Below are 72,089 nucleotides of genomic sequence, written 5' to 3'. Positions count from 1 at the left end.
CCATGAAATAACTAATATGAATTGAATATCAGAGGGTATCGGGCAGTGGTGGATTTAGATATGGGTGATATGGGCAGCTGCCCAGGGTGGCGAGGGGCAGCACGTGGTGCACACACCAAAAAAAACTAAACAAAAACAAATATCAACGATGTAACGCCACCTTAGGGGTCAACTAACCTAAATTAACTTTGTTGGAGTGGGTGCCCTAGATTTAGTTTGTGAACTAGCAGGTTTCTGCCTTCTGAGAAGATCCCACAGCCAGAAGTAGGAGGTGGGGAGAAGGGCAGGGGTAGGTCAACCTCAGGTCTCTCCATTGAAAGCCTGAGGTAGGAGGAGCGGGATAATCTAACACATATAATTTGTATGGTAGCCAATGATTCAAAAAGTAAAATCAGTTGCAATACCAAATAAATGACAATTCATACGGTAAATCTGTAGTTTCACAGACACATTGTTGCATTCTCGGTTGTTTGTGAAATAGTTAAGAATAATATTACATCAGTATGGATATAGGATTTGTGCAGTTGACTTTTATTTTATAATAATAATAATAATAATAACTTTATTTTGTATAGCGCCTTTCATGAAACCCAAAGTCGCTTCACAATAACAAGAACACAGATAAAAACACACATTTAGCCGGCAAAAGCCTGCAGGAACAAGTAGCTTTTCAACAATGATTTAAAAGAGCCCAGAGTTGGTGCTTGGCGAATGTTAGGAGGGAGCGATTTCCACAGTGTAGGAGCTGCCACACTGAAGACCCTGCTCCCAAAGGTTTGCCTTCTGGTGCAGGGGATGGACAGGAGGTCCAAGTCGGCGGAGCGCAGGTCCTGTGAAGGGTGGTAGACATGGAGAAGGTCCGTTAGGTACTGGGGTGCAACGGCATGAAGAGATTTATTGGTGAGGAGAAGAAGTTTAAAAGTGATGCGGAACTTAACTGGAAGCCAGTGCAGCTGTTTGAGTGTGGGGGTGATGTGCTGCCAGGGTTTAGCTCGAGTGAGAACCCTGGCAGCTGAGTTTTAGACAAATGTGATTACAATAGTCTAGACGTGAGGTGATGAATGCATGTATGAGAGACTCAGCAACTGAGTCAAAGAGTGAAGGACGGAGTGTGGAAATGTTCCTTAAGTGGAAGAAGGCGGATTTGGTAACAGATTTAATGTGTGTCATGTGAGAGTGTGGAGTCCAAAATAACACCCAGATTGCGCAGCTCCGAGGACAGCGAGATGCAGGAGCCATCAACTTGAGCAATATGTTATAATTCATAATCATTAAAATAAGTTTATTTTATATTTATGCAGTAGACTTTTGTCTATTTTTCGTATTTATATGTACTTATATATATGTGTACACAAAGGCTGGTGGGTGGTGAACACAGGTTCCATCAGATAGGAAGTGGTTTCCTGTTGTCTGTCTGTCTGTCTGTCTGTCTGTCCTTTAAAGAGAAGACATAGATTAGCATAGGGCTGTTTGGAAAGTCCAGCAACATTTTTTGCTGCATTAAAAGATAAACTGGAGAGTTGAACCTTAACAGGGTGAGGCGCTCTCTTGCAGTTTGTTGATGATTTAATGATCTGCTCACCAACAGAAGAGGCCTGTCAAAAAAAACAAGAAATTGTTGCAACATATAACATCACCAAGCTTATCTGTGCAAACTACAATCTGGGGTGTGATGACCGAAGGTAAATCCTGATCCCTGGAATGTTTAGTAGCTACATATTCAAAATATTCCACACAAACAAATAAGTAGGGTATGTTAGTAGCATGATTCAAGGTAACACACTTACAGACTTAAAAAGACTCTACAAAATGCACCAGCTACCAGACATGACTAAACCATTCACACAGACTGCTGATGATAAAACGTCCTCTGTGCTACTACAAGGCATGGAGACATATAAGGACCAGTCACATACAAAATTAGATTTGGTGGCTGCAGGGCATCCAATCTACTTAAATGCAGTAGCAGCTGCAGAAAAAGCCATTATGGCTTCCAGAGGTTCGGTAGGTTATAAAAACTCAGCACTACACCATATTTTGTGTCACTTATTCTGTTGTAGCAAAAGACTGCCCACCTTTCTGTAGCTAAACGGCTGATATATCATGCAATGTTGTTGGAATTGCTTAAAATTACTGTTAAATGATGTACTGTGCAGCTCTTCTTCCCATTGCAGATTACATGGCGACAACACAAGAAAACCACCAAAAAACACTTCAAGATAAAGCAGTTCATGGACAGATCAGTATCCATCAATCAAAACACTGGGTCAAAAGGAGCAGATGATGCTGTAGTAAAACAATATAAGTAATTTAAAGCAGAACCACTCCTCACATACTCGCATTAATAGAAGATGGCAAATTGTCAAAAGGGAAAGCAACCACTATCTATATGGGTATGTCCTCAGGGTGATTCATGATTTTGGGACATTGTGGTTAAACATAAAGTTTCTCCACAGATGCAACGGAAAAGCATGCAGCATCCTTTAACCCTTGCCTATTGTTGGGTCAGATGGAGCCAGGCAAATAACTGAAGGTTTAATGCCAGCATGGAATGCTAAAAAGAGGGAGTGAAATAGAAACTTATACTCTTAAGTCTTAAGATTACATTATAGCCAAAAGCACATTGTATGACTCTGTACTTCCTGTGTGAAAAATGTCCCAACAAATCCATCAAAGGTGAGCTGTGGGTGTTACAGTGCCTCAGGTACTACTGATTAGACAAAGGCACAGATGGAAAATCCGGGGAGGAGATGCAGATTAGGATTCATTCTGTTGCTCTAAATTCTCAGCAGAGACTTACAAAAACAGATAGACGTGAATAGATACAGTGAATTAATTAAAACACACCTGTAAGGGTGATGAAAATGGGATGATTGTGACAAATGTGAAAGTATGTACAATTATTGACATATAAATACGTTTGAACTGGTTATTGCAATAAAACTTTTAAAGACAAGTTGTTCTCTGAGAATGAATCTGTACATTTCCACAACTTTTGGTCATTTTCACAAAATGTCAATATGGAAAAGCAAAACAATCAGTGCCAGTGTATTTTTTCCATGCAGTACAGTATCTGCTGCTTTAAACACTGCATCACTTTGATAAGGTTAGGGTAAGATCATGGTTTTGGCTTAACACGGGGGGAAAAAATCTGCAGTGACTTGAAGTACTAGACTGTGTTTTTATTAACATTCAATGAAAACCATGATTACCCTTAATCAAGGTGCTTTTGTTGTGTAAATCTAACTACATGCAGGATGCAACCTGCATTGATAAGCTTGTTCCACCAAATGGTATGCAGCAACATAATAATGCTACTGGGCACACTTGTATTTGATAATGAAATGTGCATTCATTCATTCATTCATGATATTAAGTATCACCCACAGCACAATTAGACAGGAGAAAAACATCCAATACATGACACTGCATCTCACACTTGAACACTTGAAACTATAATCAGACACATTACATTACAGTACATGGTATACGTATATTATGGCTTTTTGAATACTTAATAATAATGAATAATACATTTGTTCTTTTGTATATTATATCTTACATTTATACATTTGTACACTTTTCATTTATAGTGAAAGTCAAAGTTACTTAAAGGACAAGTGTGTAAGATTTAGGCTGTTTTCAGTCAGTGGATAAGTTGCTACTTTTTTGCAGTTTGTCTTTGGGTTGATTTGGTTTCACGCAGGCAATATTTCAAGCAAACCAAACTCTATCAATAATGAAAGGTCAGAGAAAGCTGGAAAAATTTGAGAAAGTTAAGTTATTTTTTCCTCAGGGATAGCTTTCCAAAATGGACTTGTGGTGGACTCCCATGCAAAATCTGACTTTCCTCTGCATGAAAGCACACACACTTCACACTACAAGCTACTCACAGTCTTCATTTATGTTTAAATACGTATACTGAAAGTAGTCTTCTTATCTTTGGTTTATTACAGGAAATTGAATAATGGAAGAAATGTAAATCAGGGGGGACAATGGTTTATGGGGGATTTCTTTTCACTTTGTTTTGATTCAGTAAACAAAATTCAAGTCCTCTCTTGAACAATTCAAGGTGCAATGCAAAATAAATCTTTTTGCAGACATATCTGGATCCTATTTGTCACTAGTGGCAACAGGGGAAAGACTGAAGGGGAGTCATATTTTGTTGTGTTAGTTGTTACATCTTACAAAGCCTGACTCGCTCTTACATTAAACATGGAAAATGTGACACACACCAAATTCACTCTACTGGTGTACCTGGACTTCTACTACTTATGTATAGTTTTTGGTAACCAGTGGTATCAGAACAGAGATTAGAGGGGCAGTCAGATTTTGCTGAGTCGCTTTTGCCATCTAACAAACTGTACCACAGTTTTCAGTTTCTAACTGGACTATCACCCCCTCTTTAACGTGGTCTCAGCACAGTTGTTGTGGTTTGCACCTGAGTATGATTGCTGCTTTCACACCTGCCCCATCAAACCACACCAAGGTGGAAGATGCACTTGCGTTTGATTCACTCAAACTAAGAGAGGCATGTGTGAAAATGCCCTTTGTGGCATCAGTGAGTTTGCAGATTACAAACTCCCCTCATCCCTCAAACTTGCAAAAAACACAAAAGGCCCTCCTCAGCTGGATTAGTATCCCTAAGGGCCCCTGGGCACTAAAATTCCACATATTCACTGATACAAACTAACCACAGTGCATTGGGGCCTGCTAACCAATCATCACTTGCACAGTTATCAAACTGACAAATGAAACAGTCAATCATGAGACTTATTCTCCTAGAAACAACTTTTATTATAATTATGGCAGAGGACCCACTCACTATGTAGATATAAAGTGCTCATTCTCAGACAACAAAAACACAACAATTCTTATTTCATACTTGTGAACAGTGTTGGGTGTACTGTAATCACATTACATTTACATTACCTGTAATGCAGCAATGTAACATGTTACAGTGTCTACAGTTAGTAATCACATTAGAGTTACTAAACAAACAAATATGGCGTTATTTGCGTTACATTAGTTCTTCAAATATTTTTTATAAATCAAAGGTGCTTTTCATGCACGCTTGCAGTACAACTGCCTGGCCTCTCATGCTAACACAAAGCTAATAGCAAAAGACTGGATGCAGATCCCAAACCAAGCGGACAAAGTTTGGGCATTGCTCGTTAATCTCTGTCTTTTAGAAACAAACTCAGCAAAGTATCGATAATAGTGTATATATATATATATATAATATAATACATAATAGTGACTGGCCGGCCGACCCCAAAACTGCTTGTGAATATTATATTACATTTCTGGAGGTGCTCTTCATATCATTTTTTTTTCACTGTAACAGGTAAAATCCAAATTGAATTCAAAATTACAATAAATTATTATGTGTGGCATTTGCTGTTGACTATGAGTGTGTCAAAAGTTACTGTTTATACTGAAGCTGACTGAGTAAATAGGAGGCACCAGGGTAAGCATGTAAAGGTAAGGAGGTCAGCTGACAGGCAGGAAACCAAGATGTGATAACAAGTGAACTGGGGAGGAATAACTGATGTTGAAATGTTTGTTTTGAAGGAACTAAACAGAGGAAGTGTAGAAGAATAGTACATCAGCGAGCAGATGAAAAACACCAGTGATAGCACGTTCACTGAGTTTAATTCAACTTTGTGTGCAAAAACTGAGCAAATGATAGACCTAAAACAGATTGAAATAGGCCAGGTCATAACAATTTGCTCAGAAATTGGTATGAGCTATAAGATTTAATTGAGCACCACCTCAAACGAGTTTGACTGCTATGTCTGCTGTCTGTAACTGTTAAAAACTATTGTTGTGTTAGCGTGTGCTGATCATGAGTCTTTAAACAAAGATGTACAGAAGATGTGTGTAGATGTACAACTACCCAGGAATAACTAACCAGGACCCCAACGTGAGAGGACCTCAAGAAGCCTGGAACAAAAACTTAAATAACCAAAAAAGACAGGAGTAAGAAAGTAAGCAATTTGAGAAGTTTTTTGCTCCTTGGGGGCAGTGCAACACAATTATCACCTTGTAAGTCCAATATTCACTCTTCTTTTAGCACTATTTTCCTTTCCACCAACTACTAAAGGGAAATGCTGTTTAGCTGCTAAATGCTCCACTGTGTTCGTCAGCTTGTTGCTAATTTTGTGTGTCCTGTGGTTTGGTGCAGGGCATGATTTAACTGGTACCGTTAGGTAAAGAGTAATGATAAATGCACATGGTGAATCAGGAGCAGAGGCATAACAGTATCACACATACATACTGAAAATAACAACTATTCTGTTTCAGATGGATCATGGTTACGAAGTGTTAACGAAACTAACTGCCATGACTACACATTAGCAACTCTGAGGAACTGTGAGGTAATAATCACAGATTATCATCTGGGCATTTATCAAAGAGACTATTGCCATCCAGCTAATCACTCTAAAGAGTTGGGAGCTCCTTGACAGTTCTTTTCATTCAGTGAGAAGCTGAATGAAACAAACAAAAAAACACACCATGTGGTCACTGCCAGTCTATTCAAATTTTGCACTTTAAAAGTTCCTCCCCCAGAGGAAGTAAAGGATGATTCACACTTGAAACAGTAATTTCCAGAAAAATACTGGGACACTCCTGGAATAGATTATTTGTCAATTTCTCCACACCGGACACGTCTACCTCTGCTGTGCGTGTGTGTTTCGTTATTTCTGGATCAGCTGCACACCCATTCAGATAAAACCAAGTTCCTCAAATGAACCAAACACATAATAACCCTCAAAAATAACTTTTAGGAAGGAAACTGAAAACAAATAATAAAAAATAACAGCAGAAAAAGAAGCAGGTAAAACAACAGGCAGGTTTGAACGCTTATCACAGAGAGCAAGGAGTCGAAAAAAAGAACTCCGACTCTATGCTTGAGGTCCCTGCAAGAGAGGCTCCTTGCCCCATCTGCACCGTGCAGGCTGACCTGCAGTAGTGTCACTTCATGTCTGTGTCATATTCTACACATATAGACATTTGAACTGTAGTGAAAGGTGTTGTATTGCAGATATTTTGTCAATATGACAATTAACAGATCATTTTCACTGTGTGTTTTTGCTGAAACACATGTGTCACGCTGAGAAAATAGATCTCTAGGCGAAGCAACACAGCAGCCTTGCATGACACATGCGGCTCCTGTTGGCTGTGTGGATGCTCTAATCTGTTAACATGGGCGCTAAAGTAAAAAACAAGAGGTTCAGTTGCGCACATGCTTCCAGTGTGGACCAGGGTTAAATGTTTACCATATTCTGAAATGAATGGCTATTGACTGCTTAGTACAACAGACAATTAGTCAAGTACTAATGTAATATGTAAACAATCCATGTATACCCTGATATGGAGTACTTGAATGTGAAACTGTTTGATCACAATCGTGTTAGCTTGCCACAGTTACAGATGATAAGAAATCGTATGAATAAACCTGCTAAATATAAGTGACAGCAGGAAACATTATAAAGACTCAGCTGAATCTGAATCATATTAATGTTAATTCATGTGAATTAATTATTAATATACATACAAATAAAGTGAGTATATACATCCTGTGTTAAAATGTGATAAATGTGACATATTAAAATTGACTGCATGATACCTGACATCAGAGTTACTTAAACCTGCTTTATGAAACTTAAAATATAATTTTTGTGTGAAAAGTCTGACTTAAAACAGTATTAATGTACCCAAACATTGAAATAGATTTGCTGTAATCATTCCTCCTGTTAATAATAGCTATTGAAAGATAATGTGCTTTCAATTTAAATAATGGAGGCCAAAACCAGTTCTGCAAAAATGTATTCATAAGTTAACATAATGTAACATAATGCTTCAGCTGTCCAAATAGGTCAAATCAAGTTCATATATTTTAATGTTTAAATGCAACACTTCCACCACAGCTTAACAGGGAAACACTGTCCGAGGAGTAACAAAGTAGATTTTTTTATTGTTAAAATCATGCATCTAGAGTCAATTCCTGACATATGACATTATTGTGGGTTTGATCAAACACTTATATAACCTTAAGATTTTTTGCAACCACAAAACAACCAGTCGATCATGATGACAACAATAAGGTACCTGCTTTTAGATATGGGGATATTTTTAGCAAGACTTTCTATTTCTGAGAATCAAAACTTGCAGGTGAAGATGAAAGCTAGACAATGATGAGATATAGAAAAACACAAATGTCTAACCTCAAATATCAAAGCATTACTAGCTTTTCAGTAAATGTTCCATTACCTTTATGCCAGTAAGACAAGTTCAATACAAAGTTTTTTTCCATGTTCTTAAATGTCTGCATCTCTTATCTACTTTTTTTTTTACATTTGCTATGGCTTGTTTCACCTTGGCATTGGTTTAGACAAAAGATGGATTGTCATAAGACAAGATACTGATGATTCAGGAAGATGGCTTGACCATTCTTGTGAAAAGTTGTGAGTGAAGACTTAAGCACCCATAACAAAAATGAACTCTTTTCCATGCTAAAACTGGTCAAATCTCCTTGAAACATAATGAACTGTTTTACTCACGGTTTTGCTTGGGTAAACCCAGGTGTGTAGTGATTATGATTAAGATTATACCTCATATGACATTCAACTTGTGTGTGTGTGTGTGTGTGTGTGTGTGTGTGTGTGTGTACGTATATAAACAACCAGTTCTTGAGAAGAGATCATCTCATGTAGTCCATGATTAGAATAAAAACAAGTAGGAGTAAAGAGTTGATTTTTTGAAAAGTCTGTGGTGGGCTGCTGTACGTCACAAACCATTTATCTTTCCATCTATACCTCAAGTCCATCTGGTTGCCCATCTGATCAGCCCCCCCCCCTCCCTCCCCCCTCCCCCATGTCTGTGTGGATGTGTGTTGCACAATATATGTGCCTCTCGCCTACAGTCATCCATTTCCTTTACTTTTGATCTAATGGGGGAGGTGAAGTTGGAACACAAGATGTCTACCAATACTGCTGGTCTGTCTTTCCGCTGTGACACATAAACATCCCCAACATGACAGCAGAGCTCAAACCACACAGGTCAGCTGACTTCCTGTGTAACTGCCTGAGGATTAAGGGCAGGTGAACACATCACCCATTTATATACTCAGTCAATTCATCCACAAATAATACAGTCTCAGATCATAGACAACTGAGCAGGTAATGACATGTCTACAATGATGAAATTCTTCTACACAGTAATAAACAGTACAAATACAGTCATACTTCATTCAGAGTCTCAGGTTGGCAACCCTTACATCATACCTGTCAACACTGGGCTTTTGGAAACAAATGAAATTTTCCGGGATCCTACCTGACGATGATCATCTGGTGTCTTTACTGCCTGCCCCACAGTAATCAAATGAATGGTTCATGTGTTTTCATGTGCCTTTTAACAGCTTAAGAAAACATCATGTTAGTTATTGTGTTGTGACAGTGCCTGTATTAAAAGATCTGTAAATCCTTTTGTAGCAGGTCTCAATCTTGTGCTTTCACTTTTGTTAGTGGGAATGCCCTTATTTGGATTTGCATGTGGACATTTTGCAAACAGATTGTGCCATTTATAACTCATCTAGATACAGCTATAAGTTCCTTAGAGTTTTCCTATTTTTGAATTCACGTCTCTCCATCACCTGACACCTGGTCTGCTCCGTATGTGTTTCTCTTTTCTCCTTAATCTTTTTCTTTCAATATTCAATTGATTGCATCTTCTTTACTTTATCCTTGTTTTTCTTCAACACCATTACATCCTGGCAATTCTTCTTCGCTTCTGTCTCTTCTCCTGATTACTTTACTCACTCAGTAAATGTAAAAAGCCTTTATGACCCCGACCCTCAATATAATGACAATAAAGCTACTACTACTATAACTGGAAAAAAAAACATTTTAAAAAGGATATGTAGGAGTTTTTTGGGGTAAAATGGTGGGCACAGGAGGAAAATATGTGAGAAAACTGGGAAAATTGGGGAGTTAACACATCCAGTGGAGGTACAACCATGATTTATGTCCCAACAAAATGACTATTGGGTAAGTTCTTGCCCCACTTCCTTCCTGTGGCTCCTTTACTGTATGTCACCCACACACGTTTGCCAGGAGGAAAATATGTGAGAAAACTGGGGAAATGGGGGAGTTACACTAACACATCCAGTGGAGGTAAAACCATGCTTGATGTACCAACAAAATAACTATTGGGTAAGTTCTTGCCCCACTCCCTTCCTGTGGCTCCTTTATGTCACCCACACATGTTTGCCAGGAATCCATGTGTTTGTTGGGATCTGTATCTGATTATTATTTATTATTCATTTTAAGCCTTTAGTGTATCATAAAAATCCATATGTGTAGGTGTCCTGGGTGAGATTTTAGATTTTTTTTAAATTTTAGTACAACAAGGGTATTTCCATTCCCAGTCCTCCAAACAAAAGGGCAAGTGGGGTTAAAGGCAGCATGGCCTGAAGTAGCTCATGAAGTTTGGTAGCTGCCTGGCTAGTGTAAACCATTAGTGATGAAAAGTCTGGTATGAAACATTGCCCTATATAAAGAGAAATTCTACCATTTTCCCATGTTTAGCCTTGGAGATGAAATAATTTTAAGCCTCCTGATTGGTTAATTTTTAAATGTACACAATCGTTGACCTTTTTTTTTGTAATTATTAATCCTGATAATTAAACTGGCAGGATTTACACTCATCACACTCTCCCTATTTCGCACTCCACAGAGGAACAGGGATGCCCCCTTTCTCCATACCTGTTTGCATTATCAATAGAGCCATTAGCAATTAAGCTGCGAACAGATGAAGAGGTCAGCCAAGAACATAAAGTTTCATTATATGCTGATGATCTTTTACCTTAGATTTTTGACGCTAAACAAACTTCTTACTATTAACTCTAAGGCCAGAGAGATCTCATTTGGAGCTTTTCAATTCAAAGTAAAAAAAAAGATCACCTAACCTATTTGGGTGTCAAGGTGACATATTTACATAAAAAGTTATTGGAGGGAGATTGTACCCCCCTCCTTGAACACACTGAGACAGACTTTCAGAGGTGGCCAGCGAGTATTGCACTATTCATGTATGGCTCTATGGGAGGGAGGGATGGGGGGTGGACGGGGGACATTATGAAAATGGACATGGTCATCCAAATGCTGGAATGTATTAAAGTCCCTGTCATTGAGAATTTTGTTAAAAGTAAATCTTCAAATCTCCCATAATCATTCCAAAAAATATTGTCACATTTTTGATATATTGAAGTATTGAGCCAAAATTATTATTAGATGCAGCTGCATTCACACGTACCATTTATGGATTTGTTTGTAATGTTTTCCATAGAGTTGTGAAGTTGATATTTTGAAGTAAAAAACCTTTTTGTTTCCCATACACAGTTATAGGAACAGTTATAGGAACGTCAATGTTCATTCATCATCAGCAGTGTTACTACATTTTTACCTGCTTGGGTATATGTTCTTGTTTATTAATGTAGTGAGTGTTATGATGTACTGTATATTTAATGTATGGTATATGCACATGGTACACATCCATGCAGTTGACCTGAGGGGATTCTTGCAGGTCTGGTGATTCAGCATCTCATGTTCAGGGAGTGTGAGACATTCACACTGTTTGTAACAACATTAAAGATGTTCTCAAGATAGAGAATGAAAGAGATATGGATGGGGGGTGTCCCACTTGCTCCATTCTGCAGGGGCTTATTCATCCCCACCTCCCACCTTTGTCTGTAAAACGTTCATTTTGGTTCAGTTTCTTTAAAATCTACAAGATTTAATCTAGAAAAACAAAGTCAAAAAAGTACCTTAGTTTGGATCAGTTTTATATCTTACTTAAGTTATTTATTATGTCAAACACAAAATGCGTCATAAGTAAGGCAGCCGCACATTTTACTAAACAGGTCAAGCATGTCAGTTCAATTTAGTTGGTCCATTTTGTGATTAAGTTTGTTGATTTACTGTCAAAGATACTAGCAACAGCGTGGGATGTTTGGGAAAGAAAGTTTGCTTCCTGTCAGATGAACTATATGGGTCAGAGAAACTGTCTTCAAAAGTTTGTGTCAACTGGTGCAAACACTGATGTAGGTAAAATTTCCTCATATAATAATAATAATATTTATTGTCCGTGAATGTGGAATCTACCTTCGGCTTCACAGACTGGTTAAAACACATAATAGCAAATCACACACTCAATAGAGCATATATGAATATTCTTAACCTTGATGGTTACAAATGATACGACAGACATAGACATGTCAGACCGGGTGGTAGAGTGTGTCTATATGTAGATTCAAGACACTCAAATGTTTGTGACAACCACATACTAGAAGATGATCACTCAGATTGTCACAAATGTGCTCTGTTTGTCTCCTGCAGCTGGTAAATTTCCATTCACCATACCCCTGCTCCACTCCTGCTAATCAGCCACACCCACCTCATCAGCCAACTCTGTACACCTGGACTCTCATCTGCAGCTCATCCCCAATCAACCCACTATATAGACTCCTGTGGTTCACTTACTCTTTGCCAGATTGTCTAGTATTTTATGCCTAGCTTTCCAACATTTTTGATTCTGTTTTGCCGGTTTCTTTGGACTTTGGATTCTACCTGCCCCTATTTGGATTTGTTTGCCTCTTGGACTGTTTTCTGGTTTTTTGACTCTGGCTGAAATTCTGAGTAAATTGAGCTTCTGTGCATTTACTTGTCTCAGTGTTGTGCTGCTATTGGGTCCTGCCACCTCCACCCGTTACACAGATCATCTATTCATTGAGATAATTGTAAACAGTGGTAAAACCCTCACTGGATGAACTCTGATATTGCATGAATAAAGATAATAAAAAATAATTTCCTTATTGGGGATTTGACATGGCATGTCTCTCTACTTTGTGGAGATTACTAGAACTGTCCAAGTCTGTAAGTCTGATGATAAAAGACACAGCTATCAACTTTTTTTTTTAATTGCCTACTGTCTCCACAATATTGGAGAGAATTATGTGTAGTAGAATCAATGATTATGAAGATACATTAAATATATTTGTCCAATCACAGTATGGCTTTAGAAAAAAAAGCACCTTTTGTATGTCAGTTCTTGATCTCGTCGAAAAGAAATCAATGACCTATTGACTTTGCTTGTATATTGTATAATGTTGTATATATGCTCAACAACAGAGTTTGTGATCTTATTCTGACTTACCTTCCTTCACACACATATGACTTGAAAAAAGAATCATCTTATAAAGGGTGAGAAAAGTAAGCTTAAATGTATATGCTTATTGTGTTATTTAAAGAGGTCCACAAATGTGGAATGAGCTTGATAACAATATAAAACTGTAATTATTGGTGTGTGTGTTTTCAAATAGAGCTTAAGGCAGAAGTTGCTAATAAAAATATATTTAAAGGTGAACATCCTGAACAGTTATTCTGAAATCCATTTAAACATTACTCTTATATACACTTGCCATATGTATCTATTTATTGAATCTTAGCTATTTAATCAGTGTCTAGACTGATGGCATAATTTAGTTGTACTTTTAGAGTCATAGGTCAGTCATAGGTGTTGTGTAGGCTGTAAATGTTATTGTATGATATGCAGTTTTTAATATCTAGACAATCTATATATCTATCTATCTTGCATTTGTGAATAATCTGAAACTAAACTGATTTGAATTACTAGATAATTAGTACTGCCATGTTGTTTCTGCCTTTAGAAGGGAGAATCAAAAGATGTGTGTCAAGTTCTGCTTTCAGCTAAACTTTTTCTCTTTGTGACTGAGTGATGTTACAGTTACATTATTAACATTATTTTGGTTAGGAAAATGTTTATTTTTGAAGCTCATGAGGGAGGAAAAGGAGAAGGTTACTGTAACTGACTTAATTAAATATAAACACATTTGCTTTAAGTACCTAATTTGAGACGTAGTTCATTTTCCAGTTTTTGATCATGTTATTACTTTGCATGTGAAAATTAGGATTTAATATTTAAATATTTATTGTTAATGTATTATGTTATCATGCTTTTTTCCAACAGAGCCATGTCAACTTCAAACCACAGAGAAAAATAACTGGGAAAGCATAAATTCAGAAATCGAATATTTGAAATAACCAAAATTGTTCTAACTCTGGCAGATAATAGTCTTTTCAGGTAGGACCCCATTGTTCATACTGTAGTAAGACACTCACTAGAAACATATATTTTCACAGCCTTTAGCAAATCAGCAAATGTTACTTAATCACACAGGACAGTTAAACAGGAGCATCCCAATAGCCTTGTTAATATGTTCAATATTAACATAGTGTTTAGCTCTTTTAATTAAACCAAAGCAGTGGGCAAACAGTGCCAAATGTTGAGTGGTGATAAGAGTGGGGGTGGGGCAAAAAGCTCTTAACCTTTACATTTTAAGTGGAGTCACAGAACTCTTCCCTTCATTATGGAAAAATATAATAAAGGTCAATGGGCTTTTTTTCAAGCACAAATGTGGTCATAGGAAATGCAAAGGTGTTACTAATGACATTAACAACACCTCCATTATATTAAAAGTTTTCAGTAAGCCATGACAGTGTGACAGTAAGTCAGCATGCATAATACCAGGACCCTGAAACTGAAGCAGCTAAACAGAAACCAGCCATAATTTATGTAACTTACACCTGTGCTTTTAGTACTGTTACATGTTATGAAGAACTGCTGACTCACACTACTGATAATCTCAAAATTCTAATAAACCCATAAACCCAGTGTTGCCTTTTGTCAATCACTTCTTTTTTTGCATTGATTAAGAGAATGAAGATGTTGGAAACAATTTCTACATGGAGCCTTAAGTCGCTTCACCAGGATCTCAATTGGCAATTGAAAAGCAGTGCCCCCTTTCCGGTTTCGATTAAAAAAACAAAACAGCACATTTGCAGAATGTAACCTTTACATTCTACCTACAGCATGTGGCATGGTCTGGTTGGGTATGGTAATTGTCTCAATGTGGTTTGGTTAATGTGTTTTGATATTTAAAAGCTTCATGTATCACCTTTAATTTAAAACAAAAGAAAAAACTTTATGTCTATAATGTGACATCATATTGGAAAATTTCAGTAATTCTGCTTTGAAATGAACTTGCAATGAACATTAAAAAAATTAAAAACTGCTTAGTTATTTGCAGAAATGTTTATATAATCTAATGATCTGCAACCTACATTTCTGGTAAATTCACACTTTCCATTTCATTCACACAGGGAGAAGATGGGCACATTTCTTGGACAATACACCCACACTTTTTGGTACTGTGCTCCCAAAACAGCAAGTGTGATGGCTGTGGGGAGTGGAGAGCAGTGTAGAACAGGTTTCTGCTGCAAGCTGAGTCATTATGAATCCATTTATGCATCAGAAAGGACAGTGTCAGAGGGACACTGAAGGAGAGCAAGAACCAGAGAGAGAGAGACCTAGATAAACATCTCACACCTTTCTATGGAAAATCAAAAACTGGTTTGTGTGTGTGTGTGTGTGTGTGTGTGTGTGTGTGTGTGTGTGTGTGTGTGTGTGTGTGTGTGTGTGTGTGTGTGTGTGTGTGTGTGTGTGTGTGTGTGTGTGAAACTGCAGAGAGGATGCTACGACAGGCAGAGATCGAAATTGAGAGAGAAAAAAAGAAAGAAAGGGAGATGGGAGGAAGAAACACAGACAGATAGAGAAACAGACAGACACAGAGAGAAAAAGAGAATCAGAGACTAAGAGAGATAGATTTCCCAATATATGGACAGGGGAGTCCCCTGGGCTCAGCTAGGCCGCGGCATACTCGTCCCACCTCCACACTGTGTGATAGGCTTTATCTCGCATCATGAGTGGGCTTTTGGCAAAGATGTTTGTCTATGTCTGCTGTGTTTATCATCGCCTTCCCTAAACAGGCTCAACAGGGCTACAGAATGACCCGGGGAATCCCCGCCGCCACTCTCTGCCAGTATCTGTGAACTTCTCCAGCTGAATTAAACTTCATAGACCTGTTATATGCTTATATGAGCAATTTATAGAGGTTTAATGTATACTGTACTATTCCAGGAACCCTTCTGATGACTAAAATAATAAATACTGGTGGACCCCCTCAGTGTCGTTTTTGGTACGCTGTTAGAGAAAAGGTGCAGTCCCAGCAACAATTGGATGCCGCTCTTTACCTTTTTATTTGGGAGAAAGTTGTGGTCTCAGTTTCAGTTTAGCAGTTCAACTCAATGAGTATTATCTTGATAATAAGTGAAGCAGTGTTTGCAGGGATCAAATGACATAGATTTAACAAAATGGGTTCAGTGACCCCTGTGTGGAATATTTGTAACTGCACAGAAAAGGACATGAGGGGGAAGAAAAAAAAGATAGTAAAACAATAAGACAACAGTAAAACATCAAGTCAGTCTTCTTCACCAAGATGGTCCCTTGTCACCGATTCTGTTGTTCATGGTGGGGGGGCTAGGAGTTAATGTCCACTAAGGAAGTTTGGGCACCTGGTCAGGATGCCTCCTGGATGCCTCCCACGAGAGATGTTCTGGGCAAGTGCAACTGGTTGGAAACCCTGGAGGAGACCCAGAACATGCTGGAGGGATTACATATACATATCCTAGCCTGGGAACACCCGGGAGGAGCTGTAGGTTATTACTGGGAAAAAGGATGTCTGCGTTTCCTTATTCAGTCTCATGCCATCTTGAAATGGGCATATGCCAGGGAGACATTGTAAATGAAACAGAGGATAAAGTCATAGCCACAACAGAATCTTAAAACTGATACATGGTCGTTTTGGAAATGATTGCTTTGTCAATAAGGTTTAAAGACTTATTGTAGTTTTGCAGTTGGGCACAGTTGGGCTGGTGCTGTCTTCTGTTTAAAGAACAAACATATTTTTCTTTCCAACTTTGTTTGTGGTTACACGAACATGTCCATCACAGGCTGTTATTTATTTATGATACCTGACATGTTGGCAATTTAGCTTAAGTCATAGATAACTAAAGTAGCTAACGTCAGGCCAAATGTGTTTCCAGTAAGCTAGTGATTGCTTTGGTCTTAGTTAGCGGGGCGTGTATCCAGAGCATGTAAGGCACAAGTTAGTCAGGGTTGCTACTAAAAACACAGGTGAAATGGGATGAAAACCAAAGTCTGGGTGGCAAACTATTAACAAAACTTATTAACTGAACTAATTTGGAATGGACTCTTTTTAACTACTATGTTTTCTATTACTTTAAGGGATGCTGTACTGATCTGCACCATGATCACCAGTGTCTTCTCTGTTTATACTCTTTACTGTAGAGTAATCTTTAAACTGTCAATCTTCACTATTCTCTTAAAGATTATGTACAGATTTATTCTTGTTTACCACTTGCATTGTGGTCTAATACTACAAAGAGTACAATAACAATATTCATAGGGAATAGAGAAACAATATAGTATAGCATTTCTTCAAAACGAACAAAATTATTCTGAGTAACAGCTTGTGTTCACACTTGTGGTGTCAATCAGCACGCGATTGTGTCCCGCATGTGAAGATATGCCAACACACACAAATCTTAACCCACACTGAAAGCTATTGTGAGATCGCAATCAGAACTAAGTGCATCCCACGATAAAATGGTTTGTCTAATCAGCAAACATCTCTGATATGTGAACTTCTACATATTTCAAAAACACTCTACACCATCTATAATGACAAAGATGCAATAGCAGGGTAATAAATTATTTGGTGGTTTGGAAACATGAACAATTAATAAGAAAATCCGAATAAGAATATATCATGATATGTTATTTATATTTTATGTAAGTGAGTTTAAGAAATCCATTCCTAAATATTTTATCATACAGGAAACAGTCAAAGTGATATTATTTATGTTAGTTTCTGAATAAATTTGACTGTATTTCAAAACTGCCGAATCATGTCAGCTTGTAAAACCCCTCCTCACCCTCATCCCACATCCTTTCACATCCTGCTGAAAGTCATGTGACTGGTGACTTCACATGATGGCCACATGAATTTACAGGCCCTGCACAGGTGGTTTCACATTAATCACTTTTGGCTGATTAGAATTTCTCACGATGGTCTCTCTCCGGTCTCATGTACGTGGACTACTTGACATCTCTGTCCCATTTTAAAACCACATATATGCCATCCTGACACTGCAAATTAAACAGATGATAAAGTCAAAGCCACAATTGAACCTTATGACTAAGACTTTAAGATTTTCATTATGTTAATCCTCAGGGCCCGACACCAGTTTCTGTTGCTTTAAATGTAGGAGCGCTTTACATTTCAGCATTTTGTTTCCACATAGCAGCGAAAGTAGAAACTGAGAGCAGTTTACGTCATTTAATGGGCAGATTTTATCAGTTGTTGCAAATTAACTTAATTTGAACAGTTAACCACCACTGCCCTTTTCAAAAAACTGTTGGTAACAAATATTTTTCAATATGTTTCGGGTATTTTATGATTTTATTAGATAACGACAGTACAGGGATGACAAGGAATGAGTTGTTGTTATTCTGAATGTTAATCGCCTTACAAAATCAACAATCAACAATCAAGCATCAGTTGATTGGGAGCGGGGGGCACTGTCAGAGCACTGGCTCCCCCTGCACGGTTTGACACATCTGGCTCTGATACACGTACATAACTATAATGGGGGGGGGGCATGGAGGGGCTAACAATCTGGAGGTCGGATAGGAGCTCATTAGCGCAGGAAGGGAGATGTTGCTGGGGCTGCAGCCAGAATGGTCTGTTTCATATTCAATGATGCACTTTTCCATAAGTCAGTCAAGAACAGTAGCAATGTGCTGTTTGACATAGCAACAGAACATCCTGTTGCCACAATACTTATGTAAAAAACCCAAAATATCCTTATGTAACCTGACTCATTTCTTTTTTCATGGTATATATATATATATATATATATATATATATATATATATATATATATATATATATATATATATATATATACATATATATATATATACGTATATACCATGACTGAGTTTAGTAGGTAGGCTTTATTAATCAGGTTTCTGAAATTGAACATATGAGATGTTGGAACGTTATTGCTAATGGTGGTATACTGTCATGGAGCACTCTGTTTCACAGATGAAATGTATAATAAAAGCGCACTCGTAATATCAAATATGTTAACATTCAAGTGTGTGAAATTTATGTTGCGCTGCACAGTAAAAAGAATACGCCTGAAATAATAATAATGATATTTGTTATTATAATAATGATAGCCTAACACAACAATGTAACATCACACATTTTAAATTCAGTTGGCAGCCCCCCCTACTGAAAACTTCCTCCAGCAATAATGCTGAAATGATCTTGAGTCACTGCTCTTCAGACACAGAGTTTTTGACTGTATCTAAATGGTCCACTAATAATCACATCGTGAAGTATGCGGGCGACACAACAATAGTGAGCTCATCTGGAACGACAATGACCTGGCCTACAGAGAGGAGGTGAATCAACTGGTGGACTGGTGCCACACAAACAAGTAGAAGATCACTGTCGACTTCAGGAGGAAACGGCACAGTCACACACCACTCCTCAGCAGTGGAGGTAGTCAACAGTACCAAGTTCCAGGGGGTGCAGATAACAAACATTATGTCCTGATCTCTTCAAACCGAAGCTCTTGTAAAGAGAGCTCAGCACCTGCACTTTTTACGTTGGATGAGGAGAGCACACCTCCCCCTTCCCTTCCTCACCACTTTCTACAGAGGCACTATAAAAAGCATACTGACCAGCTGCATCTCTGTCTGGTCAGGAGCCTGCAAGTCCTTGAAGAGAGTGGTGAGGTCAGCAGAGAATCATTGGGACCTCACTTCCTCCCATCCAGGGCATTACACAAAAACACTATCTGACCAGAGCTCACAACATCATCAAAGACCCCTCCCATCCCCACCATGCAATGTCCCTGTTGGCCTGTGGCACCATCAGATCCCTTTAACTTTGTCACATGTAACTCAATAAACTGTTTGTAATTTACATGAATGAATTAATGTGGTGAAAAGTACCAATAATAAATGTAAATGAAAAAGAGCAAACATATGTATGCGATGGACCTTCACTGTGTAATGTCATGCACTGTATGTTATGTGTCCACTAAATTAATTGAGCAAGGCTGTTAGCATAAAATACTTTGACGCTCTCTGGTGGTGTAAAGATAAACTGCATGAGGTTTGTTTAAATTTATATTTTTACATGCATTCAGTTTATATATATATGTATATTTCTAATTACATACATATCACAGTCCTGGTTAGCCTTGTATACTGTTGATATAGGTGGAGTTCAGTGACTTCATATTATAGAAAAGCAATGCCTCCAACCTGAGAAGAGTTTGAAGGTGAATCAGTCTTGCAGTGTGTTTTTTTGATACTACCAGTGAGAGGCGCTAAAGTTGCAATATTCCATGGTGGTTTGAAATTTGTCAAATGATTTTAGTCTTGGCCTCTGTTTAGGACTAGTTGGAGTATAATGATAATTGAACTGACAGCTAATTTTGTCTGACTACTTCTGAATGTAAAATACACAGACTGTGACACAGCTGGACTTCAGTATTTGGGAACAGCTGTGTTGTGTTGCAGAGAATGTGTCTGTTTCTTTGGTGTGTCTTTTTCTTCCTTAAACAATATAGAAAAAATATGAATTGTCAGCTCTCTCATTTATGTTTTTTTTATGTTTCCTGCACAGAGAAACAATACTCTAATAGGACGAGCTGAGCTGACAGCAAGCAGAGAAATGTCAGACTATATAGGCTAATTAAAGCATTTATTATTATTTATTAGGAGGATTTACTTACATCCAAAGCATTAGGATTTATACACACTATGTATAGGTCAGGGCTGGATTTGAATTTCCAAAGGGCCAATTGTCAAAATGATAAAAGTGGTTATTACTTGATGAGATTGTGTAAATTCCTTCAGTCTGATTTTATTGGGCTTTGTAGTAAATATTGTTGTTTGAATGGCATGTGCTGTGGTAAAGTTTGAGTTTACAATTGTTTAATTGTGATGAAGATTAATTTAGGAAACAGCAGTGAGATATAATGGGCCTGCATCATCTCACATGAATCATTTTGAGTTTTGAACAGTAAACATAAGATAGATATAGTTGAGATAATTGAAGTTTTAAGTGAACCTGTATACATTTTTGAAATACATTAAGGAGTGTGGTGTTTGATTGTTGTGACAGATAAGTGAATTACTTATATCAGTGCGCCCAGGAACGATCCATGAAATACAGACACATTTTCTTTATGGTTGTCATCTTGCTGTCATATTAAATGCAGTTCATTAAATGTCTACTAGATGGAGCTACAGACAAGAGGGAGATTGTACTCAGCATTTTGCTTCAAGTCTACCATTAATTCCCTGTCACCATGGCAGAACATGGGTTATATGTCTGAAAACATCTGCAGAACACATGATCATTACACTCATATGTGAATGCACAACATCTAATTCCAAAACCACAAGAATTAATATGCTACTATCAAAGCCTCCATTCCTCTGGGAAGGTTTTTCACAAGATTTAGCAACCTGGCTGCAGTAGTTTAATCATATTGATTCACAAGAGCATGAGTGTGGTCGTGCACTGATGTTGGGTTGTGGTTTTCAGTCAGCATTCCAGTTCATCTAAAAGGTGTTGGATAGTGATTAAGGTCAGGGCCCATTGCAGGCCAGTCAAGTTCTTCTACACCAAAACTAGGAGAAATGTTTCTTTGTGGCTTTGTACGTATTGAAACAGGAAAGACCTTCCCCAAACTGCTGCCACAAAGATGGAAGCATGCTACAGTCTAAAGTATCTTTCCCTTAACTGGAACCTTGGGGAAACAGCCACAGACCAAAAATGCACAAAAGTATGTTGACAGGGTGTCCATTTGGTTTTATTGTGTGTCTGGAATCTATTTTGCAACTATTTTTAATTCAAACCCAGATATTTTACTTTAAATCAGTGTTTCAAATACATGTCTATGCTTACAATAAAAAATTGCATTTCTAACATCAATTATGGTTGTGAGTAAATTTGAATCATGCATTTCTGTACATATGCAGCATGATATCGACTGCTCTGATATGTTCCATTGCTGTAGGACGGTGCTTTGTTGTAATTTGGTGGTACAGAAAGCCTGCGCTCATGTTTTGTACAGGCGCTGACTTACCACACAGCTGCTTCCCTAATCACTCAAACAGCTTTAGCTCAGCTTGTGGTTTGAAATGTCAGTTATGATGTTTTGCTTTGCAGCATTTGCTCTGATCTTTAATATAATATTCAGCACCAAGTCGAGTGAAGTAATTTATCAAAGGGCCATTAGACTGTTGAACTTTAGGACTTTATGAATATACATAAGACACACACAAACACGCACACACAGTCTCTCTCCGTCTCTTACGCACTTACTCCACCTCACCAGACACACACATTCTCTTCCAAACTGGACAATATTTCAATATTTATATTTTATCAGAAGTATTGCACCAATGTGCAATTGACTGTGTATCTGTAGATATTTTAATTCACCTCTCTATTTTCTTCCTGTTCTCTTCTTCTTTCTTCTTCTTTCACTTTACACTCAAACTGAAACTCGAGCCTTTAAGTTTCTCTGCCTTCAGTGTTGACATCTGCTGTTTTGCTCTGCATGTGTTGATAAATCTTTTGAATCTTGAGTCTAGTTTATATCGAAAACAGTAATACATTATTTAAAAGATTAGTTCAAGAGTTCACACAGTTCAAAACAGTTATACTAGCATAATGTGACAACAGATGTAACCATTAACTAACAAGTCTGGATCACCTTATACATTGCACAATTCATTCTTGTTCCAAGAGCCCAGATATCCCAAACATTTACTTGACCATAATCTCTTAACTTTCTTTAACACAAAAAAGGCTCATTTTGACGAATGCGCAGCCTTGTCTAATTCCAACCAGTTTGACAGCATAGTGTGTCAAGACTAAGATGGAAACAAGTAAATCTTTACAGCCCCCTTCACAGTCTATAGTGACTGGGTGTTAAACAGTCAAAAGACCACCTTGAACAACCAGTACTAGGATGAGTATAGAGTTATGGAACATTATGCAACCACAAGTACGTTGATGGCAATGTGGCTGCAGTCGTTCAGTAGTTTCTGAGAACACCCTAAAAATGTAACTGAAAAAAAAAGTACCTAATTAAGGAAACCTGCATCTTGGAACAGGCATCAGAGTACAGAAGACATACAGCAGACAAAAAATTAAAATGACAAATTATCAATTGATTTGTCTTGTGAAATGTTGCATTTTATGTTTCGCTGTTTCCTGACATGTTGTGGTATTGGAGGTCTGCTATTACCCAGTAACACAAAAATAAATGGAGATGATTCAGTAGCTCGACACAGCACCATATTCTTGATTAATTGATTTACTGCACCAACATGTTCATATGGGAACAGCACCATACAAATGTCTTGCACATTTAGCTGTATCATCACTGTTAAATATGAGTTAATTTTTATTTCTGTTTTCATTGATCAGCAACCACTGAGATTCTGTGAACCGTGTGTGGTTTAGCTCCAAATGACTGAAGCACTGAAGCTTGTTCATTCAGTTTTTGTTTAAATCATCTCTTTCATGTTCGTTTAAAAGGATTATTCGGCTCACTGTGAGACTCACAAGGTCTTGAAAGAAAATAAATGAGTTTAGAGGAAATGCTTTTTGAATGCTGCACAGTCTTTTATAAAAAAATCTACTCGTAGACTTGCAAGACCCTCATAATCACACAGGAAGGAAATGCACGACAAACTTGCTTCTGTCTTGTCCCTCATCTTGCCCAGCCTGCACATTTAGTCACACTGACTTACATTTGTGGTGTATGTAGAAAGAGAAGCAAAGTGGAGGTGTTAAATTGAAGGGCGGGGAGGGGGGGAGAGAGACTACAACAACACAAATGCACTTGCAATTTGGTTTCTAAATGAGTTTTTGAAGGTTCAAATTAACCAGTAAAAAAATCACTTTGATCCATACTAGCTTAGTTGGAGATTTTAGGTGGCAGCTGTCTAACCTCTGTTTTACCATAATGGAATTTATGGAAATTGAGGTGCAAAATTTGAGTTGGTGTCTGTCTTTCCATTCCTGTGGGCATGAACAAAACTCATGTGGGTTTATTAAATGATAAGATTGCACAAACATGACACACTTTAAAACAATGAAATGAAAAATACTTCAATTATGAACAAAGCACTTTGCTGTTTCAGTAAATGGAAATTAAGTTAAAATACATCTTTAATTACTTGAAAACACCCATATTAAATGTTTTCTAAGCACACATTTAGACATCAACAGTCTGATCCTAACTGAAATAGATAAGCATCTTAGTGTTCACAATGACACAAGTCCCTCTCAGCACACAAATCATTTAAGTAAAGTGATGAGCAGTTTACATTCTTTCATTTGGGAAAAAATTGCTAAGACAGTGAGAAATATAAAGAAACAAAACACATACTCAGGCTGTCAAACTCTCTCTCTCTCACGCACACACACACACACACACGCACACACGCACACACGCACACACGCACACACGCACACACACACACACACACACACACACACACACACACACACACACAGATCAATAAACTGTTTATTAATATCATCTGATATTCTTTCAAACAAAACACATAGTCTATCACTTTATCCTCTTTGGATCTGGTAGAGACCAAAGAAGTTGGCATGATGTGAACTAAGAAACAAGGGGTGTGATACATTCACTAAAACTCTGTCGTATTTCTGCAGCTGCAGTGCAGAGCCGAGGTAACTGTCTGTGGTCCATGGGTTCCCCTTCTGCTGGGAGCAGCCCTCTCTGTGGGCCTCCATCAGTTTCAGAGGTAAGGGGTGTCCTGCTCTCCTCACAAACACGGAGTGAGAGAATGAGTGTTCAGGAATACAGTGCTTGAAGATAAACTCCACACGTGAGTAAATATGGTAGAGTCCCGTCTCATTGACTTGCAGGGCTCCATCTTCAATCCGGTAAGACACACCACCGACTGTGAAGGCCCGACCGGCCTTCGGCTCCCATCGCAAGGTTTTATGGGATCCATCTTGTTTATTCTGCCCTGCAAGAGGAGAGAGATTATGTTACCTCTTTCAGTCCTGTGTAGATTAGAGAATCAGAGTATAGCTTCACTTTTAATAAAAATGTTACCTATCACATGTGCTGCAGCTCTCTTGTCTGTGTCTTCTCCATTCGAGCCAGGTTTATAGAGACCTGAAACATCCATCAGATTAAAGAGACATTACTTCCTATTTTCCTTTATTTGGAAAGATTTTTTTGCCTGTTTTGGGAATAACTTGCATGATGAGAAGTGTTAGATGATGGAGACTTACCAATTTGCTTCTGAGGTGTTTCTGACTCCGGCTCATTTCTGACCGTCTGTGAAACAAAAGAGAGTTTCAATACCACATCACATAGACTGCCTGTCTCTCAAAACTTTCTCAGAGCTTGAATCAGAGAGAGAGAGAGAGAGAGAGGAAATCCTGTCTCTCTGGACCAGTGACCACAGACAGAGCAATGAAGTATTTGGTATGCATTTTTAAATGTCAGAGCAGAGTTAAAGTATTTCCACTCGTCAAATGATGACAGAATTAATTATTATAATAGTTTAACTTTGTGTTAAGTTTCCAGGTTAACTTTTTCCACACTCCCACCTTACACCTGTCACGTTTTCACCCATCACCTACATACCTACTATGCAATGGTGAGAGAGGCTTCCCCCTTTAAAAAAATAAAAAATGTTGCAGCTATGCCTCCATTAAATTTGGTAAAAATTGTTTTTCAATAATCAACATTCAATTACTTTCCTACATATTTTGCATAGTCATCATTCTTCTACATCTCAACCTGTTTTCTAATATTTTCCACAGATCACATTCCTCCTGTTTTTCTGCCTTGAAACTATTAACTTTCAAACACAGCTGCAGTCATCATTAGCTTAATTTAAAACATTTCTCCTTTCTTGCACTCTCCATGTACACTTCCACATCCACCCCAACCCAGTGACTTCTTACCCTCTTTATGTTTTTCAGCTCTGTCTTTAAGTTGTAAATCTGGTAGAATTCAAACCCCAGGGCTGCAAACACAAGCAGGAACAGGCACAGCACAACCATGGCCAGACCAGGGCTGACCCCCATGTAGCCCCGACTCTTCTCACGGCTCCTCACCCTTTCCTGGGCAGGTGGGAAGGACCAGCAGGGAACAAGGTTTGGAAGCTGGCCAGAATGCTGTGGACCTTCAGCTCTATCCACAAGAAAGACCTGTGGGAACGGATAGCTCTGGTCACACATGATGTTGCAGGTCCTACTGTGAGAGAGACTGTGTGAGCATATGTTGTCTCTGCATGCAGGAGGTATGCACTTTTGTCTAAGCACATCTGACTTAAAAAAAACCAAGCGTCGGCTGTCAAGATATTCATCACCCACATTCCCTCCCACACTGCATGGACTGCAGACAAGTGCACTTTACTAAACTCACACAATCCAACAAACTATATCAACCCATTCATACATCTACTTGTACCTGACCATACATATACAATCAACTTATTCTCCTCTGGTCTGCATTAACTGCAAAGTATTCATTTGCAACTACAGGACTTTATCACACAGTACTAGTTTCACTTTCTTTGCACGGTGCATATATGAAATGACAGCAAAGTGTGAAAGACATTCGTTTCAGCTGACCCCCCAACCAGTAATGGAAAGTAACATTTACGGTAGTAAGAATGCATGCTCAAGTCAGCTCCTATATATATATATATAAGTACTTTTGAGGTACTTGTACTTTACTTCAGTATTTCCATTTGATGCTACTGTATACTTCCATTTCAGAGGGAAATATTGTACTTTCTACTCCACTACATTTATTGGACAACTTTAGTTACTTTTCAGATGAAAATTTGACACATTGTTTAAAATTAAGCCAGTGGTTTCCAACCTTTTTTAAATCTTTCCTCTCCCATTAATCATCTTGTGACCACTCAGATTTATCTGGTGACCCTTAGGAGGGGCCAGGCCGCTAGGTTATGAACTAGAGTAAACTAGTCCAGAACCAGACTTAACTAGTCTGGTTCTAGACTAAACTAGCTGACTGTGTATAAGCGCCACCTTTAGCAGCTATAACAGTAACATGCTGCTTAGACACTGATGCTTTAGTATTCATTTTTGCTGCTAATACTGATGTAATTTTACTGAAGTAGTTTGCCATGCATGACTTTTACTTGTAATAAGGTATTGTTTCATAGATAAGACTGGTCCTTTTAACGGAGTTATTCCCCTACTCTAAAATTGTGGCAATGTGTGAGATAAAGGAAGCTTGAGGTTTCAGCTGACCCAACCTCTCCAACCAAGACCTTTTCATAAATTCCACGAAATGAAGAGTGCGTTACTGCAAAGTAGCACTTTACATGACACAGATTTGGTCTAGGTAAGTTTCTTTTCATCAAAACAACAGATTTTTTTAGTGTTTGTGTGTGTGTGTGTGTGTGTGTGTGTGTGTGTGTGTGTGTGTGTGTGCGTGCCTTCAGGCCTCTCAAGGGTTTCACTTCTTCAAATATATATTTGGCCTATGATTCAACCTGTTCAAAATTGATTGTTTTATTACTGAAATGCATTATTCCTGAATATCACTCTTTATGAGACATGGTGTGTTAGTAAACAGTGATACAGCAGTTTCAGTAGTACACAGCGTACTCTTGGTGGGAAGACACTGCTGCCACATGAAAAAGACATAAGTTTCTGCATTGGCTTTTTTTCTGGCTGTTTGTCAGAAACTAGTAGCAGGAGACAGAGACACCGGTTGGTGAGAGAGGCAGTGATACAGGGTGAGAACTAACCATAGACCTCAGAGCTGAGCTTACAGGAAAGCTTTCCTCCCCCTTTAGTGAATACCGTTGCTGTGGTCTTTCTGCCACTCTGGGGCTTGTCTAGGATGCTGCATGGTTGCACTGTTCCTACACTGTGGTTGCAGCAGTTTCCAGATAACTCATTAAAGCTTATCTGCTGTTTGATCAAAAACATCAGTTGATAATTATTAGTTAGGTCCCCTCAGTGGGCTTTTTGTGGTTTTTGATAACGGGTGTATATCTGACGTCATAGATGGGAGCTTGCAATAAACAATCTTTCTGCATAGAGGTGTTGGAGGAGCACTGTCTCACATTAAAACTTTTAACTAAAAAGTGTTGGTTTCATTTTTCCAGGCCCATGCAGAGGGAAACCCACCTTGCACTGTGCATACAGAGCTCTACAAAATGGGTAATTACGTCAAACTTAACCATAAACTGCAATGCCTGCACTCTACAAGCTGATGAGTCTATTTCCCAGAAGTGTCATGCTGAAACAGGCTATGACAGCAGCTGCAGCACAGACTGGTATAGGTGGGAGGGTGGGGTTTGGGGTTAGGGTCTAACCAGACCGTGTTCGCTGCTCCAGTTAAGTTAATCAGAAAGTGCCTAACATGAATCATTGAATCGGCCAGCATTTCAATTACTGCATTTCTCACAGAATCTTTTCCTCTCTGTTGTATGTATAATGGAGATATTTGTGGTCGTGATGACTGATTACTCAAATGCAGTTGTGCCTGAAATTCTCAACATGGACTACTTTTTTTTGCAAACTCTTTCCCTTACGCAGCAGTTTTTGTGACTAGGGCTTTCATTCAATACTGACATTCATCTTTTCTCTGTTTCATTGCATTAACACTACACTCTAAAATTGAGATATTCTGCTTTACAATCTTCATATAAAATTAATTACAATATTTTAAGATTATCATCTTCTAGATTTTAAATTATAGGATTTGATTTTAGTAAAATGCTATTAAAATACTTTAATTCTTTATTATGTTGTTTTCAGACATGATGGCCCACCACTATTTAGGAAGTCCTCAAATGTACACAGGACATCGAGGGGTTACATAAAACACTTCATCGTAATGTGAATTGTAGAAAATTGCAGAACATTCTATTTTATCATCTCAAACTATCATGTGTCCGACTCCTCATCAGAAGAAGAGTAATTGTCTAGTCCCAGAACATGAAATGTCTTCTCCCCTGTTGTCCCAGTACTGGATGTTTTCCCCAGTATCCTCTCTGCTGTTTTACAGTCTGAGTCATGTTCTCGGACCACATCTTTCTGTCCCACATCAGATCCCATTGTTGCCCCCTCATTGTTCTCTCTGGGTCCTACATTGTCTCTGCTCTGGGTTGAAAATCTTTGTCCGAAAGATGTATTATTGAGGTTTGGCAGGCCAGACTGCAGAACCCTGGCTAGGCTCTGCGTTTGAAGGACACCTCGCTGATCTGACAGTCCTCTGAACGCAGCAGAAGCCACCGCCAGCCGTGTACGGTCAAAGAAGAGGGGCTGGTCCTGGTCTGCACAGGCTGCATCTGAAGTCTCTGAGATTAGGCTGGTGGGGACAGGGGTTTGAAACCTGGTCGCCAAATGACTGGGAGGGCTATGTGTCTCAGTGGCTGAGGCTTTGAGACATCCTGTTATATCGGTAGGCCTCTCACCTCCATTCAGCTGGCTCCTATGGTCATGTGACTCACAGGGCCGAGGGATCTTAACTGTAAATCAGAGTAAAGACAGGCAGTTTAGCCAAAAAATGACTTAGCTAGCTCCTCAAATGTTATGATTTTATACATTTCTTTGTCATATATTAAACTAAATACCTTTGGGTTTTGGATTGTTGTTCAGACAAAGTAAGACATTTAAAGACATAACTTTGAACTTATAACATCAGTATTTCACTATTTTCAGACATTTTATAGACAAAATTATCAACCGAGAAAATAATCACTTTTTGATCAACACATGAAAATAAGTGTCAGATGCAGGCCTGCAAAACAGATTAGACAAATGTAAGCAATAAAAGGGTATACAGTTATATCACAACCTTCATCTCTATTTTGGCTAACAATTTTTGCATGAACTTCTCTTTAGCATCATACTATTTCTCAACAGCATAAACAGTTTGAAAAAGATCAGCTATGGCCTATACCACACTGACCGATGCTTGGAGAGTCTTGTGTCTCTGCTCTCCTTTTACAATATGCTCGAGGAGTCCATGGCTTGTGTTTACAAGAGGGATCAAGAACTCGTAGTTTGGCGATGAAACTTTTGTACTCTTTTTCCAAAGCCTCAATGTGCAGCTGGAACTCTGCTATCTTCCTCTCTGGGTAATGAGAGAGCTGGGACTGCTGTGATGGGGGAAAAAAAACAAAAACAGACACATTTCTTTCAGCAGAAAATTCAGTCATCAGCAACCACTGATAATTCATTTTACACATTAATAATAATTCACCTACCTGCAAACAATACTCTATTTCACTCTTGATACTGGGGATCCACTTTTTCACAGAGGAAGTTGAATGAAGAGTGGACTGTGGACGAAAGGGGTAAGCTTAATCCTTATGCCTCAATAGGGACATTTTCGGGTTTTGGTTTTTTTAATTTTCTTTATCATTCTGGGCTGTGTTCATACATATGGCATCAATTTTTAATTTCATCCAAATCATTTACAATAAGTCTATATATAAAATGTTACACCAAGACTCTTAGGGACAAAAAATGTAGATATATTTTTCCTTATGGGAGAATACAACACAGTGTTCCCGAGTCCTGGCTGTCCTGTATGATGAAGCACAGCAGACCAGTGAAAAATGTGATAGCATTCAAAATGACTTGGATGATCAGTGTTGGTGTCTGTATGTGTGTATGTACTGAAAAATAAATGTGTGTATATGCAGCTACAAAGGGTTAGTAGTAGTTAGTAGATAGTGATTATCAGGACTGATGTTGGTTGGGAAAAAAATTCATTGAAAGTGAAAACTAATATTAATTTATAACATTCTTATGGTAGTGTTTTGACACGGACATTTTCTGTCACTAAGGAGTCACCTGTAACATTTTTTTTAATGATTCACAAGGGTTAAACATTTGAGGGTTAGGTTTAGGGTGGTTAAGTCAAAGAGGGATTTCTTAATGTATTCTTCTTCATTACCAGCTTGGGTCTCCGCTCATGTACATCTTTGAGTCGTCCCTCTGTAAAGAAATCATTTAAAGGAAACGGTAAGTATTTCCTTCGAGTATCACACTGAGAGGTGAAAAGTAATATGACTTAATACAAGGCAAATGATTAAGACATTATGAGAACATTTACTCCCAATGACAGGAGTTTTGTCTGTCTTTTGCCGATAAAGTAATGCCTGTTAGCACAACAGCTAAAATCAAGCTAGCTGGTCGTGTAACAAGAAGCTATTATCTGCAAAATATCAATTAAATGGCAGTTTGTGTTGTGACTACAAACTGCTTTACCCTCTCTCTCTTTCTGCAGCCACAGTCTGTTCAGTCTGCCTTGTTGTTTCTCCTCGTTTCTTGCCATTATAAACGAGTCCACACAGTCTGCAGCCCCGCGACACAGGCTAAACAAAGTCACGTGACACAGAGCACGCTGCAAATAAAACTTTATTAACTACAAATTCTTATACAAAATATTTTCATACACACACTTAAACCTTGCAAGCCGGAGGAGTTCAAAGTCCTTCACTGTGAGTACTTCTAGAGTACTTCCTTTAAAATACTGAAAGTCTCCGTAGCTTTTTTGTTCTTCACATCTTCGATTTTGATGCCACCTGCTTTGAGTTCAACAACAAACCGATAAAAGCAGATTTGGAGATCATTTATTTTTTTATTTTTAAATAATGATCAGCAGCTGAATATTAGCCTACTATTCGAGCCCGATGATATATCAGCCAACCAATATTATCGGCGGATACTGGCCGGGAGCGTGCCTATGTGCCCACAGCCCTTTGTTCCCACAGCTCTGTTCCCTCAGTTTAATAATAAAGAATTTCACCTGTCTTTCAAGCAAGGGGGCAACAACGCGTTGTGTGCAATTAGGGAATGGCCATACCATAAACATAGGGCCTAATTTTGTGGAAAATCATTGAGGGAACATAGGGCCTAATTTTGATGGGAAGAAAATTTCATGCGGCTCTGGGAACATAGGGATGAACCCTGGGAGAGCCACAGATATATTGATATCTGTGTTTATGCCGTCTGATATTTTTTTTTAAAAATATATAGGCCATTTTATTTATATTTGATAATTTTTCTTAATTCAAGTTTAATATATACATATTAAATTCCATGTGAAGTTTACTGTTTCAGTGCACTGATGTCAATTTATAAAAAAAATATATTTATCTAGGCCTATTTATTTATCTGTACATGCCTCCATTGCATATCTTTGTCGAAAGTGTTTGGTAACCAAATTTAAGGGACCATTGTGTATTTATGAATACATTCTGTATATCTAAGATTATCTGCCAATATATCAATATCTGAACTTTTTCCCTCCCTAATATCGGTATCAGCATCACACCCAAAAATCCAGTATCCATCAGACCCTAATTACTGTCCATCACACTGAACACAAAATACAACAAACAAATATAAATCACATCAAATACATTCATCTGTACTGTAAGTTCTGCATATCTATCCAAAATAAATTTGAATCAGCACAATGAAAAAACAAATTAGATATGTTGTTTTCCTATCTGATTTGTGAAAAAGACAGGCATCATTTATACTAAGGTTTTGAATTTCTCTGAAGTAGACTACTTGTGGTATTTGTTTCTGTGCAATATTTTCTTATATATATATAATTATATATAATTATATTTTTTGCATGCATTCAAAAGATGTGTGTATAACGGTAATTGTTGCAACATAGCATTAGCTGTTGCAAGACTTCGTGGAATACACAATACAATGGAAAAAAACCCACCATGACCTAACCCTCTCCAGTGCTTTTGGTTTTTTATCAGTAACCATCTTCTTAGGAAAGGAAGACCTGCATGACATCAGCATTAAACATAAAACAACTGTGGGCCCTAAAAACCCCATTTCTCCAACTGTCTATATTATTAGTAAGTAACTCATCATTTTGACTGACTTCCTCTCCCATTCCACTAGGCTCTGGTTCCCAACATTACTAGTGTTTTGTGTATGGGATCAGTAACTCCAGTCCACTGTCTGTTAATTGATCAGTCATGTTACACAAATAATGGAATATGGGTTTCAGTGGAGTTTTTGTGTTTTACAATGTTATATTTTGTTGAAGGGTTTTGTGGTGTTTTTATCTAGTTTTGTGATGGTAGGGCAGATTGTCTGCTTTATCAGTGGTAGTGACAATCACTGTGCCTCATTAGCTGCACTAAGCAGTGAGTCACTAGGCACTCTCAAGTTGAGTTTGAAAGGAAAAAACCGTCAAAATGATTTTTTGAATAATTGTCTTTCTTTCTGTGTGTGTATGTGTGTGTGGTGTGTGTGTGTGTTTGTGTGTGTGTGTGTGTGTGTGTGGTGTGTGTGTGTGTGTGTGTGTGTGTGTGAGAGACCACTGGAAATGGTGACTGTCAGCATTAACAGAGAAATCCCACATTATGTGTGTGTTGTGGGGGCTCGGTATCAGTCTATCTCAGCCAGTGGTTAGTTGAGTAGATAGTTTGTTCTAGGTAAGTGAGGCAGAGAGCAACCAGACACTGGTCAATTGTGATGGAACAGAAAAGGGGAAGGTTGCAGTTTGCTGAAAGGATGTAGATTTCTTTTTGCTCAAGTTTCATGATGTCCATTTTTCCTCTGCTCCATGAATATTTTGTCAATAAACGTCACCTTTTCACACATACTCCTACCTGTTAACATCTGTTTAAAGGTTTCCAGGGCCAAACACCCTCTGCTCATTATATGAGATTGTGGCACTTGATTGATGCATACAGGGAAAGCAGGCAACTGCTAATCTAGCCCTGAATAAAGTGTATGTGAAATACAGTATAATTAATCTTTTACAGCATATTTTATTTTATTTTATTATTTTTAAACCTAAAGACTAGGACAGGGACCACGCAGTAACCAGAACAAAAAACGTTTTCATCAAAATTACAAATAAAAGTTTGAAAACACAGCAGGTTGAGCAGTTAGCACTAAACAAGAGCTCATGTGGACAGGAATGTCATTACTTCTGCTTAAAAACACAAATGTAAACTGCATGGTGGTACTAGCGTAAAAGTCAGGGAATCTCCACAGTCAATGGAAATCATCCTCTGAGGACCACGAATGTCTCTTTTAAATTTTAGTTTTTGTTGGTGATTTTAAAAAACACCTTTCACAGCATATATTGTGAGGCTCATATGATTTCATTAAAGATTAGACTCAATAAAGTTAAGGGTAATAGTAACATCAATACTTGCTCTCTTAACCTCTTTTCTTCTATTTGATGAGAAACATCTTTCTCTTGAGTAAAGTTGCAATGATCTCATGTTCGGGTGTGTCTCCACTCTCTGCCACCTGCAGTGCTGTCTTCCCCACGTTATTGGTAGTGTGCAGATTTGCCTTCTTTCTCTGCCCCATAAACCCAGCTTGGACCCAGTCCAAAAGCGTCTTTACTACATCTTGGTGTCCACCTCTTGCAGCGCAGTGCATAGGAGTGTCTTTACTGTGATCTGTAGTGTTGATCTTTGCCCCAGCTTCCAGGAGCAGCACAACCACACTACTGTGGCCCTTTTCAGCTGCAACATGAAGTGGTGTTTTCCTCCATGTGTTCCTCTCCTCCATCCCCTTGTTGTTAAGTGACTGTAGAAGTGCTGAAACCACGCTGGCATGCCCACCAGCTGCTGCGCAATGCAGAGGCGTGGAACCATCCATGTCTTTAGCCTCTTTTTTTGCTTTGTGGTACAACAGTGAAGTCACAGCGTCTACTTTTCCCTCCATGGCCGCCAGATGAAGGGCATTTTTTTTCTCATTGTCAGTGATGTTTGGGTTGGCTTTGGCTGACAGCAGCAGGTCCACTACATGACTCTCTGCTTGAGAAGACGCTGCCCAGTGCAGGGCTGTTCTTCCTAGCTTGTCTTTTACTCCTGGGTCTGCCTTGCCTTGTAAAAGCTGGATCACTGTCTCTGCATGGCCTTGCCTACTAGCTAAATGCAGAGGGGTCACCCCATCCTGGGCTATTGCATTGACCTAAAGAAATAGCACACAACTCTCAGTATCGACAAACATACTGTAAATATCTGCAAAATGAATTGTTTTGACAAGTACCTGTGCTCCAGCTCTTAACAGCAGACCAACTAAGTCTGACTTGTTAAACTGAGCTGCCAGATGTAGAGGGGTTTGCAGATTAGGTCCAGCTCTGTTGGGGTCTAATTCCCTTTCCAACAGTGTCTGCACTATGGACACACTGCCACTGTGGACAGCCAGATGCAAGGCTGAGGAGAGATCGGATAAAGTAGCATCCAGTTTGGCCTCTTTTGCTACTAAAACTCTGAAAGAAAAGAAAGTCATCACTGACTCCTTTAAATGTTTCTGTAAAAACAGCACATTTTAAAGTCACATGTAAAATATGATTTCTGGCACAGGTGCCCCCCCCCACCCCCCCAAAGATTATAATGTAATTCATGCCTCTACTTATAATGTAATTCATGCCTCGACTTGACCCGGGAACATTGAAAATGAAGAGATAGAAGCAACGTAGACTGCACTACATTTCACTGGATCTGTCACCATGTCATTTATGCCACTAGAATATTAATAGTAATATAATATAATATCAATATAAAATATTGACTTTAAATTCCTCTATCAAACATTTCAATAACATGAGAGAGAGAGATGGTGCTGGAACTACAAATAATTTAACTTTTTTTCTTGAAGAATGGCTTCAATTGCCTGATTGACAAAATAGTATGTTATTGACTTTCTGGCAATCCACTAATCCATACAGCACTGTTTAAGCTCTAACTGTAAAATGTATCTTTGTAGTATTTTTGTGGATTTTCTCAGGGTGGGGTAGACATAAATATGTGCCAGTTTTATTAACTTTATTTTTTGTCCAGCAGATATCTGAGTGGGAAGGAGATTACTTTAAAGGGAGAGAAAATAGGAAGCATTTTCCTTTGTGCAATTGTTAAAATATATTCTTAAAATAGATAAAATCATATCCATCAGATTCCTTGTACTGCATGTGAAGGTGTCAAAAAGAGTATTATGTGTGTTTTAGCAACATTTGGTCATTGCTGCAGGATGTTACCTGAAGACTTCTGCGTGCCCCAGCTCAGCTGACAAAAAGAGAGGGGTGTATCCTTGTTCGTCAGACATGTTCACATTTGCTCCGTTATCTATCAGAGCAGCTACCACTCCATCCTGGTTCTGTCTGACAGCTGAGAAGAGAGCAGCAGCCAGCACTTCTTCACTCAGAGCTCCTCTGGTGTTATCTGTGCTTTGAATAAAATATAATTTGAGTTTGAATGATCACAGGTTTGTGCTCTCTCAAAAGAGAAAAGAAACATGATCAGATGGCATATTTGCTTTTAATATCATAAACTGAAAAGCCTCACCAAGCAGCAGGCGAAGAATTGATTCTTGATTTAGCTTAATGGCTTCATTTATAACATCATAGTCCACTTTAGCCCCTGCATTTAGAAGGACAGTCACTGCTTCCTCATTGCCCCGGGCGACTGCATAAAACAGAGCTGTCTTTTTATGGTTGTTTCTGGCATTGACAGCGGCCCCACTCTGCAGAAGCATCTCAACCAGCCTCCAGTTGTCTCCCATGGCTGCCATATGGAGAAACTTGCCCTGTGTGTGGCTCTCCAGCTGCTTTGCCTCCTCCTTTACAAGGACTTTAACAGAATTCAGGTGCTTATTTTTTGCTGCCAGGTGAATGGGAGTTTTGTTTTGCAGATCCAGAGTGTAGATGGGGGTCCCGGCCTTTATGAGGGCTTTGACTATCTCAGTGTGACCCCTGCTGGCTGCTCTGTGCAGAGCTGTGTAGCCCCTATTATCTTGCAGGTCTAGTCTGGCTCCTCTATGCAGCAGGAGCTCAATAATGGATAGATGCCCATACTCAGCAGCTACATGTAGTAGTGTCTCATTGGAGGAATTAACAGTGTCGATATTAGTGTTGCTTAATAGATCATCCACCAGAGCCACCTCCCCATGTGAAACAATCGTGTGGATGAGACTTTCTGATTTGCTTTGTGCTGCTTCATGGTCCTCTGATTTTACAATTGGTAGAGTGCTTCTGTCTTCCTCTTGAATGCTAGATCTCTTTGTGTCTGAGGTGACAAAGACACTATGAGTCTTCTGAGTGACAACACGATCAGCAACATTATCCATTCCCTCCTGTTCCCTCTCCAGTAAATATCCAATCAGCTGTCTGCTCGTGTCTCTGATTCGTTCGTTCACACTCCCCACATAAGTTTTGATTCGCTGATAAAGGGCAGGTTCTGCGACCCTGAGACAGGGATGGAAGAATTTCCGACATGCCCTCTCACCCTGGGCCTCCAGGATGTCCAGGACCCTTGAGTTCTGATCTTTTCGTGTCCTGATGGTTAAAACAATTGATCTTTTTGCAGCTGTCATAACTCCTTCTGTGACAAGAAGCTCCAGTAAATCCTCAGTATGTGAGATCCCATAAACCAGATCTCTTCTCTTTGCCCGGATCACATCCATAGCATAGGGATTGATGTAGTTTGATGCTGCTTGAGCATCAAAATCCTTGAGTATGTTCATCATTTTAAATGAAATCTTAAACCTCATAACACACTTTTACACCTGATGCAACTACTTTCTTGCTGTTTGTGTACTTCATACCTTATTGCTAAGTGAAATAGCTCACCCTAGCAACGAAATACAGACAGAAGTCATTCATCATACAAATCTGTCCAGCTCAACCTGTCCTTTGTGAGATTATGTGACAAACTATAATCGTTATTTTGATCAGGTTGTCTTACTGTAGTTTGAGATCTTAATTCATTGTTTTCTCGTAAAAATGTTAATCAGAAAGGAATTTTACTCAATATTTTAATGTCAATCACTAACCACAATAACATGTTTGGAAAGGTTTAGCGATGTATGTTTCTCTCGGTTGGTACAACAGACCGAGAAAAAGAGAGAGATAGAGCGCCCATGTTTCTGCGTGAGTGAGCATGTGTGGGTGCAAAAATGGTGCAATCCCTGGGTAACCCCATTCTGCTCAACCTCTGAATCACACCTCGCCTTTATGGCAAAGGTGACAAATAGCCCAGTTTTCACTGATCATGTGGAATCTTAAAAAAAACACAAGCTTAACAGTTTCTTGTGTCAAATGTAGTCAGTGATGAAGGTGGAAGAGGTAGTCTTTTACTTTAAGTAAAAACAATGCGTCACTGTACACATACCAATGATCAAGATCTTACTTGACTTAAAGTAAGTATTATTAGCAAGATGTACTTAAATATATCAAAAGTGACTTATTATGAAGCAGCATTTTCAGAGTTACATTCATTAACATGTAAGCACCATTTAATGTAGCTGAGTGGTAGAGATCAATTCAGTCCATAATAAAGTGAATCCATAAGACTGCATCATATTAATTTGGTGATATATTTTGTATGAAAGATATTAACCTGCAAAGTAGCCAAACTAATGGAGCTGTCAAATAAATGTAGCAGAATATGAAGTAGTCTACAATATTCCACTCTGAATTGTAATGAAATACAGTTAAATACAGTCCTTCAGTAAATGTATAGTCACGTATGCATAATTAGTAACAATCTAATATTCTGGATATTACAGATATTATAGTAAACATACAATTGCTGCGGATTTAGATTTATGGTTTTCATTGAGGTTCTTCCTCCTCCTCCTTCTTCTTTTTTAACTTTTACTTTTACTTTTGACGTCCCCTGGTATATGTTTAGTTGCTGTTGTAATCTTTTCATTGATTTGCCCTTGGGAAGCAAGTCCAATCTTCTTTGGATAACTTCTCAGGACGCTCCGTATGGTGCAGATTACAGAGTCGCTTCAGTTCCCGTAACACACGCCTCCTCCGACGTGACGTAGATCTTCCGAGCGTTCCCTCCCCTTATATGGTAGGGAAGGAGTCCTCTTTCCGGAATGATGTCATACTGCCCCAAGTTTGAGAAATCAGAGCAATTTAAAGTACTTTTATAATGAAGTTGGAACATTAATAAAAGAAACTAATTAAAAAATATGTAGAATAATCGGTTATTTATGTCTATTTTATAAAAAAAATTAATAAGAATATGTTTATCATTTCGTTGTTGATAATATTATAATAACTTTGAACTGGACTGATTAAATTTACTTTATTTATGCCTTTATTAAGATTTTTGAAAAGACAAACAGTTGAATAGCTGAATTTATTTGACACATCACTTTATACAAATCTTCCATACAGATTCAGGATCACTATAATAAAAATAATCAGAAAGAAAAGAAAAAAAGAAACATAAGAACACTATAAAATTGTCAATCAGTAAGGGTACATAGACCTAATGGAACAGATTAAATTTGGCTTCATTTTTAAGATCCATTGTGTATCAAGGTCAGACTCAAAATTACCCAACAAGCCTATTTAACAAGAGTTTTTTCTTTCTTTGCTTGAAATCATGACAGATCTGTTTGAGTGAATGCTCCAAGTAACAACTTGATGAAAAACAGATGAACTCTCTCTCATTGTATCTTACATTGGCTCATCAGTGTGAGATACAATGAGAGAGAGTTCATCTGTCAGGTAAATCAGTCTGTGTCGCCATCTAGTGTTAGATTATGAGAAGGACCTACTGTATGCAATATGAAACCTGTCCCGCCACATTCATCAGCTGTAGTTAATATGTACATGAGGCTTATAGCTGGGTTTACCTGTCAAAGTTTCCTGACTTTCTGGTCTGTGCAGCCACACTTTGTATTTTTTTTTTAATTCATAAATTTGAGGTACATTTTCATAATTGAAGATCTAACCAAAAAATGAATAAAAACAGACTATGTCTTTCTAAACTAGTCCTAACTGAAAGTATTGTTTTTAAAACATTCATCAAGATTAGAAAGTAGAACCAGTAATATCTATAGTTGTTGTATTGTGTCAGTCTCTGTATTTAAAGACCTGCCAGTGATTCTTAGATATATCAGATTCCAATCTTCTGTTTAGATATGTGGTGGTGAAGATATTCTTTTATGTATTTGCACTGTTGTTTGTACTTTTAAACTACTTTTTCAGGCAGGAGTTTACTGCATACCCATTGATAGTACATTATATGTCTTGACTTGATGGTATAACTATATGATACTATGATTTATCTAGAACACAGTCACCCACAAAACCACAGTGGTCCATTTACTACACCCTATGTGTGCAATACATCTTTATTGTTTGCAGATTGTTGTGGATTTTGTTTCACGTGTTGTATTGTTTCACATGCTGTTATTTCACATGTTGGGGCTTTCTTTATTTACAACATGTCAGGAAGTAATGTTGAAGAACTGAATGATGCAATAGCATTAAGGATAGGCTGTGATTTTCCTTTTGTCTTGTGTCAGATTAGTAAATCTCAAGCTTTACAAGGACCCCTACACCATTTTGATAAGATGTGTGTGCCAGGGTCCCCTATCTGATAAGATTTTTGCTTTTAGATGTTTGATTACACAAAGTATATGAAACCTATCACCAAAATAGTCATACCTTCTGTCATTGTGTTACTTATGGATGAAATTACAGTGAATAAATGACTCCCCTTTTTGCTGGGGACTCCCTGGAAATCCCCTTAAGGACCCCTGGGGCTCCCCGGACCCCACTTTGGGAATCACTGCCTAATATGTCATACTTCAAACTTGAATCTTTCACAGTGTTGTAGTTACAAAGTTTTACAGTAGTGCCAATACCTGAGAACAAAGAGAGGTATTGTCTAATGACTTCAGGCCTGTGTGTGTAGAGACATTAAGTGGAGATCTGAGCTCTACACCCCAATTTACAGAATTGGCCTGTGTCAGTAAGCGAGCTTGGGCTGTCAGCTGAAACACAATCACTTAGCTTGGATCAATACTAGCACTAATGGAATTTACCTTGAGGTACTGGGGACTAGCAACTCTTGCAACATGTTGCAACATGTTTTATTGTTTGAGCTCTTGACATGACACACCCACTTTTTTCTGTCATACATTTCCAAGAACACAGAGACAATGTTGCTTCATTTTATCTGGTTTATTTTCTTAAATATTGATTAGTTTCTGAAGTGCTCAGAAAACAAACATAAAAAAATGATACAGTATTCTTATTACAAATGGTAAACATAAGTACTCCAAGTTGATCTTATATACATATAACAATGAGTGAAACCTCATTACACAACTTTAGAAAAAACAAGTAAATCTTGAAGCTTTTCTAACTTAATTTCTTACAATAAGAAAAAAGTACGTTGTACTGTAACTCAGAAGTCAGGCAGCTTTTGTTACAACTTTTCAGCCGTTTAGAGTTGGCCAACACGCCCAAGTTTGAGGCCATTATGGCTACAGCAAGAAAAGTCTCTATTGCAAGTTCATAAATCCTCTAATACTGAATTTCTCCTTTGATGGTCATGACAAGGTCCATGCAGAGCTGGGTGTAAATCAAGAAAATTTCAGTCCTGTCCAGTTCTGTAAAAAAAAACAAAAAAACAGCACGAAACAGAAACAGAAAGGTATCCTGCTTGTTGCCATGCCCCCTCTGGTTCATGGCTACTGTCACTGTCCCGAGCCCCTCTCTGGGACGCGCCACCGGGGAGCCCGTGGCACTCAGGAACTTTTGTGCGGTCCCGGGTCCTGCCAGTGTCGCGCCACATCATCCCAAATCCATTCACGATTTTGGGAGATAAAGCCACTCACTATCACAGGAAGCGTCCGTCTCGTTCAACTACAGTCTTTTCTCTCTCCGCCGCCGCTGACACCTCAGAAGGTCTGGAGCTGCTGCGTTAACATGAGCTGGCACCCGCTGTTGACGTGGTTCATCACCTTCTGCTTCAGCTGGGCCACCTGCTCCCGCAACAAGTTGGCGGTAGACGCGAGCTCGGAGTTTTGGGACTTGAGGTTCTTCACTTTGTCCTCCAGCCTTGAGATCCTCTCCAGTTTCCTCTTCCGGCATTTGGAGGCTGCGATGCGGTTCCTCATCCGCTTTCTTTCGGCCTTGATGCGCTCCTGGCTCTCCATGTCAATTGGGGAGAGAGGAGGGGTCTCCCCGGGCATCTCGGGCACGGTCTGCGGCTCTTCTTTGAGCGCCGAGAGCCGGGGGAGTTGGGCGGCGGAGGGCTGCCCGTAGATGGGAAGCTGCGGTGGGGCTGCAGAGAAGGACATAGTTGGGGCTGAGGTTGTGTAACTTGGTGCCGAGACGGTGCTGATGGCTGGGTTGAAAGTGTTCAAGTCCTCATAAACGGGCGAGTCAGAGCGCATGGCACCGTTGTTGTTGTAAACGGTAGCGCCGGCAACTGAGGAAACGGGCGGCAGGGCAGTGTTGACACTGGTCTGGGCTGCTGAGGTGACACTTGCGTTAGGTGTGCCCGGCATGTGCTGGTGGTGGAGCTCGGCCAGGGCTCGGACGAAACCCTCGGCGAAGCCCTCCTGCTCGTCAGTGACATTCTTAGGGCACAAGAACTGGGTCGGGGTCGGCGTGGTGGTGATGAGCCCGTTGCTGGACTGGATGATGAGCCGCTCCAGCTCCGGAGAGGCCAGCTTCAGTAAGCCCACATCAGGGGAGGTGAGGATGTCACTGGCTTTGGGCCGGAGGTGAGGTTTCAGAGAGCCCGCCGGGTCGGACAGGTTCAGTGTCATGTTGTGTTTCAGCGTTTTGGGGTTGCTGTATCCGTAGCCGGCGTTGTCGTGCTGGGAGAAAGCGTTGAGTGAGTCGTCATAGAAAGTAGTTTCCATCTTGGTATACATAGAAGACAAAACAAAAACAATAGCTACAAAGTCTTCTATAAAACAACTTTTCGTCCCTTCTCTTCCTCCTGGTTATTGGCTGAAGGAAAAACACTGGTTTCCCAACGTCCTCTCTGTGCGTAAAAACTTCCAAACTTTGAGTGCGCACTTTCTTGACAGGAATCAGGACTTACTTCTTTCAGCCAGCGATGGTCGTTCAGATGTAACAACTCAGAAAGCTATAGACACAGTATCCAGACTTTGTACTAAGTCTTAACTCTTCTCGTCAGGCAGCAGCAGTGACTGCGTTGCCTCCTGTGCCTCTGTGGCTGTGTATATACTAGATGTACAGCATGGAGCCTTATCTGCTGCCGCTGCCTCTCTAAAAATAGCCATGATGTCATGACGGGGTTCTCCCATTGGCTGGAGGGCGTGACGCGGGGCGGAGCCCAGCCCTTCAGATAAGGCTCGTTGCCTAGACGACCACCGAGAAGATTCTTAATCTCGCGGTGGATTGTGGGATGAGGTAATGCTATAAGGAGAGCGTAAGCGCAGTGCATTGTGGGATGACGTATTGTTTTTGAATATCTGGTACCCGCTTTACTGTCAGTGGCGGGACAGCCTGTGTAGAGGACAGCGCTGCTTTCTCAGGATTATTCTCTTATAAAATATCTATTATACCGTTATTTATAACACAGTAACTAATTATCAACACTTTTTACTCTTTATATTAAACCAAATAGGTCATTTAAAGTGTTGTTGAAATGTCTTCTGTTTTAAAAATATTATGTGTTATAATAATAGTCTATATCACAATATAACCAATTTAAATGAAACAATGTATACTCTATTGTAGAGCCTACAGTAAAATCCCAAGTTATCCTATTATATGCTACTCTATAGTTAATTTATAGTTTATCCGGATTCAAAATTGTCATAATTAGAGTAATTTATATTCCATTATTCTGTTGTATAGCCTACAGTAAATTAAAATGACACCACCAACTTACTCCTCTCCTCTCCCCTCATCTCCTCTCTACTTCTCTTTTCTTCTCTTCCCACTGCCACATATAGGCTATCTAAAAATGCTTTTTAATGTCTTTTTAACAGGCACAAAGCAGTAACAGTAACAATCAAGTTCATTCACCTCTACCCAGCTCCAAATACTAATTATTATTATTATTATTAGGTATCATTAGTAGTAGTATTAGTAGTAGTAGTAGTATTGGAACATGGGTGCAGCCACACCTAGTGTGTGGCAGGAGCTTAAAAAAGTATGAAAACAACAAGCAGAAAACTACAATATAGAGCCATCATATCATATATGATACAACATGATATGAGTAAATGAAAATGAACCCCACAAGCATCTATTTTATTCTTTTATTGCAGCTAAATCTGAGCTCTGATTTCTGTGGGTTAGAACTGGAGAAAGTTGTGAGCTCAGAAAACGTGGAAAAAGCGAACGAAAACAGTTACATGAAAACAAATTAGATTTTTTCCGTGTGTGTGTGCACTCACAGTGGAAAGTGTTCAGTGTCATTTTGCTTCACGGTTGGGGATGTCATGGTGGTCTCTGGTTGGTGGTCTCATATAAATTGTCCTTAATAGCACACATACACAAAACACTCTCCACTTGGTTTTCACTATACTGTTTATGCTGAAGGAGATAGAATTCGACACTCAGGCAGGTTAATACAAACACAGACATATTTATCAGGAAATGCATTAAAGCTCAGTTTATTACTTGTAGTGCAGAGCCAAGTCCACCTCTTGAGTCTTTCTTTCCCTTGAGATTTCAAAGCATTTGAGTATTACAGTAATGGAGGCAGATTATGCCACAGATCTGAATGGCTACACTTAAAACTTTTTATTTCTTCTGCAACTTCAAATTGTTAAAAAAAGAAGAAGAAAAAAGGATCTCCAGACGTATGTTCCCCCTCATAAAGAACAAGTACATTTCCTATTATCCATGTCAGAGTGTGTAATTAGTGTAGTGCAGTCCATTGTCCCTTGGCCCTTGATCAGAAATCACTGCTGGTTTAATGGCAGAAGGTTAACTGGTGTGTCTTACGTGTTCCCCTCTAGTTCTCCGCACTCCCACTGTCTGGGTCATCTTCTGCCCTGCCAGCTTTACTGCCCACTATCTTCAGCACACCACGTCTAAATATGTCCCCCCTGTGTGACAAGTAAATCAGTCCCCAGGCGCTGGCTGGCTCAGAAAGGCACCTAAGGAGGATGAACCGGATCATAAAACACCACCATAGTCTGACTTTTTATTGCTGCTGATGTTGTCTTTATGTACTGTTGTATATGTCAAACTGTGGCAATCAATAAAGTCAGATAGAATCTGATCTAATGGGTTGACTTAACTGATCTTTAGCAGCTTCTTTTTTTGATTTAAACGCTTTAGAGGAGATTGCTTTGTTATATGGTCAATTCGAGGGAAAGGTTAAGGAGAGTCTATATGGTATATACTCCTCAGAATGCTCTTTTCAAATATTTTCTCCTTTATATATTTCTGCCGGGTGTCTTTTTAACAATCGAGCAGTTTCTTATTCTTTCGCTTTCAGTCAGTTTCATTCATTTTATAAGTATCACTCAAGGGATCAAAGAAAAGGAAGCAGAATAAGGGCAAGTTGTTTCGGTGCTTATTTACACTCAATGTTCCTCTAGCATATTCTGAAATATTTATTCACTCATTTATCTATTCATGACTGCTTTTCTTCTGAATTAAAGTACATGAAAGAATCATAAGTAGGTGGTGGTTTAGTGCCCACCACCTGAGTGCAGGGATCCTCATGTATGACTTCATCCATTGTACCAAATACACAAACTAGGTTAAGGTAAAACATATGATGTCATTTAAAGTTATTATCTCATTTAAACTGAGGCTCTTTCCAGTGCCAAATCCCATGGCAAAAGACAGACTTTGGTAGATTCTGTTTTATATACTTTCAAATAGTGTTTAATGCCGAACCCTTAAATGTTTCAATATGACTGGAGCGCCAGATGAATTGGGTCTGCTTTTCTTCCCTGGTCGCCATGCGTAAAGTTATAAAGGGGGTAACCACACAGCGTGATAGCTTGCCAAAGTAATTTTCAGTGTAAGAATGTATGGGGAGCATTAGCATTGAGGAACCCTACTGTTTAAGTGGCTATTCAACATGGAGTAAGGATATCCCGCTGCTGCACTGGATCAGACTCTGGCCATTTAGTCATTTGTGGTCACATGCTGTACTTACACAGTATTGTCCTCATTTATTGTAGGCTAGATAGAACTAAAGGCTTAGAGATGTAGTCACAGCCAAAGTAACAATGTGAGAATTTGTGTGTTGATTGTCACAGATAAATTATATAGAGGCTCTAAATCAGGCAGCAGACCATATTTAATAGATTTTAGCTGGTTCACTGTCATTGGTTATACTGGGACTCTTTTGTGAGTACTTCTGATTAGTGGAACTGATGACTCTGCCCTTATTTGATTATTTCTGGTTTGCTGAGGAAACCATTTTATGTTACTTGTGTCCCTGAAGTTCAGAATGAAACATTTTACTCCACTATATTTAATAGACAGCTCCAGTTACTTTTTACAAATGAAGATATTACATAAATAATCAAAAATATAATGAATTGTCAAAGATGAAACTATCGGAAAGAATGTGAAGTCGTCAAATTAGCTCCTTACATATTAATCAATTCATAATAATAACCTAACAATAAAACATATAATAGTATACCACTCACAGAGCCATTGAATCATTTTATTTTTAATACTTGAATTACTTTAATAATTACTTCACTTACTAATTACTAAATACCATAATTTGGCTTGTAATGAAGTTTTTTCGCACACCTACCATATTGTTGCATTTACTTGAATAAAGGACCTGAATAGTTCCTCCATTGCTGGTTGTATAAGAAAGCTGAACAGCAGGATAATTTAGCATTAATATATCAGCACACTCAGTAAAAGTCATTTGCCAACTTCCATCCCTCTCAGAATTATAGTTATTATGTGGCTCAAGCTGCATTCAAGAAGTGCATCTGTTTCTTACTTACTGTCATTTGGTGGAAGCAATTCATCAACTAAAATCCTGAGACTGCATGGAGCTGATTAGCAGATGTCGACAGAGGAATGAATATAAGAGTCTAACAATGTTGATAGTGTTCAGCTGTTCACACTGATATTTCCAGGATGTTTACTTATAAAATATGCCACTATGCAAAGGTGAACAAACCTCAAGCTAGAAGATAACCTAAAGCTATCTCATGTGCATGTCACATATTTTAAAGTTTTTTTTATATTTAGTCTACATTTAGTCTACTAAACAATCAATTATTTTCACTTGCTTTCTCTGTATCTCATTGTTCCCCTTGTTTTATTTCCAAGATTAAGAATCAACACACTCTCACACAAACTCACCATGTTTTACAATCACTGTGTTCCTGCTCAGCTGCATCCTGACCTGCACTGATTTGAGTTTTTTAGTCTTCAGATTTTCCTCCCATCAGCCCCTGCCTGTTGCTGAACTTTTTTTCTATATCATTACCTCCCCCTCTCTCCTGGCTCTCACCTCTTTTACTCCCTCCATCCTGAAATTAAGTCTGCACTATTTTCCCTTCTGGACTGAATACCAAATGTCTTCTACTTGTACCCCCCGCACATTTTGTCTTTTTCTTATCTTTATCCTCCTCTCTCCTCTCTCTCTCTCTCTCTCTCTCTCTCTCTCTCTCTCTCTCATCCCTCTCCCTCTCATCTTACTCCTATCAGTGGCTGTCCAGGCAGCAGGATTTCCCCTGTGATGGAAACAGGCTGCGGCCTGGTTGTATTGTTTCAGCAGTTCTTTTCAGTAAAATCTCAGAGTGCTCTCTGTGTTTGTGTTAGTATTGTTCAAAGTTAAACCATGGCCAAAGCACTGTGCAGTACAAAGGGCAAGCACAAATGTAAAGCCAATGAAATAGTTTTTACGTCAAACTGAACATCCCTTGAGGTTTGCAGGGTGAGTGAGAGACAGGGAGACAGACTGTTGAAGCTTTTGAGACAGTTCATAGTCACAATGGTCTTACCATGTGAGAACAATTGTTGTTTCAGCTGTGATTTGAAGGGGGAAAAGTGCTGGACTGCATAGGTTGTGTGTTGGACTGGCCTGTAAGCCACCTTGCATGTGAGGCTGTGTATGTGTGTACATGTCTGGATCTGCTTTTACTGTATGCACATGAATGTGTGCATGAATCTGTCAGTGTGTGAGGACATAAAGAAGGTGTGTCACTGTACCAACATTTAGAAGAAGGTTCCCAACCAAGGGTACTTATAAGGGATACCTCTGCAGCTGCCAGGAGGCACATGCCAAGATTATGGAGTAGTTCAACTAATTTCATAAAAAACTAATTATATTATTATTAAATTGATACATATATTCACACATTTAGTCAGTTATAACATCACATGCTAGTATAAGAATGCCTGAAAACTAGTTAGCAAATGAGCAGAGACATTGAAACAGAAAAGTAAATTAACTCTCCTGTTGTCCTCGGGTCAAGGAAGGAAGGGAGAAAGGAGGGAGGGAGGAAGGAAGAAAGAAGGAAAGGAGGGAGAAAGGAAGGAAGGAAGGGAGGAAGAAGAAAGGAAAGGAGGAAGGAAGGAAGGAAGGAGGGAGGGAGGGAGAAAGGAAGGAGGGAGGGAGGGAAATACGGAGAAAGGGAGGACAGAAGGAAGGAAGGAGGGAGGAAGGGAGGACAGAAGGAAGGGAGGAAAGAAGGAACAGTCAAAACAGACGGTCAATTTGACCTAGGAGGACGAAACCAAGGTTAAAAAAAATAATGATTGATTGATTAAAATAGAAGTAATGACTAAATCATTACAGCAAAAAGTTCTGGATGAATAGTTTATACATCACTGTAACAACTAATAGATGGCTAGAAGGGTATTTTCCTGTTAAAAGTAATGGGGACATGGCTGATTATAAGCTAAAAGTAATCACTTAACATTTGAAATAGTTAGCTAAATGGAGAAATGTTTGAAATAGAAGTTTTGGATGCATGGTTGATGAAACCATTGAAACATTCACTTCTTCCACTTCCACTATAGTTTGTTACAGTATGAATGCAAACCTAACCAAACAGAAAGGTAATACTATATTAAATAATATTACTTTTATATTGTTAAAAGCTATATAACAACCACTTTGTAAGTTGACATGAGGTCATCTGACAGGGCTCGGATAATAAAAGGTTTGGAACCACTCTGCTTGATAGGGAGGGCATTGTGACTGTTACCAGAGAATAAGTAGCCTGTAGTTGGATTTAAGCTCAAGACAGAGAATGATGCATCTTCCAATAACCATCTTTCAGTATGGTTTTTTTGGTCAAACGTCTTCTCCTTTTTGTTCCTCTCCTCTCATCATTATCCTACAACACATATTTCATTCTCCCCTGTTGCCTCATTTCATTCATTATAATTTCCCCTGAATTATAAATAGTGTAAACACACACATGCTGATCCTCACACATGTCCACCTACACATTAGTAAGTGGGTCATCATAAAAAATGGCTGTGGTAGCCATTTTTCTAATGAAAAAGGACGCAGCTAAATGACAAATGTCCCTCTTCTGGATTTACAGCAGGGTATGAAGACAGGAATCATTGTGTTTGATTATTAGAGCTACACATGCACTGACACACACTTACACAGAAGATCTCCCTGAGTGATGTCTCATTGTTACGCCCTTCAGAGAGTGGAGAATGAGTGTTTGATGCCTGACAGGGTTTTTTCAGGCACGGTTTTAATTAATTTGGCCATAAAATGAACCATGATTCCCTGCAGCCTCACTGGCACCCTCAGCCACAAAAGACTTTATTAGCTTTGACAATTAATCGTTGCTAACTACCCAGACTAATCACATCTTAGATTTATTGGTCAAAATCATATGGAATATCGATTGGCTCTCCCTCATTTTGACCCTTTCAGCGTACTGTAATTCATTCGGGCGAGTGTATGATGACATCATTGGGTAAGGGTGGGCACACTGCAGGTTCTTTGACTTTACCTTTAGGCTTTAAAAAAAATCATGGGTAAGACAAGAGAACAACTTTTTTCCAGTTTAAGGTTCAAGTTTAAATTACATAGACAGGGATTTCTATGTGTGTGGGGGTGTTTGTCTGCACGCATTTTTATTTGTTGTCTCAGTGTAATTTAATCTATGAAAGTGAGTCTGGGCCTCATTATGTAAATTAAATAACCTCATCTAAAAAGAAAGGCAGAGTGAGCCACAGCAGGACTCACACAGGCACTCACACACACAGACAGGCAAAGTAAATGGCCTTTTTTTACGCTGCATAGAAGGGTTTGTGAACATGTGCAGTGTATGTGTGAGTGTGTGTGTGTGTGTGTGTGTGTGTGTGTGTGTGTGCGTGTAGACTCAGCGACCTGTATGAGTCCTCAGCTGGCTCTGTTCAGCTTGTAACAGGGAGGTGAGTGTGTGAGTGTGTCACCAGGGAGAATGATCGATAGCTATTAAAACCCACCAGTGACTCGGCCCAGATGGAGGACTATTTGTGTGTGTGTGTGCGTGTGTGCATGTGTGTGTGTGTGTGTGTGTGTGTGTGTGTGTGTGTGTGTCTGTTTAGCCATGATCAAGCACTGTGTTTGTACAGGTGGGACACTATATGGCAGCAATGCTAACCTGTTCCACTCCATTTACCTCCGCAAGCTGGGGAACCTTACCAACCGCACGGTGTGTATGTGTGTGTGTGTGTGTGTGTGTGTGTGTGTGTGTGTGTGTGTGTGTGTGTGTGTGTGTGTGTGTTTTTGTTTTAGTATGTATGGGGGTTCATGTGCGTGTTTATGTTGTTTATGTGTGCATGTGTGTTGTGGTTGTGTGTGCAAGTGTGACTGGGAGGTTGTCAGCGTGTGTTTGGACTTGCTGGTTATTCTAGCCTGGCTTTTCAGAGGCAATAAAAAAGTAAAGGGAGGAGAAGAAGAAGGAGGGAAGAGGAGGAGGAGGAGGAGGAGGAGAGTAACAGGACTGAGCGATTGTTTTTTGACTGTTTGGCTGGGAGACCGAAAGAAGAAAGAATGGAAGTTTGTTCTTTTTCATTTACTGAAGAGAAGAGAACATAAATACGGGCTCGCCAGAGAGACAGAGGGAGAGGCCCGGTGAATATTTTTCTTACCTTATATTCAGACTTTATTGGATACATGATAAGTGTAAGTGAACCTGATCTTGCAGAAAGCAGTCCTATGAAACAGGAGACGTTCAACTGTAAAAAAAAAAAAAAAAAAAAAATCTCCTGACTCCTCTCTCTCTCTCTCTCTCTCTCTCTCTCTCTCTCTCTCTCTCTCTCTCTCTCTCTCTCTCTCTCTTCTCTCTTCTCCTTCTTGTTCTCTCTTTCTCAATACACACATACGCACGCCAACACACAGAGATCATCCTCACCACCCTCCTCTGAGACAGCTATGAAACCTGATCACAGATCAATATTGAGTGTAGTTGTGGTTGTATAGGGGAGGGGGCTCAGATGTGAACAGTTGTCTAGAAGTTGAGGTTGAGGGATTTTTATACACCTTTATATTGTCCTAACACCATAGTTTCTTTCTGGCAGCCAGGTGTGCATTAAATTTACATATCAGAACACCTTAGAAAACAGAGTTCAGATCAGGTTAAATTTAATGGGAGCATCGATAGACTGTTTCCAAGTAACCACAGCACCTGAAATCTATTCAAGATTAAAGTAACAACTTCCAATTGATTTCTGTGTTTCTTTTGTGGTTTCATAAGTGGTCATGATTTGTCCCAGTACTGGAAAATACTGGACTTCAGAAAACTCTAAGGAACCAATGGGACACCTTTAGTGTGCACGTGTGTGCACACAGGCACGTGTGTGTGTGTGTGTGTGTGTGAGAGAGAGAGAGAGAGAGAGAGAGAGAGAGGGAGGAAGAGAGAGATAGAGAGAGAAAGAGAGTGAGAGAGAAGCACATACCTGGAAAGACAAGCCAAAGCAACCTATTCATTTACTGTGGTTAAGAGAAACCGAGCACTGAACTCCCTCTAATTCTCTCTCTGAGAATATACATATGTGTGAGTGTGCGTGTGTGTGCGTGTGTTTGTTTGGGGCTATGTAGGGCGAGGCTGAAGGGAGGAAGCAGCAGTACATAGCTGAGTGACAGCAGTTTGTTCTGTTTCTCAGTTTAAGCCCTGTTACAGCAGTATCTACCTGTAATATGTGTGTGTGTGTGTGTGTGTGTGTGTGTGTGTGTGTGTGTGTGTGTGTGTGTGTGTGTGTGTGTGTGTGTGTGTGTGTTTTCACAATATAAAGTCAACAATGAAACTCACCATGTGCGCTTTTTTCTTCTTTTTTTTTTTGTTAACCGCCTCTTACTTTTCACAGTTGTGTATATATATTCCTCCCATATCACAATCCTCATTCTTCTTCTCTGGGTGTTTCTCTCCCTAAGTCTCTGGTATCATTGTTGGGATTTGCTAATAAATGTGTTGGTTGTCCTGTTGCCGTGCCGACCGAGCAACAAATATTTGGAGCTATGTGGCACCTTCCACCAACATTCCAGGATCTGCTGTTTTGGAAAGTTCTTCTCTCAGTCTTCTCTCTCTCCTCCTACCTCCCTGCTCTATCCATCGTTCAGCCTTTCCTCCTTCCTTCTCTCTCTTCATCTCTTTTTCACCCCTTCACTGTCTCTCCCCTCCTCTTTTCTGCCTCCCTCTAGATAAATGGACTCTTTGTTTCCTGTTAAAATTAAGTTGAAAACAGTAGTTGGGACCGCCGCTGTCTAACAGCACGAACACACACTATAACTGGGCAGATACTCTATGCAGATTAGGAATCGTGACTGCTTTGTCATTATGGCTGACTAAATGTAGTATTGACATGCCCAGTGCTCTACTGCAGCTACACTGTATATTCAGTTATACTACAAAGACAGTATCTAAATACCAACTTAAAGGATAACATGAAAAGGATTAAAGCAAGAAAAACCCGTTTCTATGTTAATATGGGAAAAAATTGTGAACTGATCCTTGAACAAAAACTGAGCTTATTGGTCCAGTTTCTCAGACAGAGATTAAGATAGTCTTAGACTAAAGACAAAATTTTGTGAACATATCCATTGAGAAACAAGTCTAGTCCTGGACTAAACTTAATCCCTGTCTGGGAAATCAGCCCAATGAGTTTCAACAAGGTAGAACTGTTTGCACTGCTATTCCACTGCTTTGCATTATTATATATAGGTGTTGCTTGTGTTTATTGTAATAAATATAAGTTATTAGGATTCAGTCATTTTCAGAGCCATAAGACAAAGTTCACAGATAGAAATCCCCTTCAATTTCATTTCAGGTTTTCCTTTCTCTTGGTGCTTTATGAGTCTGAATCCTCAGTTAAACATCAGATTAAGTTATTACTTGGCCAAGTTATTGCTGCCCTTTTGAAAGGCAATCAATATTTTAAGCATGAAATCTAAAACTTCTGACAAGTGATATAAAGCTGTGTCCGGGAATGTGCCTGCCTAAGGATTTACGTGCAAGCTTGCACACACACACAAACTCAAATCAGTCTGAGAGTTATAGGTACTATCACTTGCATGCATGAGTGGTGTAGCATTTGTGAAGTGCAGTCCTGCAGCATGTCTGCATGCTGATGGAAACCAGGAGCAGTGTAGCTCTGCAAGGCATCCAGATCGTCTGGTCCATCTTGTACGATTCATCTTATGGGTTTACATCACAGTGTGACAAGTATGTTTAGGTAGATGTATTTCGCCCTAAATATGCTGCTTGATTTATATTCTTATATTAACTAGGACATTGTTTCTGCTCTTGCACCATGTATAACTGTGCAGACAAAAAGCATGGCCTTGACTTAGCAAGTGAAACAGCGGAGACTGTTGTTGTAAACTGAGCTTTCCACCATCCTGTAACTGCTTATTGTGCAGAATTTATGAGATCAATGCTGGTGTACAGTCTCTGAATTGTTGTCACTGTTCTTGTTTGATGTTACAGATTCTTGTAATTGAATGTGTTCTCTGTGTTTTACAGTTTGTGCGCAGGTGTTTTGGTGACCTTTATATACACTTAAATCAGTAGGTGTGTGTGTATCAGAGTAAGATTTGTGTACCACTGGACCAGTGTGTGTTCAGTTTGAGTTGAGAACTTACAAAGTTTTCAAAAAAAGAAAGTTCCTAAAAAAGATGGTGATCTTGCAGTATGCCGTGTGTGTGTGTGTGTGTGTGTGTGTGTGTGTGTGTGTGTGTGTGTGTGTGTGTGTGTGTGTGTGTGTGTGTGTGTGTGTGTCATTCATATCATTTGAGTTTCCAGTGGCAGTGATCAGTGGCTAACTCCGTGGAATGCACTTCCGTCCTCTCAACCAATCATTAAACTGTATTTACTCAGTGTTGCTTAGGGCACTCTGGCCGTGAGAAATATTTCCCAAATCACCTCTCTGCTTTAGCACACTTGCATGCGTGTGCGTGTCTGTGTGTGTGTGTGCGTTAGTGTGTGAATATGTGTGCAGTCGGACTGGTTTGTCAGAGAGGAATAGAAAAAAGTCTCAGTCGAAACTGACTCAGGCACTTGCACATAAATGCACATGCTGTCTGTGTTTCACATGCAAACACACTGGAGTGATTGAGTGGGCAGTTGGAATCCTGTCTGCACTTAAAGTCCTCTATCTCAGAAGGTTAAGGGCTCCGGCTCTTATCATAGCCTGTATGTGTGTGTGTGTGCGCACATGCTTTAGTGTGCTTTTATGTGTGTGTTTGTATAACCCTGTGCACATATGTGTGTGTGCATGTTTGAGAAAACACAGACTGGCCCATGGGACTGCTCAGTCTGTGTGTTTTGGCTCTGTCAGGCAGACCATTACTATGGCGTCGAAGGTCAGGTGGTCTGGCCAGAAGGCCCAGATAAATTTGTATGTTTGAATTAGGCATGCAGGCCTGATGAATAACCTCTCTGCAAAGTTGATGTGCACTCCCCTCATTCCCTGTTGGTTTTGCGGGATTCTCAAGACAGTTCCCAAGCTATGTGTCTGTACTGCTGGAAGGAGAGATGGTGATGAGACAGGCCACCCTGGAAGGTCACACCCTCTGTACCTGCTACATCTTGAAATAGAGTATCCTTGAGCAACACTTACTTTGATGTCTTACCTGTGTCAAGGAGATTACAAGCAGCTGTAGCAACTCTGGTGATATACATTCAAATATGAACACATCCCACATGGCTTCAAACCAATCCTCCTTTTCTTCAAAACCCACAGCTATTATTGCCTTTGGAAGCCATGCTGTTCAGAAGTGAAGTAATTGGACCATCACTTTGAAATGATAAATGTTTTAAAGTACAAACATTCACAAATCAATGAAAGCAAAGTGAATGACAAATCATGTGTTTATCTACAACCAGGGAGATTTATTTCAAGGGCAAAATGAGCAACCAAATTCCAGTGATACCACTAGCACTAATGAAACCATAACACACAACAATACTACAACTAACACTAACACTATTAATAGAAACTTGTCAGTTGTATTATGTTAGAAGATAGTAAGAGCTCTGTTTCCACTCACGTCTAATAGATATTTGTGGTTGGCAGATATTTGAAAGTTATCCAGGGAACCATTCTGCAACCCCCACACTCCCAGGTTACCTGAGGTCAACAGCCAGGCTGATCCACTATCTTGCTTCTCTTCCCACTGTTTCTTTCTCTTCTTCACTTCTCTACTTCTGTCTTTCATACAGGTGTCATCATGCATTTTAGCAGGCTGTTAATAATGAATGCCCAGAGGTCTCTGTTTCTCTCTTCTTGTTTCTCTCTCTTTGAATTGAGGTCAACAACAATGTAAATCTTAGGTAACTGATGCCTCAGTGGTTCTGCACAACCCTGTCTCCCTGCTTTCTGCACGCAAAGATAATTGTGGAGACAACATCATGTCCCACTACTTTGGATTTTGAAACTGCATGGGTGCAGAATCCCATCTTTTAAAATTAAAATGAACTTTTAAGGTTTGTTGTGTTACTATAAGGATAGCAATATTGGTCTGTTGGCTTTGGTCCAGACCAAAATATTGCAACTGTTGGATGGATTGTCCTGAAATGGCCTGACATTCAAGGTTCCCACAGGACGACTCCTACAGGCTTTGATCATCCTCTGACTTTTCTTGTGAGGTTCACATTTGTGGGTTTGAGTGAAATTGCCATCAAATTTGACACCATCATGTTCACTTTGGTGATCCCCTGATATTTCATCTACAGTCAACATCAGGTCCTATATTGAATTTGTCCTATACTGTTCCAATATCACACATGCTAAACTAAGGTGGTAAACATGGTAAACATGATCATTCATGTTAGCATACTGATGTTATGTGGATGTGATGGTCAAAGCTCATCTAAGCCTACTATGCAGCCTCACAGTACATTTAGCATGGCTGTAGACTGAAAATCATGTTTAAGTGGTGCCCTGCTATCTTAAGAGGACATTGGTTGTCTCTTTTTTACTTCATATTTCCATGTGCTGCTAAACCAGTAAATCAAAATAAAACTGACACAATAAGTAATCCAACAAAATTTGTAAATTTGTATTCACACTTACACATTTTAGAAATCTTTACATCTGTCTGCCCAACTGTGGGCCGATAATGAGTACTGAATATCAGAGGTTGCAGGTGTAGGCAATACATGTGATTTATTTGGGAACAAATTAGAGCCAGGAGTGGTAAGTGAAATGTACCTGATTGATAAATTTACTTTAATTGCTAAATTGTTTCTAGTCTGTCAAGCCCACATATCTAAATAGCATTTCCAGACTGATGTGCATTCAAATAGGCAGCGGAGGAAGTCGTTGTAGCGTAATAGCGATAAATGAGTAAGCTAACTGGCAGTAATTATCCATTGTGCATATGTGTGTCAAAGCATGTGTCTTTGTGAGAGTCTTTGACAGGCAGGGCAAAGACACCAATGATAACACAGCTGTGTCTGATTCCCCTGGGCCTGGGAGTGATTATATTGGAACTGAATGACTCCCCTTTTAAAAAAAACTTGCCTTTCCCATTTCTGTTCATATTTGTCGTAAATTGCAGTTTTCCCTCAGCTTTACTTCTCCTCATGTCTGCCCATTGTGCTCTTTCTGTCTAGAGAGTGGGACGGAGAGATGGAGAAACAGATGGAGGTGGAGAGAATGGACAGACGTCATTGTCAGTCGATGTAGGAGCACTCAGACACTCACACACTTTCATTCAGCTCATCACAAACACCCCGCTGTCTTTATCTGTCTGGCTGCTATGTCGGGTAGCAGTGGGCGCATGACGTTATAGGGGAGTAGGATTCCACTGTTTGCTTTTGACGTGCATCCGCCCTCAAGCGTTCATTTGTGCATTTGTGTCAATGTGGTAGTGACAGGGGACATATTTGTGTGTGTGTGTGTGTGAGTGTATGTGTGTGTGTGTGTGTGTGTGTGTATGTGTGTATGTGTGCATGTGTGTGGTTTTGCGCAGCGGAGAAGTGAAACCAGCATAGCCTCAGAGACAACACCATCATATCTCTTTCAACCAGAACATGAGATTCACAGATCGAAAGAGCTTCGTCTCACGAATGCTCTATGTTGTTAGCAACAGCTACACTCTTGAACCAGTACCAGAAAAAAAAACAACCATCATGAAATTTAATGGAGTATATGTTGACAGTGACATTTAGATATTGCACTTGAATAACATAAAACATGTGAGGAATGCACTGCTACCCTGGAAGCTAACGTCTTTGGACAATAGACCATCACAGTGGCATTTCACAGCCATATGCCACTTTTGAGTGCTGTTCTGTTGTATTTCTTTGCTGTGACTGTGCCATGTTGACATGTGCTGTAGGTGACTGATGTAAACAAATCCCTGACACAAGGACAGGCCTCAGTGGAGTATGGGTTCTGCCTTTCAAGAGCAGCAGGAAGGACTTACAATGAAACTACTCAGGCTGCTTCCTTTCTGTTCAGAGGCACTGAAAGAGAGGCACAGTGCCAGTTTCTCCTCCTCTTGCCTGAGGTGGGGTTTTTATAGAGAACAGCTCCAGAGTTTGGGAACGTACAGAGCAAGTAGTTTGATGGCCTGACGACTGATTGATTGATGGCTTTGTTTGTGAAGGTGTTGCAAAAGCTGCTCAGGTGTTACATTAGCAGATATTATAACACACCACGTTATTTTGTGGCTGTTTTGTCATGTGCACAGACTTGCTAAATACACTTTTTACACATGCACGGTGCCATGTGCATGAGAAACGAGGGAAAAGGTGCTGATGCATACACTCAAGTCATTGTGCTTGTGCACCTGAAAGCTGTGTTTATTTTTCACGCTGCTGTACATGCAACCTCTGGTTTGTACATCAGTCCTAAGAGCAACTTCCTGAGGTTTTCTCCAAGCTTCCTGTCTGAGAAGTCAGAGGTTATCTACGAACCCCGCCCCTTTCAACCCACACAGGTCCATGCAGCTGTTTCCTCTGATGATTATGGATCAGATTGTAAAACACACACACATGCACACACATATGCCCTGGGATTTCAGGAAGGCCACGAAAAGTGTAAAAGCTACTAGAAGAAAAGTTATGTTGCTGCAAAGTTGCTATTTCCTTTATGGCTGGGAAGATGCTTATCTGTCCCTGATGTTCTTCTCTTACTTCTCTTTTTTACATCAATGTGTGTGTTTGTGTAGAAGTGGTGTGGTCTCAATTCTAGGACAGAAACTATGTACTCCAAATGAGCAAGTTTGTATCAGAGTGTGTCCACGTGTGTTGTGTGTGTGTGTCGGTGTGTGTGTGTGTGTGTGTGTGTGTGTGTGTGTGTGTGTGTGTGTGTGTGTGTGTGTGTGTGTGTGTGTGTGTGTGTGTGTGTGTGTTCGTGTGTTTGAACATCTGCTCCTTGTTGGCTTTGTTTTCCCTCCTCTACATGGCCCACCCTTGCACTGGATGCTGGACTCCCAGTCTCTTCTGCTGTTTGTCTGGGAGAGAAAAAAAGACAAAGATGGAGTAAGGAAGGGAAAAAGATACAGAAAGATTGTACAGCTATTTCAGTATTTTTGAGGATTAGTGTCAATTGATAAGGCTCCAGTCTCCCCCTCTTCTTATATCCATCTCTTTTCTCTTTTTTCCACTTTGTTTTTCCTCCGCTCATCTCCTCTTTCCCCTGAGCATTTCTCCCGTGGCCTTGCTCTCTGCATCTCCCTCAAGGCAGCAGATGTTGGTTCCGTGTCCAGATGTTTCATGTTTATCCCTCTACAGTCACATCTTTAACAAACTCTCATACAGTAAACATTTACAGAGGCGTATCCTCTCCTCTGCTGCCACACTGCACGAGAGAAGAGGCAGGAGAGAGGAAGAAGAGAAGAGTTGACATTATACAGCGGCTGAGAGAGTGAACAGATAAAGGCCGGGAGAGAAAAGCAAAGAATGAAAGACAGAAATCCAATGCCACCTACACATTCACATGCTTGTTGCCAAGAGCGACAGCTGTCCTTGTTCTTGTCTGTTTATAAGACCAACACATGCACAAGGCACTGGTGCTCACAGGGGACACGCACACACACACATACATGCAACTACACTCAGGTATGCACGCACTTCGTAGTTTCTGTATTGGTTTGAGTACATCTCTGCTAACAACAAACTTAACAACAAAGACAGCGTTCTGTCACTCCAAGTCAGAGAGGAAGTGTTCAGATCTGCTTTTACACTCACTCCAGAAATCACACTCAGTGTTGAAAAGCTTTGCTTACATAGCGACATTTTTTCTTTTTTAGCCAATTTGCAGGCTACATACTTATCCATCTGACCTCTCTGTTGTTTCGTAACTGTGTCATGATTTTTATTGATTTGTACTTTACATTTGACTGAGAAATAGTAATTCTGTCCCCACTGCTTTCTCACACACAGTCACGAAGGGAAGCATCAGCTATTAATATTGAGCAACTCAGCTCTGAGATACCAATAACAAGACCATAAATAATTCCTTCTACGGTTCACCTGGCTTGTTCTGGCTTGGCTGTTTGATAGAACCGGCAAAGAGACAAGAGTACATACCAGCACATAGACATGTAGACAAATGCCCATGCATGCTTACACACCTTCGTACAAACATTTAGACACTATGGGCCTGATTTACTAAAAGTTTGCATGTGTAAAAAACATGTGCAAACTTGACATTACTAGCAAAAAATATGTAAGTTGATCTACTAACGCAGCGCACTGAGGTTTGCATCTTTCAAATGTGCAAGATAGTACGCGCTGTCAATTTAGTACGTTAGCTATAATGAATATGTAATATGGGGCGTTTCAACCCCAGTGTGCAAAATACAGGGAGGAGAAAATGCAAATATGTTATTTAGCACAGCAGTGCGATTTACCAAACCTGAAGATAATTTATCTGACACTAACTGCATCTATAAATAATACCTTTGAAGGGCAGGTATTAACCAGCTGATCACTGTGCACAGACGTTTGTCACTGTGGAGAGGAGGAGAAGGAGGCACAATGACAGAATACGTACAGATTTTTTCCACCCGTGTTAATATTTTTGGAGAGGAATATTTTTGGTTTTACTAACAGCATTGACTTTGTCATAAATACTCTCCCATATGTAAGTTTTTCTGGTAATATTTGTTTTTGTTATAACTCAATATTCATTTTGCGCTTGCAGCTTTCTGCTCATCCAAACTCTCCATTAAGACACGCCCACTATTTGTGATCTTAGTAAATAAGGCCCTATGTGTACATGTGTGTTTGCACTGTATATACATTAACATCTGTTGAATCTCTAAACGTATGCCTTTATAGCCCCATCTGTATACTGTATTCAGCATTGCTTAATAGTGTTATATTTACTGCTCATTGAAATTTTATTGAAGTTTCATTAACAAACTAGAAAATGTAGATACATTACTTTGAGTACAACACAAAATATCAAATGGATTGCTATTACATTTTGTACAAACATTTATGGTCCCCAGAAGATGAGGCCTGGTTACTATGGTGATCCATTGACTTTTCATCAAGCATCACCCGAAAGTAAAACATTTCACTTATCCAGTGAAATATCACGACGTCTAGAGTTTTGCATTCACAGTCCTCAGATAATGAAATGTATTGATTTTGGTGATTCATTGACTTTTCTTCTTTAGCTTGACCTTAAGTTTGGCCTTTGTGTTTTTAGTGAAATATCTTATTAACTATTGGATGGATTGCTATGAAGTATGGCAGAGACACCCATGTCTCCCTCAATATAAAGTGTAATAAGTTTGGTGATACCTTAAGCTTTCAACTAGTTCCGTCATCCTCATCATCAATACTTTTATAACTAAATGTTAATGACTTTCGCATCACCCTCAGCTGTACTTTGGGTTTTGTACTAATTAACAAATATTAAACTAAAAAGATGAGCATGGTAAACATCCTCCTCCTAGACATGAGCATGTTAGAAAGCCAAGCTGTAGACTCCTGGTCTTGTCCAGTGACATTAGAAAGATTGTAACTCATTTTCAACAGACAGACAACAAACAGGGAGGCAGAAAGACTGGTCAGTGGAGAAGAGGCTGAAGGGCAGCAGAAGGAGAGACAGACCGTCAGACAGAGCCACAGCAGCTGCATATTCCAGTGATTGACAATGCTAAACCTCAGGCTGATGAACTTGACCGCAGGCCCAGACTCTGACACTGAGGTGTAACCCTCAGCTTGCGACATGGCACCCTGCTGCCAATTAGAGGGATTCCCTCTCTCTCTTTCCTCCTCTTCTCTCCTCACCTCTCATCTCCTCATATCCTTCAGCGTTCCCATCTCTTTCACTTGTCCAGTTCTGTTTTTGCTCATTGATAGACAGATCTAATTTTATGACCTCCAGAGGCTTTTTGGACATGGATACAACACATACTAACCTCCACCTCCTACACACACTGCCAGGATGATCTTGGCTTGGGCTTGGGCCTTACTACCATATCTTTACTTTCACTCACTGTAGTTTCTCCTCTCCCTCTTCCTCCTGCTAAGCCCCCCCCCCCCCTCCCTTGATCACCCCCTGCACTGCATCACTTATCCAGGTGATGACATCCATCTCATGTTGAGGTGGACTGGCTGCTTTGTGTGATGTCCAGGTGCTTAATCCTTCACTTATATCCAGTTAGCCCCTGTTAGCCCTGTGACATGCAGGGCTGAAAACATGGAGCCAAGGAGCAAAGCCATCAGACAGACAGCTGGTGCTACAGTTTTGAGTGACAATCAAACCTCACTCACCCCAACCTCTGCCCCCAACACACACACACACACACACACACACATACACACAAACACACACACACACACACACACACACACACACACACACACACACACACACACACACATACACACACACACACACACACACACACACTCACTCACAGATACACTTTTATAGTACCTACCTTGACCAATAAGGACCTTCCATTGATTCTCTCACCTCTAATCCAACCTTAACTATCACCATTGCATGCCTAATCATGTTCCCTCATCTTTGTACATCCTGTATAAATACATACACAATGTATGAAATACTAGATACTGGGTACACACACTGGGTCATCTATGTACTGACAAAGGAGCAGGAGAGACGCTGATAATTCATCAGATAAGACACAGAGAGAGCCAAGAGAATATTTACAGTCTTGCCAGCTGTGGTTTATAGCATGTGCTTTAGTTTCATATTTGTTCTTTCAATGGCTCTTTATTTGTTCCATTTACTTGGAAAACGGAGACCCAGACAGAACAGTAACAGCGCATTTAGTCTGTAGACAGACCAACAATAAAAACAATTCATAAGTCACAGACAATGGGAATGTTTTCCTATTTGTAATTGGCTCGTTTGTCTAAAGTTTATAGTGGAGTTCTGGTTGAGAATTTTTCTGCTGAGTGACTGGAAACAGTAAGTGATGACTTTCCTCCTCACACACTTTTACAACGGTGCTGGCAGCATCCTTACATCTGCCTGTATATGACAGGAAATAGCGAAGGGTTTGCCTAAATGCTTGTTGGAAGAAATGTACCCAGCAGTGGTGAAATGGTTGATAGAGCATCAGTGCTAGTAAACAGGACTGCATGCACAAAGATGTAGGAAGACACACACACACACACACACACACTCACTGAGACACACTTATCCACTCCACTTAGTGGTTCTGAGAAAGAGCAATGCTCCCCATAAAGTACTGAGTCATGAGTATGGCCCAGAATTCAATCATCGTTTTCCCTCTGGTCTCTGAACTTGATTCCCATCAGACATATACACATGCACGGTAAATTTTCCCATCAACACATCACTATTATCCAGTGCTGTTTAGCAGCTAATGAATTAATGTGCCCACCAACTGATGCACTTCTTTACCACTCATAGAGTGTGTGTTTGTGCCCTTGGGTATATCACTAATGAAATAAAAAGGCTGATTTCATGGTAATTGCTTACAGCAAAAGTCCATCCTATAGATTGGCTATCTCCCAATTAGCTTATTGTTTTAAATAGCAAGGGAGGAGAGAGATAAAGGGATACAATCTGGAGATAGAGAGAAAGGAAGGGGGGATAGGTTTAGAGAAGCAGGAAGAAGAGTTATTGATGGATAGATAAGAGAAAGATAGACAAATTATGAAAGAGCAAGATCAGGTCACATTAATTTGTTTTCACCAGAGAGTTCCAGAAAGTTTAGCCAATCACAGCTTAATTATGTGCTTTGACCACACTTGCTCAAAGCACAACATTTTGTGCACAAACAGGTCCAAATGCCAAGAATCACTTTAAGATATGATTTATCAGAAATCTGGGTCAAGCTGGTTCTTTGAAAGCAGGAGGAAAGAGAAGATGGATGGAAGATGTGGGATATGTTTCAGATCGAGAGAGGGGGTGAGATGATGATGGGGGATTGGGGCGAGATGCAGAGATGGTGGAGTGAAGGGAGGGGTGATCCCTCAGGGAGGTTCATCTGTCCACATATGTAATGAAAAGATAGTCATCCATGTACTCGCCTGATGTAGTGTATCGATGAACAGCTAACAGCCTCCTTCTCTGTCCCTCTCTCTAATCACTCATGTTTGCACTGAGGTTACAGTCTTTGTTGAGGTCTCCCTGCCTGGAGGCAAACAGGGCCTTTCAGTTTCTTGGCTTGCAGACCACCCTACCCCACACTGGTATGCACTCTATCCCTGGCTCTGTAGGAGAAGTCAAAGGTCAGGAGCTGGCAGGTGATTGGATGTTGTTGTGGTAAGGGAATACTGGGCCACTAAGTGCTGCAAAAACACCAACTGTCTCTGATATTGCTGCCTACAGGCCTTTTGCCTACAGTGTGTGTGTGTGTGTGTGTGTGCGTGTGTGTGCGTGTGTGTGTACATGTGTGTGTGCCCGTGTGTACCTGTGTGTGCGTGTGTGTTTTTGTGTGTGTGCCGGTGTGTGCCGGTGTGCGTGTGTGTGTGTGAGTGGGTGTGTGTGTGTGTGTGTGGAGGTCAAGAAGGGACAAGGACCAGATTTTTGTCTTGAACTAGACCTTCTGAACACACACCCCACCTGGAAATTAACAGGATCCATGTGTCTGTGTCTACGCATCTGAGGCTGTAAAAAGAAAACAAAAAAACAGCTCATTGCTGGATACAGTATATAAAAATATCTTCATATCATATGCGCCATTAAAAGAAGTTACAGTTAAAGCCTTAAACAGACAGACAGTAACAGTTGGAAACACGCACACACATTCAGACAGTTTAGCTGCTGGAGAAGTTAAGTCAGGGGAATGTAGACAGGCTCTCCAGTAATGTTTTTGATGACCCGGCTGTGGTCACATAAACTAGCAGGGTTGGAAGAGGAGTCTGTTGGAAGTGTACAAGGGGAGACAGAAGAGAAGTGGGTTAGGAGATGAGTAGGTAAAAAAGAAACTACAAAACACTACATTTTCTGAAGAAAATTTAGATATGCTTATTGTTTGACCCCTTTTGTTTCTGCTTCAATTGTGAAAATTATTATTTTACACACTGTGATAATTTTTTAGGCATTTATTCCATATCAGCTTGCTCAAGCTCTTATATGATGTTTGCACTGGCTGCAATGGATATTATAAACATTTCCAATCTAAACGAAAATTTAGGTTAAGTTACAAACTGTGTTTTTTTTATGAGTTTATAATAATTGGCTAACCAGCAGGCTGTTATTTATTAAGGGTGTTCAGGTAGATGCGGAGTGGCTTTGTAGATGGTTGTTATGTTTATGAAAGGTGGTTACAATAGTATGAAAGAGTGTGAAACAGTCAAGTAACAAAAAAGACAAAAGGCTTTTCCTCCATTATATGCACGATTAGATGCGTCACGTGTAGGTGAGAAGAGTGGGACATAAATAAAAAGAAAAGCTGTGTGTACTACAAGCGCACATAATGAATAGAAGGAGTCTGAAGAGAAGGTATGCCCTTGCCTCTCTTGTCTGTGAAACCAAACAGCCTTGGAGATATTGAGCTGCGTATGTGTCAGTGTATACGTGAAGGTGTCAGGTGACACGTGACATGGCATTTGTAGAGCACGTAAGCAGGTTTTCAGTTGTGACTCAGAGTTTGGTAGACAGATGAATGAAACACAGACTCACACAATCTGTGTTTTCAGCTGAAGGTTGCGAACTGAGAGGATTCACTAGTAATTATGGATCTATTCTCATCACTCTTCATCTGAAGGCTAAAGTGCTCTCTTGGCGCCCCCTTCTCCACTTTAGTTTGATTGAAAAGACTCTCAAGTAGACACAGTTTCCAACAAGGTTTAGCTGAAGCACATACACATTAAACACTGACACAGAAATGTATGAGCATGCACGTGCACAAAAAAACACACATGCAAACACACACCACAGCTGCTGTATAATATTTTTTATGAGCACACAATGCTCTCTTGGCAGCGCTTCGGCTCTCCAAAGTTCAAGCACCCTATAGTTGATATCCTGGGTTAATGCCAGACTCACTCACTGTTGCCTCTCTCTCTCTCTCTCTCACACACACACACACACACACACACACACACACCCTTACACACCCGAACACAAGCCCAAAGCTTTGATTGTTCAGTGCCCTTGCCAAATGTTTCACTGCAATGGTGAACTGACTGCAGCTATTTCTCATGTAAGCTCACTCTTTCTCTCACCTCTTCTCCACTGCCTCAACTCTCCCTCCGCTGCATGCAATAAATAATCACAAAGTGAAGCCCGGTAATTAGCTGGCATATTGTAGGTGTGAGAGGTCTACAGAGATGAGTTAATGCCCACAGGAGTGAGATGATATAGAGGAAAGAGTGGAGGATAAAGGGTAGACTGAAGGGAGTAAAAGATTCAAAGGTGATGGAGTCGCGCAGATACGGCAGCCAAACAAACCCAGTGACCCCTCTCTTCGCCTCAGTACTTCCCTCTCTGATGTTCCCGGCCCTGGCCATTCTCTGTGTGCCTCACCTAACGTACCAAATCTTGGTCCAGTTCAGCAGAGCAGCATGAGCCAGCCCCACACAACAGCTCACCCAACCAAGGGACATTTTTGCCGCTGCAGGAGGCAAAGCATGGAGCCTCTACTGCTCAAACAAAGCACTGGAAAAAGTTTTATAGCTCCATAATATTTAAACCTCTCAGCTCCCCCTTTTCACTTTTTAAAAAAGCAGTCACATTCTTTTTGTATGCATGTGCCCCAGATGTTCTGACTTTTTTGTAGCACTGTCATTGCTATCATATTCTTATTTTCCCCTTTATCTCTTTCCTTCACTTTGCTTTCTCTTTCTCCATCTTCACCCCTCACACCCACTCCACCACAACCTCCTCCACACGCTGCCTCCCCGTCTTGCTGGCTTGCTGTAACAGAATCAGGGGCTTAGAGAGCAGCCAGCGCTGAGATCCTCTGCAATGCAAAGCAGATGTGTGACACACACACACACACACACACACATACACACACACACACACACGTGGAAAAGCAGCCTGGAGCATTTTGGGCCAGAGGGTGGAGAGAGAAGTAAGCAGAAACAGCTCTGTTGCTAGGATACAGCCAAAATAAAACAGAGTCGGAGAGCTGCAGTCTCCAGCTGAAACAGGCGGTTTGTTTCACACATGCACACACACACACACACACACACGCGCGCGCACTCCTAACTGTCAAGGCTGGAAAACAATGTTTTGAGAAAGTCCTGGGAAAATGGAGAGTTTGAACTTGTAGACTTTTATAAACTTTGTTGTGTCACATTGCTGGTACTCGTGTTTCATGTTCAGCTTGTTTGTTCACAAATCAAGTAAAAAGATGCATACTGTTGGCTTTGGCAATCTGTTGCTTATTATATTTTACTGTAGGATGAATGCGAGTGAGTTCTGGAGTGTGTGCGCACTCGTGTGTGTGTGTGTGTGTGTGTGTGTGTGTTTTTGTGTGTATGGAGCCTTACGGAGTTCAGGCTTGCTGGTACATGCAGGTGTGTGTGTTGTGTTCAGCAGAGGAAATCTCTTACTGATTGAACTGTTTTCCAGGGTGCTTATCATAGCCAAAGGTCTGCTGTCTTCCTGACAGAGAGAGTGGGGGGATCAGCGGGAGTGTTTGTGTGTGTGTGTGTGTGTGTGTGTGTGTGTGTGAGAGAGAGACAGAGATAGAGAAGGTTGTTGGCTGTCTGTCAATGTCTGACAGCTTGTCCATCCAGTGTATTCTGTCTTTTGTCTCTCCCCCTCTCTCTCTCTGTCTGTCTCTTTGGTATTTTGGCCTCTTTGACTTGAACTGTGTTACTTTTATGGCTGTTAAATACGTGAACTACTCCTCTGAGATTAGTGCGTCCTCACCCTACTCACCCAGAAAGTCTGCAGGAATGTTTATTTCCCTGTTCAGCAGAACAGGTGCTATCTTCTTGGAAATCTCCTGATGGTTGTAAGCACTCACACACACACACACACTCACACACACACACACACACACACACACACACACACACACACACACACACGCACACATGCACGTACTCACACACACGCACACCCGCACACACATACAGTTACACTTAAAGCCAAGGGGGTTTCCTGGGACTAATGTTTAACAGGGAGAAGTTGGACTGCACCATTAATTTTAGCTCTTTCTGCAGACACTGTGGTTTGCTCTAGATAGCCGGGCCAAGCCTCAGAGATAAGACGACTCTCTGCCTGCTTGTGGGAAAGATGAAAGCATTCTCTTTAAAGCCGAGTTCTCTTTCTGTTTCTTTTCCATCGCTGCACTATGTGTGGTTGTGGGAGAGAGGGTGAGATTGTGTGAGTGGGCTGAAAACTTTAGAGCACTTACAAAGATGTTTTTTTAACACTGCAATCACTCATAAGGTTTGCACCCTTAAAGCTGGATTCATGTTTATAGGTTGTGACCAAAGTATTTGAATTACACTCATCATGTATGTCAAATGTACAGGACTTTCTAGGAGCAGATTAACATTCATTTAAAGATCTTTCCAAATATGTGCCATTTTTAAGATTAAATACATAAACTATCATACACGATGAAAACCTGTGTACCTAGTCGCTTAAACTGAAGCATTTTCAGCCTCACTTGGTGACAGCTTTAGGTTGTACAGCTGGACATCATCACATTTTCCATATTTGCTTACAGACTGTGCACAGCATTGCCAGTGACTTATAGGGGTCAGAATCTGGAAGACTTTGAGATATTTATGAATCCTACATTTGTCACGTACACACGTCGTATCACTGCTCAAATACTTGTTTAAAGGCAAGAGAACATATGGGCTCACAGGGTATACAGAATTATCTGTGTCCACCTCTAAGTCAGATTCTGCACATTTTTATGACCAGAAAGAAATTGCAAGTATGTTTCAGTGGTGGTGTGGTGGTTAATATGTAGCTTGACACACACACACACACACACACACACACACGCACACATACTTTCACACTCATCTACGCCCATACACAAACAGACCCACCATGGTGAGTGCTGTGAGTAACTGTAGATTACAGAGCTGTCAAATTGGCTGCTGGAAGGAGGCAATTAGATCAGGGTATGTCTTGCTAATGGGCTGCCTGACCCCAGACACACACACACACACACACACACACACACACACACACACACACACACACAGACACACACACACATGCATGCACATAAGCAGAAACTGCATTTCTCCATTACCCTCCTGAACTTTGCCCCCAAACAAAAGTAGAGTACTGTTAAATGTAAGGCTGCCTTTAGGCCTAGAGAACTCACACACACTCAAACCAGGAGTGCTGGATATGCAGAGGCATGCACCACACTAAGCCCTGACACACAGGTATGAAAAAGATTCCACTGGAAAACCGCTGAAAGACTGTGCACTTTCCCAGGATCTCCCCACTATTAATAAACGCTGTGTGTTGTGTGTGCCCATATGCTTGTGTGAGTCGGTCAGAGAATATATATATATACATAAATATATGTGTGTGAGTGTGTGTGTGTGTGTGTGTGTGTGTGAACAAGTGGGTGTGTGCCCATGCACACATATTATACAGACAGAGGATTCATTGTGATACGGTTGTGTCCCTCAAGGCACTGGAATCTGGCACATTGTCTTTGTCGGAAACTCAAACCATTTACAACTCTCGACTTGTTTTGATCCTTTCAGAAAATTCCATTTCCTGCGGTCGTTCGGGGAGTGACTTTAGAGAAGCCTCTGGAAGGAAAAGCCTCATTATGGCTTTAGTGTGAGTTGGAAGCTTGGCTTAAGGGTCAGTGCCAGCCTCGCCACTGTAGTTTCCCTGTGTGAAGCAGAATTGTGCAGGAAAAGGTGAGGTTAGATAAGAGGAAACCCCAATGTGGTTCTCTGGTACCTGATTGAAATGCAAAATGTTGAGAGGGATGTTTCCTCTTTTCTGTCACAGTTTGAATAGTTGTGTGATTTGGCTAAGTATATTAAGTAATATATTCATCGATTTAGTTACAGTTTCCTAAAATAAAATGTCAGGAAACTCTTCTGTAAAAGAATAAATCTTAAACCACCTGTTATGGGTTTTTCCTGAAGCTTCCATGTGCAGTCGTTTTCCAATTCTTTTCTAATCCCTGGCCTCGCCCTGCTGGTCAGCCCAACTTTGGTTTTCCACAGACATAGAGAGTTAAAGAGTTGGTCCTACCAAAAAAGAAAAAAAAATTAGACATCACCCAGGGATAAGACTAAAAAAACTATACCTCATCACTCTGATCACTCTGTGTATGCACATCATTCTGTATCTCTATGAAAGCATTCACTTGTCAGTTTTCATTCACCTGTACTATGTTTTCCACTGTGGCTGTGTGTCCACACATGCATTTGTGTCTGTTTGTAGGTTTGTATGTGTGAATGTGTGTTTTTGTACGTGATGTAATGTCTGAAGGAGCCACTCTACTCACTGCCAGAGCACCACCGCTCCAGAAATACAACCAGAATGACCTCAACTGATGCAAATTTCATGGACAGTGTGAATCAAGGAACTGGAGCATAGTAAGGAAAAGAGCAAAGAGTGTGTGAGAAAGAGAGGAGGGGGCGGAGGGGAAAAAGGAAAGTCTGAAGATACGCTATATTACCAAAAGTATGTGGACACATAGCCCCCTCCACATATTTTTGTGTGCTCTTAGTCTTAGGCTGTTTTTCATGGTTTTGGCTACGTCGCTAACTTCCAGTCACAAATAAAGTTCAATATTTGGAGAAACATACTTGTTTGCTTTCTTGCCCAGAGTTACATGAGAAGATTGGCATCACTTTCATATTTGTTCATTATGTATGAAGCTACAGCCATGACATGGTTACCTGAACTTAGCATAAAGACTGAAAACAGAGCGAATGAATTAGCCTAGCTTTGTCCAAAGGTGAATAAAAAAAAATTACAAATTACCCACACCATCACTCACCACCACTTTAAAAAAAATACAGATTAGACATATAAGATAAACTATAAGATATTTAGAGGTGGTGTAAGGTACCTTTAGATAGAGCCAGGTTTCATCCTGTTCTCAGTATTCCAATGCAAAACATTTTATATCATACAGGAGTGTGATACGTATCAGTCAGACTGGGCCTACTTCATTTCAAATGTGCATGCTCAAATAAACCCTTACCTGACTCTGATGGGGTGAACAGGTTTGATGAGGGGGGGTTCTTCCAGCAGGCTGCCTGTCAGGAGGTAGGATGGCCTCTAACCCTCTTTGTAGACCAGACTTTGTTTTTTCAGCTTATTTCTGTGCAACGTGTTTGAATGGGAGTTGTGCATACTGTATAGGCTTGCATGCAGATGTGAACGCTGGGTTTGTGTCAGAAAGAAAAAGAGAGAAAGAGAGATACACATGCAGAAAGAGAGAGCAAGAGAGAAGTTATTTGTGTGTGAGAGTAGCCTGTATCTGTAGCGTGTGACACACAGTGCTCTCTCTGCAACAGCTAGGCTACAGTTTAGGGATTTGTGCCAAGGGACAGAATAGGCTGTCTGTTTCCTGCCTCTCACTGAACACTGATTGACAGCACAGCTTGTGTTTGTGTGTGTGTGTGTGTGTGTGTGTGTGTGTATGCCTGACTTCTCCATCTCAGTCTGTGTGTGTGACTCAAACTGACAGACTGACAGAAACACGCCACACATCGCGTGAAGAGCGATGTAAAGAAGATGCCATTTCCATAGAGAAAAGACACCCTGCCTTCTGTCATATTGTCACTTGTGTAACAGTGTGTTTATCTGCTTTTCCTGCTCACCATATCACACGCACACACACACACACACACACACACACACACACACACAAAACATCTTGAAGAACTGATGCACACAATTCATACACATTTTCACAAATCAGTCAGCCTCCTTTTAAATAAACACGTCCCCCGCAGAACATATTGCGATTTATTCATTTATAGTGTCAGATCGCACATGTGAAAACACACACATGAGCAAACACACATCCTCGTCTCAGCTGTCATGTTTCTACAGTGTCAGGTTGTGAAGAGCAGAAGTAGCTGCCTCACCTCTGACCTCACAGCGGTCTCTCGAGGTCATGAGGACTACAGACGCATAACATGTGTATCTGAGATTTCAGCAGTCAGACAGAGGAAGGGAAAGATCGATGTAGGAAGGGTTACAGTGTAACTGTGGAGGTCAAAGAGTCTGCAGAGGAGCTAAAGAACAGATAAATATTTTTAAAAAACAGATGCTTGCAAACAGGAACTAACTACAGAAGGATGTGGCTGAAGAATAGCAGAAGTTATAATAGGTGTGATAGGTAGAGAAGTAGAGAGAGATGGGTGTGGTAGATAGCTCAGATGAAGAAATCCCATT

At 40.0% G+C, this 72,089-nt stretch overlaps 4 protein-coding genes across 5 annotated transcripts; all 4 read right to left on the bottom strand.

Moving 5' to 3' along the window:
• Positions 1–24,668: 24,668 nt before the first annotated feature.
• On the bottom strand, positions 24,669–26,378 carry faslg (Fas ligand (TNF superfamily, member 6)). The gene is made up of 4 exons (XM_053323187.1): positions 26,066–26,378; positions 25,385–25,430; positions 25,203–25,265; positions 24,669–25,113 (listed from the first exon to the last, which is right to left on the bottom strand). The coding sequence occupies exons 1-4, from the start codon at positions 26,339–26,341 to the stop codon at positions 24,692–24,694; spliced, it is 807 nt and encodes a 268-aa protein (XP_053179162.1). The 5' UTR covers positions 26,342–26,378; the 3' UTR covers positions 24,669–24,691.
• A 2,532-nt stretch (positions 26,379–28,910) lies between these two features.
• Positions 28,911–31,459, bottom strand: si:dkey-86e18.1 (uncharacterized protein LOC557342 homolog). 2 transcript variants are annotated; one of them, XM_053323185.1, is made up of 5 exons: positions 31,370–31,459; positions 31,056–31,096; positions 30,361–30,435; positions 30,063–30,252; positions 28,911–29,619 (listed from the first exon to the last, which is right to left on the bottom strand). In XM_053323185.1, the coding sequence occupies exons 1-5, from the start codon at positions 31,434–31,436 to the stop codon at positions 29,036–29,038; spliced, it is 957 nt and encodes a 318-aa protein (XP_053179160.1). In that variant the 5' UTR covers positions 31,437–31,459; the 3' UTR covers positions 28,911–29,035. The 2 variants fall into 2 exon arrangements, with proteins under 2 accessions (XP_053179160.1, XP_053179159.1); XM_053323184.1 differs by having other exon boundaries at positions 30,063–30,435.
• A 2,865-nt stretch (positions 31,460–34,324) lies between these two features.
• caiap (CARD- and ANK-containing Inflammasome Adaptor Protein) lies at positions 34,325–37,650 on the bottom strand. Its single transcript, XM_053323178.1, has 4 exons — positions 36,448–37,650; positions 36,141–36,324; positions 35,153–35,375; positions 34,325–35,074 (listed from the first exon to the last, which is right to left on the bottom strand). Exons 1-4 carry the CDS (start codon positions 37,625–37,627, stop codon positions 34,325–34,327), a joined length of 2,337 nt encoding a protein of 778 aa, XP_053179153.1. The 5' UTR covers positions 37,628–37,650.
• Positions 37,651–41,434: 3,784 nt separating this feature from the next.
• Positions 41,435–43,049, bottom strand: jun (Jun proto-oncogene, AP-1 transcription factor subunit). Its single transcript, XM_053323186.1, has 2 exons — positions 42,973–43,049; positions 41,435–42,787 (listed from the first exon to the last, which is right to left on the bottom strand). Exon 2 carries the CDS (start codon positions 42,785–42,787, stop codon positions 41,816–41,818), a length of 972 nt encoding a protein of 323 aa, XP_053179161.1. The 5' UTR covers positions 42,973–43,049; the 3' UTR covers positions 41,435–41,815.
• Positions 43,050–72,089: the final 29,040 nt, after the last annotated feature.

The sequence above is a fragment of the Scomber japonicus genome, chromosome 7 (assembly GCF_027409825.1).
Source record: "Scomber japonicus isolate fScoJap1 chromosome 7, fScoJap1.pri, whole genome shotgun sequence".
NCBI classification, from domain to species: Eukaryota; Metazoa; Chordata; class Actinopteri; order Scombriformes; family Scombridae; genus Scomber; species Scomber japonicus.
This window is presented reverse-complemented; position numbering and strand designations above follow the sequence as displayed.

What these genes read in the sequence shown, in the direction of transcription:
- faslg (XM_053323187.1), bottom strand. Translation starts at nt 26,341, where the DNA reads ATGTGTGACCAGAGCTATCCGTTCCCACAGGTCTTTCTTGTGGATAGA. An exon ending in AGCTGAAAAACATAAAGAGG is followed by an intron (nt 25,431 to 26,065) that starts GTAAGAAGTCAC and finishes TTTGTTTCACAG; the next exon opens with ACGGTCAGAAATGAGCCGGA. An exon ending in AGCTGCAGCACATGTGATAG is followed by an intron (nt 25,114 to 25,202) that starts GTAACATTTTTA and finishes CTCCTCTTGCAG; the next exon opens with GGCAGAATAAACAAGATGGA.
- si:dkey-86e18.1 (XM_053323184.1), bottom strand. Translation starts at nt 31,436, where the DNA reads ATGGCAAGAAACGAGGAGAAACAACAAGGCAGACTGAACAGACTGTGG. An exon ending in ATGAGCGGAGACCCAAGCTG is followed by an intron (nt 30,436 to 31,055) that starts GTAATGAAGAAG and finishes TTTCGTCCACAG; the next exon opens with TCCACTCTTCATTCAACTTC. An exon ending in ACAAGACTCTCCAAGCATCG is followed by an intron (nt 29,620 to 30,062) that starts GTCAGTGTGGTA and finishes TCTGATTTACAG; the next exon opens with TTAAGATCCCTCGGCCCTGT.
- caiap (XM_053323178.1), bottom strand. Translation starts at nt 37,627, where the DNA reads ATGATGAACATACTCAAGGATTTTGATGCTCAAGCAGCATCAAACTAC. An exon ending in AATTCTTCGCCTGCTGCTTG is followed by an intron (nt 36,325 to 36,447) that starts GTGAGGCTTTTC and finishes TTCAAAGCACAG; the next exon opens with ATAACACCAGAGGAGCTCTG. An exon ending in TGTTAAGAGCTGGAGCACAG is followed by an intron (nt 35,075 to 35,152) that starts GTACTTGTCAAA and finishes CTATTTCTTTAG; the next exon opens with GTCAATGCAATAGCCCAGGA.
- jun (XM_053323186.1), bottom strand. Translation starts at nt 42,787, where the DNA reads ATGGAAACTACTTTCTATGACGACTCACTCAACGCTTTCTCCCAGCAC.